Genomic DNA, 60,948 nt, shown 5'->3' on the forward strand with positions numbered 1-60,948 from the left:
TTTATGGCCTAAGGAGAATGGTGATTTTTGTTCATTTGTTTTTTAACAAGAAGCCAACCAGATTATGTTCAAGCCTTAAGTTTCAATCTGCCTTCCATGGATTGTAGTTCTAACGTCAGTTTAGTTTTTGAGTTTCTGTATGCTGTTCAGATCAATCCCACATGCATGTCCATTATGGGGCCTGGGCAGTGGTTGGCCTCACTCATCACTCTGTTCTCAAAGGCTACGGTTTGCTTCTCAGGTCAGATCTCCACATACACAGCTTAGAAGTGAGGCTCAGATTTCATGCACAATTTTATGTGCTCACCCTCTCACTCTGCCTTTTCTCATCATCTCACTAACACCTTCCAGCTCTCTGCAGCTTCCCTTCCTGGTCCTGGACAGAAAGTCAGGACTTTAGCATCCTGGCCCTGCCACACACTTGCTGTGACTACTTCTTTGTCTGCACCCAAGCACCAGGAGGATGGAAAAGGAACAAAATAGTGGGGAGTCAGCACATGCTCATGGTTGAGGGTCTCAGCTCCTCCAACCAGAGAGAAAAGCCCAAAGTCCTCTCTCGGGGTCACAGGTGCCTGATGGACTGCCTTCCATCCCCATGCTGCCATGGTCTCCTCTGCTGTATGGCCCAACGGCTGAGCATTAAGATAAGGAAGAAAGACAAAGAGTGGGGTTTCCTCCCACACAGTCTGATACTCAGATGTCCCCTTTCCCACTCCTCAGAACAGAACGTGACAGCTCCTTTTGGAGTTTCTTCTCTTTGTTATCAGTGTGCATTTACAGTCATGGGCCCCCTTTGCCTTGAGGCCAGGTGATACTAGAAGAAAAAAAAATGATAAACTCTCTAGCAGTCTGGTAGAACATTTAATTCTAGACTTTTTCACCAGTCCACATGCTACTGTCTACTTTTCAGACCCTCTGATGCTATTCTGAGCACTCAAGATGTGCAGTTGTGTGAGACGCACAGGGTGCAGCATGTTCTCTCCATCTTGCCTGGAACCACGTCCAGAGAGGTACAGGTTGAATTTCCATTTCTGTTCTCATGAGAATGGTTGAACATTATTTCTCATTATTAGTGGTTATTTGCATTTATCTTCTGTGTTCATAGCTCCAGCTCATTTATCTGAGGGTATTCAATCTTTTTCTTCATTATTTAAAAATAATTTCTGCATATTAAGGATAACTAATCATAATCTATAATAAACCATACATACGCCCAGTTTGTTATGCATCATTTTACTTTACTTATGGTATTTTTGCCCTGCAAAGGTGTTTTCATTTTATATATAGTCAAGATAATCCTCCAGGTTTCAGCCAAACTCATCATATTTTTCCAGTACTTACTGTTTGGGTTTTTTTTACATTTATCAAATTGGAATTTATCCTTATATATGGTGTGGGAAGTGGCCCCGATATTATCTTTTCATATCATTACCGAGTTACTGAGTACTGCTCATCAAATATTTCTTCTGCTGTTAGAAATGTTGTCCTTTACTGCATACTAAACTTTCACATGTAATTGTGTCTATTTCTGGATTTTCTATTTTCTGCCATTAGTCTCTCTTTTCATGCACTGACACCTTACTGTTATAATTATAGAGGACTTATGTGATTTTTAAATATCTGACAAGTTAACCTTCCACTCATTGCACCTTTATTTAAAGCTTTTCTCTGGCTATCTTTGCTTGTTTTTCTGCCGAACTTTGTAAACAGTTTGCCTGCCTCTATAAATAACAACAACAAGAACACGAAAGACAAAAGCAGATATAATTTTATGGGAACTTAAGAAAAAAATATATGTAATTGAGATTTTTTTTAATCCCAAGGTAATATATCTTTTTTTAGTTTATTTTGGGGATTTTTAAATTATTTTAAAATTATAATTCATGTTAAATTAACTGATTTAGTCTAGCTTACAGTGGTAGTGGCTGGAGAAACAAGATAGCCCAGCCCCTGGTGAGATACTTCTTGCTCTTAGCAGAGAAGTGGCAAAACACACAGACCCTGGTGTCACGCAGACCTTCTTTGAATCTCTGGTTTGCTGCCCCCCAGCTGTGCTGCGCTGGGCAAGTTTCTTAAGCTCTCTGTGCCCCGAGGCCCTCATCTAGAGAGTGGGGCTCATATGCCTCATCCTCTTCCCAGCTGGTTTTCCTCGCTGGGTGAGTCGCAGGATCTAAGCTCTCTCTAGTCGTTTTCATTGTCATGCTCCAGTTGTGAGCCTTTTAAAGTTCCATTTTCAAAGCAGATACACATTTTGGGAAGAACAGTCAAGAGGTAGAGTTCTTTTCCTTCACAGCACAAAATTTATTCTACCTCCACACCAAAAGTTAGAAAGAATAGACACAATTTTAAGTTGGAATTTGATGTTCTATTATTTAGAGGCTTATTTCTGAAGGAGAAAGTGCATGCATTTACATAATTGGATTCTTATCTGGAGGAAAAGGAACCTTCCAAAACTTTTGAGGTTTGCTTACCATTAATAAACCACTTTCCTTTCCCAGTATTTCCAGTAATGACTTCACCAAAGTATGGCCCAGAAAGATATTACAACCTATTTCTCCTGTCATTTCCATCCGTTCATTCCCAGATGGTTCCCCTACGTGCAGTTCAGGATGGAAAAGTACCGAAATAATTCTGGGCTTTATTTAGAATACTATTAAAATATTTTCATTAACGATAACTTAATGGAAAACCCTTTACATTTTCATCTGGTGAGTATTTATCAATCGCCAACATGGCATGTATTCCTGGGCTAGGTGCTGGGGAGGGGGTCCTTGTCTTAAAGTGAATGCAAAGTCTTCTTGCTGGCCTCCGGATGCTCACATTTTGGTGATTAAGACAGAGCTGTTTCATAACCACGTGGCCCGGTCACTCGTCTGCCTGTTATTTTTTTCAATCATTCACTTCCTATTCTTTCATCGTGTCATTTGTTAGCTGCACACATCTGTGGGAGGCCATCCTAGCCAGGGCACCTGTGCCCAGCATTCAGAGTCGGCTGTTTTTAAGACGGTCACCTTCGCAGGCGTTCACAGCAGATCTGTGAGCAGAGATGATAACGCCATGCTGAGGGCTCCGTGGGGCTCGCCTGGGGGAGCGGGCGAGGTGAAGCGAGGCTGTGAGCGTGAGGAGGGCCGCATTAAACAGCTGACATGCGGGCCTCAGGGCCAGCTCTGCTGGGCTGCACTTGATCTGTCTTCCGCATCTACTAACTCATCGCCGACAAACATCTACAGGGGGTACCTTGTCCCAGTCCTCATGCAGACCTGAGGAAGGGCAGGACACCAGTACCCCATGCACTTGATGACAAGGGACAAGGGTCACGCCGTCAGGTGTTGATCTGCAGGAGCTCGGTGGAGGCAGGACGCTCTGGCAGATGGGTGGACAGGGTGGCAGACAGGGGAACCTTGGCCCCTCCGGCTTTGCCCCTCCTGGCCTTTGATGTCTGGCAGAGCATCCAGCTGAGATGAACTCCCACTTCATCAACATTTCAGCCAGAATATGGAGAGATACATTTGGACTTGCATCAGGCAGGTGCGCCTTGGGCACGTGGGCACAGACACCTGCCACTGCAGCAGCTCTTCTGCTCTCATATCCATCACGGAGGGCGTTGTGGCCTCGGGGAAGGCAGTGGCTCTGCCACCCAGTGGGCCTGGGGTTGGGTGCCAGCTCCACTCCTTCCCTGCAAATGACCAGACCTCACAGCCCATGTCCTAGTTAAGAAAAAGGCCAAAGGTCAATCATAGCCCAGGTCCTTGAGTTGTGAAAATTCAGTGAACAGATATGAGAAGAGCAGAACACTTGCAGAGGAGACGTCCTTAAAGACACCACCGCCGGCTCTGTTGAAAGCTGTCAATCAACCAGCCTCCAGCTCTGTTTGACACCATCAGGGAACTCTGACGCTTGAGACTGAAGAAGGCTGTGAGGTGTGTGTGAATGGGCAGTGTGCATGTATGTTCGTTCCTGCATGTGTGCATGTGTGTTTGTACCTGCATGTGTGCATGTATGTTCATGTGTGTGTGTGTGTGTGTGTGCTCGTGTGAATGGGCAGTATGCATGTGTGTTCATGCCTGCATGTGTGTTCGTACCTGCATGTGTGCATGTATGTTCATGCGCGCGTGTGTGTGTGTGTGCTTGCATGCAAGGGCAGTGTGCATGTGTTCATGCCTGCATGTGTGTGTGCTCATGCATGTGTGTTGCAAGTGTGTGTCTGTGTGTGCCTGTACACATGTGCTCGCTTGTGCATGTGTGTGTAGTTACGGTGCTGGGTGGGTGGGGGCAGGCAGAATATTCTTTTGATGTCTTTAAGCTCAGAGGTGATGGGATTTGAGACCTGGCTCTCCCTCAGCCCCAGGAGCCCACTCAGCCTACATGCATCCATCAGGCCCCCTGGGCATCTGCTGTGGTTCTGACATGGCCTCGTCAGGCACTTTACCTGATGTCAAAACTCAGAAATGTCACTTCTCATTGTTGGAAAATGAAGATCAGCTCAGAAGAAGCTCTCCAGCCTATGGAATACTCTGGGGAGGATGGGCCAACAGCATCTTTAACTGGCATAATGGAATCTGGAGCTCTTTGGAAAGAAATGGGAAGAAGTGAGGGTCATTTGCTGAGTGTAACTGCATCTCCAGGTCCCAGGATATCCTGGCTGCAGCTAATAGCAGAACATGTCTGCAACTAGAAATACCAGATCAGAAGTGCAGGTGAGAGGAGAGCAGCAGACGCCTGTCCTGGAACAACTTCCAGCAGACGTGGTGCAGTTTCCTAGCTGGAGGCAAGTGTGTGTGTGTGTGTGTGTGTGTGTGTGTGTGTTTGCATGAATGTGTGCATGTGTGCATGTGATTATGTGCATGTGTGTGCGTGGGTGTGTGTGATTGTGTGTGCATGTGTGCATGTGTGAGTGTATGCATGTGATTGTGTGTGAGTGTATGTGTGCATACATGATTTTGTGTGAGTGAGTGTGTGTGCGGGGGGGGGGGGCTTGCTATGTTTTCCTTTTGTCTCATTGAGGTGCAGATCCTGGCCTATGAATCCTCTGCAGACCCACCAGTTGGATTTGAAGTTCCACAGGCAGGTGTCCTCTGCGCTGCCTGAGCTGGGGGCTGTGCTCACCCACTTGAGTTATAACAGAGAAGGGCCCATGACCCCTGTGCCCATGTCAACCCTGCTCCAGGGCTTGGGGCCGGCGCTGGCTGCATGGTGCCTGCCCCTCTGGGAGGCTATTCTCTTGCTGGGAGAAGATCTGAGTGCAAACACAACCAGCCCCAGCCGCCATGCCCTCCAGACACTCGCTGGCCTCTGTTCTAGTTCCCAATTGTGCTGGAGGGACAGAGAGCTGCCTTTCTGTGAAAATGGCCCATGGCCACCTGCAGGGTCCTGGCTCTTTCTGTGGTGGTTGGAAGGGACATGGCCACGGCTCATCCTGCAGGAAGTCGTTCAGCACCATCCATCCCTGCAGTGGAGAAGCCAGGCCAGGCAGGCGGGGTTCCAGGAGTCCAGCAGCCCAGGAGGCCACACTGGGGTCAAGTGCAGCTTGGCCACTGGGCAGCGTGGGGAGCCAGGCAGGCCCTTCCTGTCCACCTCTGTCATCTGCAAAGCAGACAGCCGTGGGGCAGGGATGACCCCTGTACATCAGCCATGAGGGGACTGTGAGTGCAGCGTGAATGTCCTCAAATCCTAGAACCCTAGATAGAGCAGATGGGGTGTGGGCAGCTCTCATCCTTCTCTTAGGAGTTTCCCAGCAAAACCTCGGAGGACCTCTGGCCAACACATCCCCTCTGACTCCTCCCTCTCAGTAAGGAGGACTGGGAGGGGAGCAAGCAGCCCCCGCAGGGGAGAGAGGCCTTGCAGCCCAGAGGACAGCTGCTCCTTCCTCGGGGCCTCTGTGGCCCGGCCAGCCTCAGCCTCAGCCTCAGGACGCAGTGTCCTCTCTGCTGCTCTGGGTGGTCTCAGCAACTATATTCAGGGTCAGGATTTCCGCAGAGCTCCCACATTCCTGGATGTGAGAGGCCGGCAGATGTGCTAGGGAAGCAGGAGCCCAGGAGAGCCAGAGCGGCACCATTTTAAAATCAGCTGCACCTTAAAACTAGCAGGGCACATTCCTTGCCAGTCACTACGCATGGTCCTAAGATGTTTACAGCGAAGGAAGCAGCTTGCTGACGGTGGTAAGGACAAACTACTCCAACAACAGAAAGTCCAGATGTCTAATACCCATAACAATATATGCTTTCAAGATATAGTTATGCTTTGATGTACTCACACACTAGAATGTCAAGGAAAGTTTTCTTTAAATCAATAGAATAATACATCTTGTCATGCTGTCTCCCGTTGTGCACATACACACAGCTTAGTTTAGTCTTTACATTGACAAGACCCCTAGGTAAAAAAAAAAATAAAAAATAAAAAATAAGCCTTAGAACAGAGATGGGGCATTCTTCCACTGGCTGTCTCAGCACGCCCTCCTCCGAAGTGGAGCAGCTTTCAGTAAACCCTCTCCTCTCACTGCACTCTGCAACTTGCCTTGAATTTCTTCAGATCCAAGACCCTCTCTTGGGGCCTGGATCAAGATCCCTTTTCTGCCAGCAGGTGCCACTTGACCTGTGCGTAGCATAAACCCCGCAAATGGCAGCTGCAAGTTTAAATAAATGCCTCCTGCTGTCTGGAAATGCCTCCTCCTTCTGGGACTGTGGTCCTCTCTGGTGCTTTTACGGCAGAGTCCCCAACCATTTTGGCTCTAGGGATTGGTTTCCTGGAAGACGATATTTCCACGGACGGAAGTAGGGGGGATGATGGTTCTGGGATGAAGCTGTTCCACCTCAGACTCAGAACGTCAGATACGCAAAAGGAGTGCACAACTTAGATCCTTTTTACTTTATTCATTCTTTTTGAGATGGAGTTTTGCTTTTGTGGTCCAGGCTGGAGTGCAAAGGTGCGGTCTCAGCCCGCTGCAAACTCTGCCTCCCAGGTTCAAGCGATTCTTTTGCCTCAGTCCCCTGAGTAGCTGGGATTACAGGCATGCACCACCATGCCTGGCTAACTTTTGTATTTTTAGTAGAGACGAGGTTTCACCATGTCAGCCAGGCTGGTCTCAAACCAGGCTGATCCACCCACTTCAGCCTCCCAAAGTGCTGGGATTACAGGCGTGAGCCACCGCACCCGGCCGGATCCTTTGCATGTGCAGGTCACAATAGGGTTTGCGCTCCTATAAGAATCTAGTGCCACGGCTGATCTGATAGGAGGCGGAGCTCGGGCAGTAATATTTCCTGCCACTCACCTCCCGCAGTACGGCTGGTACCGACCGTGGCCCAGGGATTGGGAACCCCCGGTTTGTAGGATGCAGGAGAAGGGAGGCTCCCAGGAGAAGGAAGCTTCAGCCATGGGCGGATGACCTGGAACCTGGGTTGGGGGACAGGCTGCCAGGCCCAGTGTCTGCAGCGGTCAGCCCCTTCTGCTCTGTAGGATGCACCTGGCAGAGAAGATGGATGACCTTGGACAGGACCCAGGTTATGCTGTGCCCATGAGTTTCCCGGGGATGCCACGACCAAGTACAACAAACTGGGGTGGGCACAGGCAGGAGTGAAATCCATTCTCTCCCTGTCCTGGGGCCTGAAGCCTGAGACCAAGGTGGGCTGCACTCCCTGCAGGGGCTCTAGGGAGGACCTTTCCTGCCCCCTCGCTCTTCTGGCGGTGGCCGTGACCCTTGGTGCCAACCTCTCTACCTCCATCTTCACTGTCCCTCGCTGCCTTCTTCTCTGTGTCCACAGGTCTTCTAAAGACACCAGTCATTGGACTTAGGGCACATCTGATTAATCCAGGATGACCTCATCTCAAGATCCGTAACTTGATTACATTTGCAAAGACCCTTGTTCCAAGAAAGGCACAGTCCCAGGTTCACAGTGAGCCTGTTGTGGGGGCCCCCATTCAGCCCATTACACAGCTTGTGGGCTGTGCTAAGAGTGAATCAGGCCTGCCTTCCCAGTCTCCCCTGCTTCCTTCTCTGGAAATTGGCATGAACCGTGTGCCAGGCCGGCTTGTAGGCTTGCAGGGAGGGTGGGTGGATTCGCGCCTGGTTGCCAGCAGCCCCCGGCAAGGGACTGGTGAATTCTTGAACTGTGGGTCATTCCCAGAGGCTTTTGTACTCCATCCTGTGTACCCCATCCTGCTTGGAATGTCCCTTGTCCCCAGCAAGATTTGGGGTTCGGTTAGGAGGGACATTTGTGCTAGGAGTGGTGCTGGCTCCTCAGGATCCTGGGCATAAAAAGGGGAGCTCTGCCAGCTGGGATGCCTTGCTCCCCATCACAGAGAGTCAGCTGGGCCTGGCACCTGGAAGGGGGACTTTGAACAAGTGTGTGTGCCCCGAGACATGCCTAAGTTGAGATACCGAATTGGCTTCTCCCTCCCAGGACTCAGAGTGAGGCCCTTTCAGGCCATTCCTGAAAGAATAGTCACCCCCGTGACCCATGTCCACTGCCCGTCCACGCTATGGGTTAGATTGAAAAGAAGTGAGGAAGAAATTACTCAAACTAAGGATGCAACATTAGCATAAGATGCTTTGCATATTTTACAATCTTGTTTTCAAAGAATGATTTCAAGCGCGTCTCTCATTTACTGTCTGAAAGCGTCGCGAGCGCAGCCCGCCAGCTCTGGCCCCAGAACGTTTTATTGCTTCTTGCGCTCGCTGCTGTCCTGGGATTCCTACAATTTCATTATGTACCAAGAATGTCGTTTCTGCACCGGTAAGCTTATCGCTCTTTTCTGACCGGGGTGGTCTGGAGGTTTGAGAGCTCCCAGCCCAGGCTGAGGAGGATCTAGTGGCTCAGGGTAGAGAGGGGACCAGAGCTCAAGATCCCAGCCTGGCACAGGCCTCAGTGCACTGTGCACAGGGACCTCCTTGTTGGATTGTGGACTTAGAAAGGCTCTCCCTCCCTGAATGCTCAGACCAGCATCTCATAAACTGGGTTAGCATGAAGTCAGGGGAATGGGAGATCATTTTCAGTCTCTCCTCAAAGACACAAAGGAGACCGTACTCACCTGAGGGCACACCCTGGCATAACGGTCTTGGCGCGACCCCATCCGGAGTCGGGAGTCTGGGCCTGCCACCAGGGCAGGAGGCAGTGGGGGCTACTCACTCACCTGGGGTCCCGGGACCCTGAGGCTGGGCTGCTTTTCCCAGACTTTGGGAGTCATTTACCCTTGCGGAGGGGCTTCTAGATTCCGAAGGCTTTGGCGAATGCCATCTTCCTGTGGCTGCTTCTGCGACTGAGCTTAGAAATTGTTAGGGAGGCTTTTTAGAATCTTCCAGGGAATTCTGCAGGCTCCAAAGGGCAGCCTTCAGCACGAGGGCGTCTGCTGGCAGACGGTGGGGTGCAGGCGATGTGCAGGGAAGAGCTGAGCCCTCCCAGATTGGGGGTGCTGGAGTTGCCCAGACAGGGAGAGGCCGGTGGGGCTGCTGCTGTTTTCCACCTTGCCCCGAGGGCTGAACAAAGGAGATTTTCTACGATGGTGAGGGTGCTCCATAGGGACTCGGCACAGGGGGGACGTGTTGTGCCAATCCCGGCCGACTGTCGGCACCAGCTCAGCTGTGTCCTGCCAGGTCGCTGAGGCTTTTACTTGTGTCTTTCTCTGAGCTCCACAGAGGATGGGGAAGTACACGGGGCTCAGAGACCCAGACACAGCTGGGGACATTGGCTTTCCCAGGGTGCCCTTCCTCCAACCTGGGGTGCAATGTGTCCCCTCTGGGGCCTGCCACGGTGGAGCACAGGCAGGTGCTCCCACTGCCTCTCGCTGGACAGTCACAGAAAAGCCCTTTGCTGTGGAACCACCAGCCTATTAGCTGTACACACTGCAGACCCAGAGCATGTAGTGTGTGCACACAAACGTGCACACTTACACACTTACACATGATTCAAGAGGGAAAGGGTCCAAAGCGGGTTGTCCAGAATGCGGGCGGATGTTCACGGAAGAGCAAACACGCAGCCCCACACATGCTGGGCCCTAATTGCCTAAGAGAGGGCGGGTGCCGGCCCCGGGGAGCCTGTGGCTCAGCAGAGCATGCAGCTGGGGAGGAGGGTGAACTGGCCAGCATGCTGGCCTCTGCTGGCTTCTCCTTGACCTCACCGGGGTTAATGTGGACCTTAGGCCTGGGTGCGTCCCTTCCACACTTGACCCTGGAGTCCCCAGCAACTTAGTGAGTGATCCTGGAACAAAGAAGCCAGACCCATTGTCTTCCTGCTACTCAAGGCCTAGCACCTTCCTCCCAAGAGAAACCTACCCGTTCCCACCCAGGCAGCCTCCTCTCCCCATCCCTCCCGTCCTCCTGCAGCCCCAGGCATCTCTCCACCCAGGCAGGCCCCTCTCCCATCCCTCCCATCCTCCCGCAGCCCCAGGCATCTCCAACCAGGCAGCCTCCTCTCCCCGTGCCTCCCATCCTCCTGCAGCCCCAGGCATCTCTGGTCCTCAATGTGCCTTCTGGCCTTTGAGCTTGCTGTTCTTTCCCGGGTTCCTTCTCCGCTTGGCTCTAGGGCTCCCTCCTTCTTCCCCATGTCTTATGGAATGCTGCTATCCACAGTTCAACCTCACTCCTTCCTTACTTCCCGCCCCGCCTGGCCTGGTTTTTTGCTTCTCTCCTTGCCTTACCCACTCATCATGACGCTCATTTTGAGGTGAAGCTTGTTTATGTCCATCCAATGCAAGCCCCTGGGGGCAGGGCTTGTGTCTCTCTTTGTTCCGTGCTGCATTCCCAGGAGGCAGCCACCGTCAGGATGGTCTGGTGTCTGCCTTGGAAGGAGGGAACAAGAGGACTGGATGTCCTGGTGCTCAGACGCCAGTGCCCCAGAGGCTGGCTGCCTGTTGACAGTGTGGGTGCCCCAGAGGCTGGCTGCCTGTTGACAGCGTGGGTGCCCCAGAGGCTGGCTGCCTGTTGACAGCGTGGATGCTTGGTACCAGTGCCTCTGGGTCTGCAGCCTTGGCCTTGGCCTTCCCTGACACAAAGCCCAGCCTGGCCCACCGTGGACACACGCAGAGACCCAGGCATCTCTCTCAGCCCAGAGCCTGGGAGGGGGCAGCACAGGGAGCAGTCCCTGGACACCCAGAGTGACTTCAAGGAGCTGAATCTTATTAAAGAACAGACAGCATTGAAAAACAATTTGATGTCGATGAATGTTCACCCCCGCCCCCTCCCCGCCACGCATTTTAACAGCCACTGACACTGCACCTTCCAAATCCGTTTTATTCTGGTTTGAACAGCTCTACTCCATGGAAATGGCTTAATCGGATTCCTCTGTTCCTTCCAGGCAGGCAATCCAGGGTGCTGTGTTTACTTTCCAGACTTGCTAGACTGTATGAAAACAGACAGCTTGTACCTGTGCCAGTGTGGCGTCTGTATTTTGGGCAGGGATCGAACATAAATAGACTATTTTGAGGGTGCCTGGCCAGACTTTTCTTCCTTCCCCAAACCCCATGTGCCAAATCTTTCTGCATGCAGCTAATTCTATAGTTAGTACTTGCCTCTCTCCTATGATGCTATTATTTAAAGCTTGATTTCTTTGGAGAAAAGGATGCTTAAAAATGCTGCCCGGCTGGGTTGGGAACCTGCCCCATGTGCCAGACATCATATGACCTATTTTCTAGGTGGGATTGGTTGCTGGGAACTGTGGCCCCACGGAGGAGCGCTATCATTTCAGGAGGCCTGGAATGAATATTTGTACTCGTTGACTCGCTAATGCCAGAAACTTGAGAAGTAACTTTTTAAAAACAGATGTGAAAACTGCAATTTCAGTGAAGCAAATGGCCCACATGGAAATGGCTGTCAAAGAGAATTTCAGTCTGCCTCCTCTGTTTCCCCAGGACTCAAGTCTCACCCATTTAACTACGTTGTCTCCGAGAAGCAGATGTGGGCTCTATACTGAACATTTGGTTTGCAATTCTGTTTAAGTGATGCCTTGCTTGCTTACTTCTGAATATGAAAATAAATTATTATTATTATTATTATTTTGAGATGGAGTCTCACTCTGTCGCCCAGGCTGGAGTGCAGTGGTGCAATCTCGGCTCACTGCAACCTCCGCCTCCCAGGTTCAAGCAATTCCCCTGCCTCAGACTCCCAAGTAGCTGGGACTACAGGTGCGCACAACCACGCCCAGCTAATTTTTGTATTTTTAGTAGAGATAGGGTTTCACCATGTTGGCCGGGATGGTCTCATCTCTTGACCCAGTGATCCATCTGCCTCGGCCTCCCAAAGTGCTTGGTCAAGGTGTGAGCCACCGCCCTTGACCAATAATAAGTTATTAATTGATGCACGGAATGTCAGGTTGTCAGCCACCCTGAGGGTTCCCTTCTCCATCGCTGCTGTGAAGAGCCGTGGGTGGTTTGCAGGAGGGAACAGCCATGTGCAGGTGACAGCATCGGCTCCACTGCACAGGCTGCCCAGGGCGCTCAGAAAGGACAGGCCCGCGGTGCTAGTAGCAGACGGTGACTGTGCTTAGGAGGCCGGAGCCATGTCTGCCACAGAGAAAGCTGAGTATGAACATGGACCCTGATGGGAGGTATCACCTCCAGCAGTGGCCCTAATGCTAAATCTGAGTCTCCTTCAGACGTAAGAAATACAGTTTTGTTGGAACATACCCACGCCCATGTGTTTAATGATTGGGGCTTTGCACCCAGCACAGCAGCAGCTGACGAGTAACAGGCCACGTGTCCCTAACGGCTAAATTATTTCCAATCTTTTCCCGGTTATAGACAGATCTGACCTTCACAGAATATCTGTTACTATCCCCTACCATTTACCCCGCTGTAAAACAAGTTCACTGACTCCTGGTCTCCACGGCAACTCCAGGAATTCCACATTGGCCTGTCTTGGGTCCTCAGCTATGGAGGCCGCCCCTGGCCAGCAGTCATTGAGTGGAAGTCAAGTTGAACACATGAGTTAAGGAATGAAAGAGTAGAACACATTTTTATGTGGGAAACGGCCTGTTTCCCTTGCACTGGAAGCAATAATATACTTCCAGAAGGTTCTGTCTGGCCCCAGGCAATGCTGCTGACCCCAGCAGGCGTAGGGCAGGGTGCTCCTCCACGTTGAGCCAAGATAAGCACAGAGCCTGACTTCTGAGCCTGCCAGGAAGGCCCGTCTGGCCCCCTCTGAGGGTCGGCTGTCCTCTGGCACCTCCCCACCCCTCCATGCTCCTCCCAGAGCTCCCAGCACAGAAGGTGCAGGGGCTGCCCAGGGAGTGTGTTTGGAAGACACCCGGCCAGGCAGCCAGAAGGAGGGAGCCCTGTCTGCTTCGGCACCTCCAGAGCCAACTCCGGTGCCTGGGCCAGTGCCAGGGTCACCATATGAGGCCAGCCCCAGGGTCACCATCTGAGGCCAGCCCCAGCCGTCCTCTCCTCACGGACTGTTGGCCCAGTTTCCACCATCTGCTGCCATCACGGCATGCACTTTCCCACTCCTGAAGTAAAGAGCTGGCACTGAACGCCCATCCCAAGTCTGCGGAGTGAAGGAATGTGGGGCCTCGGTGAACACAGGTCCACCCACTGAGGAGCCTCGCCTGGGAGCAGGTGGTCACACAAAGAGCCTGGGCTGGGCGCAGTGGCTCATGCTTTTAATCCCAGCACTTTGGGAGGCCGAGGCTGGCAGATCACCTGAGGTCAGGAGTTCGAGACCAGTCTGGCCGACATATAGTGAAACCCCGTCTGTACTAAAAAATGCAAAAATTAGCTGGGTGTGGTGGTGCATGCCTGTAGTCCCAGCTACTTGGGAAGCTGAGGCAGGAGAATCGCTTGAACCTGGGAGGCAGAGGTTGCAGTGAGCCAAGATCGCGCCATTGCACTCCAGCCATGGTGACAGAGTGAGACTCCATCTCTCAAAACAAAACAAAACAAACAAATAAACAAAAACCAAAAAAGCAAATCAGAGGCCGGCAGGGAGAGGGAGACCACCTGGATAGTGCCGGCAGTGTGCTCAGCACCCGGTAGCTACCCCGGGCACTGCACAGAGGCGAGACTTCACCAAAGAGGCCCCCGAGGACCCTAGGTTCACTGCCAAGGTGCCAGCCCAGCACAGGGACCATCTGTCTCCAGGCCCTGGCCATCCCTCACCACCAACCTGGCTTTGCTGCTGATAGGTGGGCCTGGGGCTCTGCTCTGCCAGCTGGGACTCAGGTTCAAAGCGGAAAATGACCGGCACTCCCAGGTTGCCTGTGCGGGCCTCGCATGTACTCAGCAAGTCTCTCAGTGACAGGGCCGACACTTGGTCTCCATCTGCCACCAGGAGCCTCGAGCTTTGGCCTGGGGCAGCGAATTCTGCCACACCCTTATTTATTTTTAAACCCCTCTTTGAACTGGACTTTCAGGAACATTCAGGACGGGACTTAGACATCTCTGTTGTTTAATTACTTGATTTTGTTTGATTTTATTCACAAAATAATTAGCCTACTAAGGATCTAATTATTGCTAAGGCATGCATTACGGAGATCAGCCCCAGGCAGCTGCGGGAGATGAGCAAACACGTTGCCTCTGGCCTCAGTCTCCGGCTGCAATAACATTTTGAAATCAGTTATTTTCTTTTAATAAAGCAGCCTCTGGTTCGCCCATGTCTGCAGTGGGCCAGGCATTGTTTGTGCTTTGCTACATTTTCAGGGCTCTGGTTTTCTTTGAAAGACGACAATGTTTCCAATTGAAAGTTGACTCAGAAAACAATGACTCCCAACTCAAGGTCAAAGCTCTTCTCTAATCCAAAGTAAACCGAGTAATTCTTTTATCTCAGGCTGGGGGAGATGAAGGCAGCATCATTCCCTTCCCATTTATTAAAGGTGCGGGATCCGTGTGTCGTGGCAGATACAAGGTCTCACGGAAGTCTAATTAGAGAGATGAACCGATAAATGGAATGGTTTATAATTTATCTAATCATGAAGGCAACTTTGCTCCGGGCGCAGTGTTCACAGGGAGAGATTTCTATCTAGAATGTGTCCGAGGATCCAGGAAACGAAGCCGCCCTTGGCACACTTTTCTTGGCGGATTGCTTCAGGAAGTTTCTGTGGCCAAGAGGGCCGGGCGGGCCTCAGTGAGACCATTCCTGCTTCCACCAAGGCCTGGAGGTGCACTCTGGGCAAATGACCTCCCCGGGCCCCATTTTCACACAAGAGGGGTTCTCCCAAAGCCCTTCATGCCAGCCCTGCTCGGCCTCTTTCCGGACACCCCCACTGTTGCCTGCTGACATCGGGGGGAAACCCTGGGCTCGGGCCCACATCTCCAGGGCAGGAGCAGCAAGGATAGGAGCCCATATCCTGGAAAAAGCCCTTGGTTAACAGAGTGCTGCTGTGGGCTCTGGGTCAAAGCACGGTCACCCTATTGAAATGGGGAAAGTCCCCTTGTCCCCTTCGCAGGACGTGTGATGGGGGAGTGGCTCGATTCTTCATGCCCTGCTGCTCAAACTTCTAGGGGAGCAGACAGACGAGCAGGCTATGGGGCTCCTGACTCCACTGCCGTGTCTAGGGGTGGATGTTTCCAGCTCCTGAAGCCCCAGTGCGCGTGTGTTCCAGGGTGCTCTGTTAGTTTTGCCGTCTATAGGCTTGTGTTAACCCCTCCACCATGTCACAAGGACAGAGGGCTTTCTGTATCCCCGGTTCTTGCCTTGGTGTACCGGAAGAATCGGATCACACCTAGGCTTGGAGAATGGGTGAAAGGTTTGATTGAGTGGAAGGAGCTCTCAACAGATGGGGGAGCCAGAAGGGGATGGAGCAGGAAGGTTTTCCCCTGGAGTCGGGCTGCTCAGCACCCCGGGCTCTCTTCTGACAGCCCTGGCCAAACTCTGCCTCATTCCGCCAGTTGGTGGCCTCCTGGTGCCTGTCGTGTTCCTCTTGATGTCTGGCCACCTGTGTGTCCACCTGCTAGGGTCTCAAGGTTTTTATAGGCACAGGATGGGGGCGTAGCAGGCCAGGGTGGTCTTGGGAAATGCAATATTTCGGCAGGAAAACAAAAATGTGTGTACTCATCTAGGTCCCTGGGCACAGGCCCTGGGGTGGAGCCCTAGCCAGGGACCACGCCCTTCCCCCTTCCATATTATTCAAAGGGACTGCGCCCTTCCCCCTTCCATATTATTCAAAGGGACCGCGCCCTTCCCCCTTCCATATTATTCAAAGGGACCGCGCCCTTCCCCCTTCCATATTATTTGAAGGGACCGCGCCGTTCCCTTCCCAGCACTTCTGTCTCACGATGTCCCCGGCTCACCCAGTCCCTCCTCCCAGCGACATCACGTCCACAGGCTCTGGGATGCATTTGTTTTTAATGAGGACGTGCTGTCCAGAGCTACAGGATCTTCAGAGAGAAAGCGCAAGGGCCTCAGAATTGTCCCAGTGTCATCCTGGAAGGAGACCCCTTGGGTCTCTGAGTCCCTGAGCCTGGACCCTGAATGTGTGCTCAGCTGTGCCCAGCTGCAGTGCTCTGGGACAGCCCTTTAGCTCCCCATGGGAAGTGCAGGCCCTGGGCCGGCCCAAGCCCCACCAGAGGAGGGTGTCGGGGCAGGGAGAGGTCAGTGTCTGCAAGGAGACCATGCCCCACCCCCATGCCCCACCCCCATGCCCCAGGCCTCCCTCCACCCCCTGGATAGCCTTGGTTGGGGTCCTGCCCCCAGCTGCCTTGGGACAACTAACTACAACTTGAGTTCCTGGATTTGGAGGCTGGCTTTGGGGGAGAGGGAACGTTCACTCTGTCCTGGAAGAGGATAAACAACCCCGGTCCCGTGCATGGTGAGCACAGCTGTGCACCTGTTGATGGTGGGAAGGTCTTTCCCCTTGAGAAGAAAAATTACTTTGATAGACCTATTTTTATAATCTGTCAATTGCATAAAATCCTTTGCATTTTGTGGGTAAAAAAGCCAGAGCTGCTGAAAAATCTATCAGGGGAGGAGGTCTGTGGAAGGAGGAGCTGTCGAGGGTCACCTTTCTGGAGCACTAGGGTGGGGGTCGCAGGGCAGCAGAGGGACACACTGACCACCGACCGGAATCCTTGGTGTCCACAGGCTCAAGGTGTAGCTCTCATTCAAGGCCCAGAGGCCTGAGAGGCAGCAACAGGTGCAATTTAGGAGCTGATTTGTGTGCGGGGTTCTGAGGGAGGCTGTCAGTGGGGTTAGAGGTAGTGACTTTTATCAGGATGGGAAAACACCGGCCCAGGGCTGCCCTGCGGACGTGTGTGTTGGGGCATGAACGAGTCCCCCTCCCTGTGCTGATGGACTCTGAGCCGTCCTCAGTGGGGTTGGCTTTATCCCTGAGCCTCACGGTGGTGTCAGGCATAGAGTGATGTTCGGTGGTGGACGTGCACAGCCACGCCGCTCCCTTCCCTGATGACACCCAGGCTGTTATGCACAAAAGCAGCACCCAGGGTGAGAGCACAGACCCCAAAGGCCCACTGCCCTGAGCAAGCTGAAACTCCCGGTGCCTCAATTTCCCCTATGTGATAATCCTGGAATCTGCTCCATGGTTTGGCCTTGAGGATTAAATGAGCCAGTGTCTGCTGCACTGGGAGAGGCTGAGAGGTGCCACTAAATGTGCCTGTGTCGATAGTAACACGCTTTGCATGGCCATTTGGGCTGCATGTGTACAGAGATGTATTGGTATTTATGTGCATATACGTAAAGATGTGGCAATTTCAGCATCAAAGAGAATAACTACAATTAATTAAAGCACATTAGATATGTTAAGAATGGGAGTTCATAATGGCCTTCCAAAAACATAGGTCAGTTTAAGAAAAACTAAAGAATCAACTGATTCTTCAGAAAACTAGTAAGAGGAAAGGATTACACAGGTATCAGCATTTCCTGTGCAGGACGCACCAGGGCACCCAGATGGCTGGTGGAGGGAATGTCTTCTTCATAGGATATGATAGCTAAGGAATCAAGAAAAGATGGCAGAACCAGAATGTCAGCATTTCCAATCCCTAATGAAAAAGCAAATGACTCAGGCTGTGACCAACAAGACCTAAGAGGGTGCTTTAGATAGAAGAATCTGGTGAGCCGCTGACCAATGTCTTTATTTATATTCCTTACATATGCATTATGAAATGTGCATATGCATATATAATAAGATAATAATATATAGTGTTAATATATTTATATATTCTATAAACTTGAAAATAATGCTAACTATTTATCTGAGTTTAAACCATTACTGGGTTGCCCTAACTCCCACTGCTTTACAGAAAGTTTTGAAATTGAGGTCACTGATGGGTCTTATCACTAAAGCATTCTGCCTTCCTGTCATGCTGTGGTTCAGGAGGAAAGCCCGGCCTAGGAAGCATTCTTGACCATAAAGCGGGACCCTCATCCACCCACCCCCTCGGACAGCAGGTCCCTGGGGACAGACGGGAACCCCAAGCCACAGATGTGGAGCAGGGACAGGGCTGGGCCCAGTACCAGTGCCTTTCGGGCCCCATGCTGGGCCTCTCTTTGGCTCCACTAATTGTCCTCTTTTTCTTCATGGCTAAAATGCATCAGCTGTGTATTGTTACCCAATTGTGTGGCCTCCTCTTAGGTCCCCTTCCTGGAAGCAAACCCTGAGGTTAGGAACGGGGGTGCAGCACCCTCACCCTTCTTCCTCACCCACACACATGCCCCTGGGACCACCCTCCCTTCACAGAGGACACCAGGCTCTGCATGTGGTTCTGGGCCTCGAGGTGTTCATGGAACAAAACCCAACAGATGTCCCTTCTAGGCAGGATGTGCAGCTCACACCCATTAAACAAGAGCTGCCTGACACGTCCCAGACAATACTGAGATTCTTACACCCAGCAGTTAAGGGAAAGCGGCCTTTTTTCAGAGTGAGCATGCACAAGTTACTGTTTAAAATTCACTTAAAATAGTTCCTCTGTATGAAGTTAAACTACCAGAATCAGGCATATTGTGATCCCTATGTTTCCTTTTGCTTCCCATGTTTAGTGTTTGTTACAATGTTGCACAGCACAAGCACGGGTCTCATACCCTCAGCACTTTGCACTGCAATGGCTGGCTCGCTGTTCACTACAACACGCATGTACCCTAGGTGCTTTAAAAAGGTACTGTAAATTGGCCGGGTGCAATGGCTCCCGCCTGTAATCCCAGCACTTTGGGGGGCCGAGGTGGGTGGATCACTTGAGGTCAGGAGTTCAAGACCAGCCTGGTAGACATAGCAAAACCCTGTCTCCACTAAAAATAAAATAAAATAAATTAAAATTATCTGGGTGTGCACCTGTAATCCCAGCTACTTGGAGGCTGAGGCATAAGACTCACTTGAATCCGTAAAGTGAAGGTTGCAGCGAGACTCCGGCGAGATTCCATCCCAAAAATATATATATATATATATATATAAAAAACTGTAAATTGACAAATAGTAGTTATCTGCATTTGTGGGTTATAAAATGATGTTATGATTTATGAATACAATGTGGAATAATTAAATCAAGCTAATTAACATAGCCATCACTTTAAATGCTTGTCATTGTTTTGTCATTTTTATCATTGCGAGGCTCTCTCTACTCCAACCTCCCTGCTCTGCCTGGCCAGGGGCACAGAACAGGCACATGCCTTGTGCACAGCGGCAGCCGTGAGGAACCTTCTCCTTCCCACTTGCCACTGCTAGCATGGAGCACAGGGCCCCCCACAGCCCGCTGCTCTCTGCCCCCTCTGCAGGGCCACCATGGAGGCGAGGTCTCTGTGAAGCTGGTCACTGCATTGCAGGTCCCCGGCAGCCACACAACGAACATCGGCTGGAGCCTGGACGTGAGAATGGCGGGGCCTCTCCTGCTAGAAATGGAAACTCTGTCCCCGTGGCTGCCAGTTGCCCTTCTCCTGCTGGGAGGACCTCCATGGCCTCTGCTGTCTGCATGGTGTGGCCTGAAGAGCCCTCCACCCCAGGAGTTGCCACTGGCCCTTCGGGAAGTGAGACTGGGACTGGGCACAGCGCTAGGTGATGAGGCAGGTCACGCTGGTGAGAAAGGGGTTTTGCTACTCTGGACTGTGCCCTGCGGTCAGCGGCAGAGCAAACGCATCTGCAGAGACCGGCTCAAATTCCTGGGGTCTCCGGAGAACTCCATCACTCAGTTGCCTCCGCCGGTAGCCCTGGGCTTGCCCACTAATCCACTGGCTGTAATCTCCACCCAGGGAAGGGAGTCCCTCTGCTCTGTGGACCCGTTTCCAGGGCAACCAGGAGTATGACCTCCCACAGCAGGGGACAGGTGCCGCCAGGCGTGCTGGCCTGACTGCCAGAGCACCGGGGAGAAGACCTGGGGTACACGCGGCGTCTTGGTCCTACTGGCTCTGGCCACCTGGTGACAGCCCCTGCCTGGGACTCGGTGTGTCCTCCTGTTGGTGGATGCAGTGGGGGCTCCAGTTCCTTGGATCCTTAGAGAATCGTCAACCCCTTGGGGAGGTTGGCTGGGCCCCGTCAGGGCAGCTGTGAGCAAGGAAGACTCACAGGGCATCCTGCCTCCGAGGTCCTTCCTCAGTGCCGCATGGTGGAAGCTGTGGCACCAACCAAATATTTCCTGCGGCCTGTGCTTGAAGAGACCTACACCAACTCCCTCCGAGTGACTGACACCTCCCCGGAGGCGCAAAATGGAGACATCCTCTTTTTTCTGTGTGTGCAAACAGAAAGAAGGCCGGGCGTGCAGACGACTCGGGAGAACAGATGCCCCGCTTGGCACCTCGCTTGGCAGCCTGTGTTCTCCCAGGCTCTGAGCCTGTCCAGGCTGTGGGGAGCGCAGAGAGTGGAAGCCAGGAGGGGCCTCCCAAAGACCTCACCCCTAGGGATTCTCTGTCTCTGCCAGCAGTGCCGTGCACAGGGTTGGCAGAACATTCAGGCCAGAGGAAGAGGCACCTGGGGTTGGCACCATGGGGTTGGCAGAACATTCAGGCCAGAGGAAGAGGCCCCGGCTCCCGACCCCCACGGCAGTGGCAGAGGCCCTGCCCTACTCCACACTCGTGCTGCACAGCTGAGAAGGGTTCAAACACGTTGACATGACCCAGCCTGGAGTGGGAAGGCTGTGCAGGTGCTCCTGGAATCCTTGCAGGGAGCCAGGATCTGCTGCTCTCGGCCAGGCCCTGGCTTTGCCGCTCTCTGTTCCTGTGTAACAGATCCAGCAAACCCTCCTGAGTGTGGCCTCTGGATGGGGCAAGGCATAGAGGGAAACACAGGGGAGGGCCTTGGCCTGGTTCCCCCCAGCCACAGCCTTGGTGTGGAGAAAGAGGAGGGGGAGGAGAGGAGCCCCTGAGGGCCAGAGCCTGCACCGGGCAGAGTGGCCACCATGGGCTCTGTTCTGGTAAGAGATCCACTGCAGGGTGGCCAGGGAAGAGCTGAGCTAGGTCCCAGGTGAAAGGTTCCTGGGGTGGCTGCAGTTGTGGCTGCCACAAGCCCTTGTTGGACTCTCCAAGAGGAAGAGAAGAGGACAGAAGTGCTCTCCTGGGCCGTGTCCACCTTTGGGTGCTTCTCTCACGGTTCCACCTGCAGGTCAGCCTCTCCTCATCAGTAGGTGATGGGACCCTCTAATGTTACTGATGAGTGGGGAGGCGGCCCCTGAGGACTGCTGTTTCCACAGGCTCACACACAGACCCCACTGCACCCCAAGCCCGGGCAGCCCTTGTTTCCTACCCTCCCCACCCGTCAGTGTGGAACGGCAGGTGAGGAGAGCCGGCTGTGAGGGCTGAAGCAGCCTCTGAATCACTGTGGAAGTCTCCAGGTGTGTGCAGCTCTCCTGCTCCGTGGGCGGGTGCTGCGGAGAAGTGTGAGGACAGGGTAGACAGGAGGGGAGAGGTTTGGAAGGAAAGGGGCCCGGCCGCCTGCCAGCTCTCCTGGTGAGTCTCTGCTGTGTAAGGATTTTATGCCCCCAGTTGTTAGGGGAGCACCCTCCAGCTCTACCTGTGGCCACAGCCCCCTCTGCCATGGGCTGGGTTTGCCATGTGCCATGTGCCATGTGCCAGAAGCAGAGGCAGCCGACCCGAGTGGAGCCCTCTCAAGGGACAGGAGGCAGCACCCAGGAGAGGACAGCAGGTGAGCAGCCTCCCAGAGCTCAGCTCAGGTTCTCACTGAAAATCCCACCAAATCCTTTTGCAGGAGCCTGGAGGCGATGTGCTGGTGGGAAGGGCTGTGGCGCCGGGAAACACGGGGTGGAAATGGAACCGGAACGAGCAAGGAGAGTCCAGGCACCACCTGGGCGACAGCCAGGGAGAGGAATCCTGGATCCCGGGTCTGAGCCGGAAGTTGCTCCTCTGCCTGATTCCAAATGAGCTCAAGGCTGGACCCAGCACCCCAGCTGGCATGTGTGAATCTCGGCTGGTCACCACCCGCAGGGCCGGCCTTAACTGATGAGCAGTGTCTGAGTGCATTTCCGAGTGTGGACCTGGATGTCCTTTGATTGTCTCCTCAAGTCCTAGTTAAAGAATCCCACTGGTGCTGGTCAGAGCCAGCTTCCTAGACACGTGGGTCCCGGCAGGCAGCCCTGTCGTGGGGCTCAGGTAGCCGGGTGGATCTTTCTGGCCAACAGATCACCTGCGTGGGGCCTGCATCTGTGGCCGGCCACACGCTCCAGGCTTCAATGCATGCAGGTAAATTTGGGAGTCTGTTCCTGCCCGTTAGTGATATCGGAGTTCAAATTACTTGAAATAGCACAATTGAAACAGACTCCCGGCGCATTGCTCTGGTGGGGCTCAGGAAGCTCGCAGGAAGCAGAAAGCGTGGCTGCACCGTCACCACGCCACCACGAATCTTGCCTCTTTATGCATGTGAACCAGGTAACGGGTTTCGTGACGTTTTCATACGCCCTGCGGGACCTGCGTTCTGCCCTGTGCTCAGACCGTGGGTCAGAGGCGCCTGCTGGGGCTTTTGCACCGGGACAGCTGGAAGGTGCCCTGGCCACGTCCACCGTGGTGTGCAGTTGCTCTGTGGTCAGGGCAGGGGACTTTCCACTTCTCCTTCCCCGCAAGGCAAGAGCAAAGGGGAGCCCGGGCAGAAGCGGTGCCCTCGGGTGCCCTGGGGTGGGCTCCATGCCAGCATCTCCTGGCCAGACCCTTGCGACCAGTTGGATCAGCCCCTGAGGTCCCATGGCTCTTGCCTGCAGTGCAGGCTCCTTCCGGTGGCCAAGGTGCTTTTCCAGGGAGAGCACCAGGGTGCATGCCCGTGGTGCAGCGTCGGAGCTGGTGGATGAGAGAAACCTGCTGTTATGGGCGGGGCCCCAGGTTGGGGCAGAGCAGGGATGTGTGGAGCCTACTCTGTGGCTGAGGCCCAGGCACTTTAGGAAACTTTCCACGGCGCCAGAGCACGAGCCCAGACCCCAAGGGGACCCACATGGAGCAGAGGAGCTGAAGCTCCTGCGTCCTGGGCTCAGGTGACCACCACATCCAGGTGTGCCTGCGGCCTTCCCAACATCCTGGGGACGCTTTAGTCCTGGCAAGCGGGGCGGTGAGTCACCCTGTGCAGGGTTCAGGGAGGCCCCAATCCCCAAGAGACCGCTCCCTCCCTGGCTGAGCCCTGGCTCTTCCACAGGGGAAGGCATTGGGTTGCACCTCGCTGGAATTCAGCCCTACTCAGCAGGAAGGAGGAGCTCAGGGGTTCCCCAGAGGTAGTGCCGGTGGGGTGCCTCCCTGCTGTTGCTGTGATGTGGGTGACAGACAAGCTGGGAGCTCAGCAGCCCACAGCAGAACACGTGCACCGCTGGGCAACTGGGGGGCAGCCCGGGAGTGGGGAGGGTTGGGCAGCCAATGGGGGCAGTGGGGTAAGCAAGGCTGCTCTTCGCATCCTGTCTGGGCCCGTCTCCCCCAAACCCTGAGGCCAGCTGGTTTCACCTCAGTGCTGAGTGTCTCTCATCCTCCAAGAGCCCAGGCCCAGGACAGGGCAAGAGGAAAATGATGGTCAGACACACGGTTGCAGTCCCCTCACCGTCTGATGGAGACACTCTGGAGTCACACGAAACAAGGGTCCCACGTTTGGCACAGGTGAGGGGTTGGAGCCACACAGGAAAAGGGGGCCTGCCTTTCTGAGGCCGGAACTGCAGAGCAGGACAGACCTCTTGGCAAAGATAAGCAACATCGTCACAAAGACACAGGCCAGCCCTTCCCCTGGGGGATGGATGTGTGGGGAGCCTGGTGGGGCTGAGGCGGGAACGCCCCCGGCTCCCATCCTTCTGGGATAAAGCTCCACCCTGGAAAACAGTGGAGCTCATCTTGGGGGGGGGGACCCATGGGATAAGGACACCTACCTGAGTGGGGCCACTGGAGGCAGGGCCATGGTGCGGGGGAGCTGGGAGGGGATACTTGGGTGGGGACACCTCTAGGGGATACCTGCCTGGGGTGGGTGGGACACCTGGGCAGGGACACCTGAGTGGGGATACCTGGGGCGGAACACCTTCGGGGGGGTACCTGGGGCAGGTGGGAATACCTGGGGAGGACACCTGAGGGGGGTGCCTGGGACGGGACACATGCAGGGACACCTGAGTGGAGCCCCTGGATGGGGTCAGCTGGGTGGGGTCCCTGGGGGGTCACCTGGGCGGGGCCCGCGACAGGGAAGTCTCTGGCAGGGGCTATGTTCCCCCACCCTGGCATTAGCGGCAGGTGCCCGCCCTCTTCCTCCTGACTGGAAAGGGTTCCCTTAATGCTACTTTCACTGTTATTTACATATGTTGTGAAGGATGAGGACTTGATCTGTGTTGCTAAGCGAGGATGGTGTTGCTCTGGCACAGAAGGAAGTCTTCAATAAAAGTGTGACCATAAAGGAAGCGAAGGTTCTTTCTCTAATGTATTCGGAATGCCTGCGCCTGGCACGCAGGCCCGCGGCACTCCTCAGCATCTCGCTGCCTGTCTAGCATCAGTACATGTGTGATATTGATTTTTTTTCCCCAGCAAGTGTAAGAAATACACATTTTATTTACCTTTTAAATTCCCAGCACCCATTGGCTGCTGGTTTACAGGCTGCAAAGTGCTCAGCAGTAGAAGGCTCAGGCAAGTCCAGGGGAGAAGCAACCCCAGATAGCGAGACTGCAGCTTCCCCGCTGCCCCTGCTTGAGCTGCGAACTGAAGACCAGCCAGGCAGCTGCTGCCCGCTCCCATCTGACTGAGGAGCCAACTGCAGCTCGGTTGGGGGTTCTCTGAGGGCAGCAAGGACTGGGGCAGCTCTTCTCCTGGGTGGTGATTTCTGGTGGTGGTTCTTGGGAAGCACACTGGATGCCCTGTATCTGTTTTCACAGCTAAGAAGACTCTCATGTCACTGAAGTTTCCTGGGAAGCCACCCCATGGGGCACATCCTCCTGACTGCAGGTTTGCCTCTTGCAGGAGCAGCTCAGCCTGCCTGAAGGGGAGGACTCTGTGAGGTCCACAGGGCACCTCATGCACCCACCTCATCTCCAGGGCAAATGTCTGCTGAGTGCCCCAGCAGTGGCGTGCTTCCACCCCCTAGAGGTCGACCTGGCTTGCCAGTGGCTTGCGGGGCTGGAGACAAGGGCAGATGGTTCTGGGCACCAGCCCAGACGTCTCCTGCACACAGACATGAGTTGCAGACATTTGGGTCTGAGCCCCCAGGCTCTATGGGCCCTGCCTGTGAATGTCAATCAAATGTCCTGCCTCAAAGCTCTCCCCATTTTGAGAGACATCAAACAATGTGAAATGTAACACGCAAACACTTCAAAACCAAATCAGAGTAAGACAGCACTGCTCTCATTCTCTGCACTGCTCTTTAGGCGACAGACACTCTGCCATCTGCCTCCCTCTCTCCTCCTCCCTTCCCCACTTCCCCAGGGCCTGGAAAGCCACCCTGTGCTGCTTGCTTCCACTCCTCGGCAGCCCTCACAGCCTGGTCTCTGCATCCACCTTGCCAGTAAAACTCTCCAGCCACTGGCCATCCTGGGCGACAGAGAGCCAAGCTCCGGGCCCCGTCTCCCATCCCCTGCATCCCCTGACCTCACTGGCTGCTGGACACCATCTCGTCGTCTCACTGCACTCTTGCCCCCTTGCTTCCTCAGGACTGCTCCTCCCTCCTCACTGCCCCTTCACTGTCCTGCCGGGTGTCTCCTCTTCCTCTGCCCTGGCACTCCAGTGGCCAATGTCCTGGAACAGTGGCCGCACATCTGCGCCTCCCCCATCCATCCAGGGCTCCCCTCGCCTCCTCTGCACTGTGTGTTTGGTGGAAGACACAGACCACAAAGGCAAGATGGCTCCGAGGGTGACGAGAGCATGCGTATTGACCACGGTCCTGCTGCAGCCACCAGTGCACACCCTCCTCTAACATGCAGAGCAATCCCACGTAAGAGGGTTATCACCGATCCCGTGTTCTAGATGAAGAACCAGAGACGCAGAGATGTCATCCTGACAGCCACTGATAGTGACTGAGCACCTGCTGCCGCTGGCCCTGTTCACGTGGTTTCCACTTCTACTATTTAAACCTCCTGGTCACCCTATAAGACAGGTCCTCTACTGTTTTACAGAAGCAGAAATGAATCAATAACTTTCCTATTGCCCCAGCTGCTAGAACCCTTGATGGGTCATGGAGCCCAGAGTCAAACCCAGTGCTGTGCCACGGTCTCCTTCCCCTCAATTCATGGAGGTACAGAAGGAAGGAGGGAGGAAGGGGAGGGAAGGGATGGAGGCCTTTGTGCTCTGCACACCAGCTGAGCAGGAGAAGGAGCAGGAGGGGTGTGTCTACACTCGCCCTACCTCACGTGTCCTCACCCTGCTGCCCACCCTCACCCTACCTCACATATCCCCACCCTGCCGCCCACCTCTCATGTCCTCACCCTGCCTGGAGGAGTCCAGAGGGGCAGAGTTGGCAGAGCCAGAGTGGACAAGGCCGTGCTGTCAGGGAAGCAAATTTCTGGAAAGCGGCAGCAGCTCCCCCGGTCAGTGCTGGGTCTGCTCCTGGCTGGATGGACTCTGTGTCCCAGCACTGTCTGGGTTGGGACCCATCGAGGCAGGGCTTGTGGTGGTCAAAACACTTTTTATGTGCTCAGTGGGAGGCACCATCCTCTGCCCTGGAAGGTGCAGATCTGGAACTTCACAGAGGACAGAGCAGGGGTGAGAAGGGAAGCCTCAAGCCTGTGCGGTGTGGGGTCTCCTCGCAAAACCCTGTGTGACCCGGGCTGTCTGGGGGGCAGGCACCTGGCTCACTGCTTCCTCTTTATAAGACCTTCCATTTTCATGCCTGAGTCCCCCCTGCTAGAATGTAAGCTCCCTGAGGGCACAGGCTTTATGTTTTCAGACATGTTACTCAGTACACACTTGGTCCATAAAGATTGAAGCTCAGCCAGCTGGCAGCTGTGGAGGAACTTGTTTTCTTTCTTTTCTTTTTCTTTCTCTTTCTTCTTCTCCTCCTGCAGCATTAGCTGAGATCCAGGTCATCGGTTTCACGACTGCTCAGAGCTGCACTATCCTATGCAGTGGCCACACATGACATGTGGCTGTTTAAAATCATTGAAATGAAGTGAAATAAAAACTCTGCACCAGCTACACATCAGGTGTTCAGTAACCACACGTGGCTCATGGCTCCTGAGCTGGACGAGGCAGAGACTGTCCAGAGACGCCTGCAGACATCCTCACCGCGGGCTCTTGTGGAGGAAGGAGCAACTTTGAAATGCAAGAATTATGACTAAAGTGTATTTTAAATAGGGATTGCCAGATGACTTCCAAAGAAAGCTGTTGCAATTCTAAATTTCACCAAGTCAGGAGCGCCTGTCACCCTGCAGTTGCCTTCCGACAGTTCTTTGTGTTACCAGCCAAACAGATGAAAGATAGTAAGGCCATCTGTAATATAATTGTTAATAAAAGAAACATGAGTTTGAATATATATTAACATTTCCTCTTCTTTAAATTACCTATTCAAACCCTTTGTTAATTGTATATTTTGGTGTTAGGATGTTTCGTGTTCAATGGTAGAAATGCCTTGTCCATTATGAAGACTAACTTTTCGTGGTTAAAAGAGGAAAATATATATAAATTATATATAAATATATAAAATAAAAAGATACATTACAGGTGTATGTTATGTTTTAGAATTTTTAGAATGTTTATAGAATTTTTGACACCCACTCTTTTTTAAAGCTTTGTGTAGTCAAATGTATCTATATTCTCAAATATGGCTTCTTGATTTTCTGTTATAAGAAAACTCCTTGCTCAAAAGCTAGACAAATGTTATTCTAAATTTTCTTTCTTTTCTTTCTTTCTTTCTTTCTTTTTTTTTTTGAGACAGAGTCCTGTGAGTCTTGCTTTATCACCCAGGCTGGGGAGCAGTGGTGTGATCATACTCGATTTAGCCTGGAACTCCTAGGTTCAAGGGATCTTCCTGCCTCAGCCTTCTGTGTAGCTGGGAACATAGACATGCACTACTGCACCCAGCTAATTCTTTTTTGTTTCTTCGTGGAGACAGGATTTCACCAAGTTGCCAAGGCTGAGCTCCATCTACATTTTCTTCTAAGACTTTTTAATGTTTTACTTTCATAGATAGTTGATCAGCGTTGAACTCATTATAATTAGGCATGAGGAAGAAACATTTTTTTAATTCCAAGTGGTCAGTTAGGTTAATACCAATAAAATAAATTATCCTTTCTCCATAAGATTAAGAAACCACAATTAGCTGAGTTTCCATAACAAAATGGACCTAGATTTTCTCTTAGACGGGGTCTTGCTTTGTCTCTCAGGCTGGAGCAGTGTGGTGCAGTGATGGCTCACTGTAGCCTCAACCTCCCAGGCTCAAGAGATCCTCTCACCTCAGCCTCCTGAGTAGCTGGGACTACAGGTACACACCACCACACCCGGATAATTTAACTTTTTGTGGAGACAGGGTTTCTCCATGTTGCCCAGGCTGGTCTGAAACTCCTGGGCTCAAGTGATCCTCCTGCCTTGGCCTCCCAAAGTGCTAGAGGTGTGAGCCACCACACCCAGCTAGATATTTCTATGACTTGTTCTAGGCATCTAGTCATTGATCCCTGGGCCAAAGCTGCTCTGTATTGAGCTTTTTATCTAATAAGGTGAGTGCCCCCTCACTGTTAGCTCTTTAAAAAAATATTTTCAGATAAAGAGCTGGCTGTTCCTTTAGGTGAATTTTAACATTATCTGTACCATATCAAAGAAAACTCCGCTCCGATTCTATTTGGGATTGCTTTCTTTTCATAGTTAGATTAAGTAATAAAATACTGAAGAGAAATCATATTTTTATAGTGTCAAGTTTTCCTAGTAATCCCAAATTTCTTTCTATTCATTCAGGTCTTTCTCTTAGGCTATCAGCACCATTTCATATTTTTCTTCTTATGAGATCTGTGCCTTTTTCATTTAGTTCCCTGCAGTGTGTATGGCTTATGCTGCCATTTTTGAATGGGAGATTATTATCCAGTTCCATGTCTAACTGTTTGCTGCTAGTGTAGAAAAAAAAATGGTTTCTTTTTGGTCGTTTTATATCCAGTCATCCTAAGAGTCACACTTTGCTAGTGTAATATGCTTACTCTGTGCCGTTACTAAAAGCATGAGAAGATGAAAATTCAGAAGCCAGCTGAGAAGAGACCTCTCAAGTGTGTTTGTAACTGTGATCTTCACAGATGCCAACCCTTCCCGGAAATGCTGGCCCAGGCTCTCTGAAATTCACATCCTAGACATCAAGGCATTCAATGCCTTTGGTGTGTGCACATACATGTATGTGTGTGCACATGGGTGTGTATGAATGTCACACACACCCCAGGGAATACAGTCATCACAGGCGGTAGACAGGCAATCAAGGTCCGAGCACCCCACAACTTCACAGGTGTTGAAAGTGAGGCTGGTCTGGCTCTTGCTGAAGGAAGGGCCCGGGAGCAAGTTCAGAAACCCCAAAGTCAAATGTCCACCATAGGCAAGGCATGCACAGAAACAAACAGGACACGTTCTAACAGCAAAATGCAAAATTAATGAGGGGTGTAAATAGGCAATTTAAAGAAGAGGAACTGTTGATAGAAGTTCAAACTCATTTTTATGAATAATTATGTGTCTGATTGACTTGCTGTCTTTCACATATTTGATTGGCAATGCTTAAAATAATTGTCAGGGGAAATACAAGGCAACAAGAGCTCCTGACATTGATGGTGACAATTAGATTTGCAGCCTTTCTTTGGAAATAAATGGAAAATGTCTATTAATATTAAACAGACACATTCCCTTGGACTCAGAAGCCCCAGAGGGGTGGCCATCTGGGGGATGAGTGGGGTCAGGGTGCCCCTCACCCAATTCTAAAGCCATGTTTCTCCTTCCCCCTCCAGCTGTCAGCATGGATGCCCAGCCCTTCCCACCGTCATGCCCTCCACTTTTCCTTCCTCCCTGTCTTCCCTCTACCTTTCTCCCCATCAACTCTTCCCCATTCACCAAGGTGTATCCAAATACCCCCTCCTCCATGAAGCCTTCCCTGCTCCAGCCCTCGAGGCCCCAGTCACCCCCTGCCCTGGTGTCCATGCAGCCATCCGAGGGGGTAGGTCTGCCTGCTGCCTTGATGCCTGATGCCTCGGGGGCCTCTTCCCTCAATGAAGGCTTAGGGCCCTGGACAGGGACTCTGCCTCTTCTCCATGGACCCCTTGGCAGTGCCCATCAGAGGGGTGGGCACATGGGCCTCCATGCCACACATAGGCAGTGGATTCAGCTTGATCCCTAGGCAGATGCTTCCCTGGGCTTGCATATGGGAGCCGGGGTGGGTGTGGAGCAGAGCAGTAGCCTCCATGGGAGAAGATGCCTGGGGCCTGCAGGCGGGTGGGAGCAGTTCTGAAGGAGGAGGGAAAGCAGGGCCACCTTGGAGACTTCACTGGGGTCTCTGCCCTGGACCTGAGCCAGGGAGGGTGCGTAGGAGCCCCCTGGAGAGCCGGGCATGGAGGGAAGTGAGTCCAGGCCGGAGGGTGCTGGGACCACCAGCAGCGTGTTAGCAGGGGCAGGGAGGCCGGGGACGCCCCGTAGCAAGTGAGCAGGCAGATGGAGCAGGCTGCCGGGCTCCTGGTACGCACAGCTGGGCCACCCCTGCCAGCAGAGCAGGAGAATCCTGCGTCCCCCCACAGCACTGCAGAGCAGGGAGTTTAGAAAATGCCCGGAATCTCAGTAAACTCTCCCTGCCTCCTCATCCCATGATCCTCAGCCAGCAGTTTGGAGCCGTGAGTTTGCATTTTTCAGAAGGCTCAATCCCTGCTGTGGGCATGAATTATACGGATGCTCCGGATGCCGAGGACAGCCTTTGTCTTCTTGGTGCACTGCAAAGGTGAGCGTCCCTGTGACCTTTTGCTAACAAAAGACTCTTCTCCCAAGTCCTCTCCCGGACATCAGACACCCCGGGCCGGCAGAGGACACAGACTTGCCATTGCCGGGCGGACCCACTGAGCGGTGTGACCTGCCCCAGGGGCCTCAGAGGAAGACGGCTGGTGTGTCCCTGAGACAGGAGAGACGCATTGCCACAGGCTCCCCAGAAACAAGGTCCCCAAATGCCACTGTCGGCTGCTGAGGTACAGGGAAGTGCTTGGTGGAGACCACGCTCGCCAGGCTGCCCTGCAGCCAAAAGGCAGAGGCTGAGCAGGAACGCAGCCTCCGCTGAGGGCCACGTGGTGAAATCAAGTATCTGGGCCTGGGAAAGACATTTCTGGGGAGTCTGTGTGCTGCGGTCTGGCAGCACCGAGTCCGCTGTGTGCGGGGGGCTGGTAGGACTGGCCTCCTGAAAGGAGGGGAGAGATCAGCGTGCTTGGAGGGAGACCAACTCCCAAAAGGAACAAGGTTGGAGGGGGCAAGGCAGCTTCAGAGCCTGGCTCCAGCCCTGGAGACAGAAAGACCAGTTTAAATTCCCACCCGGCCCGCACCCTCTGGGGGGCCGTGGGACTTTGGGGAGCCTCTTTGGTCCTTAGTTTTATCTTCTGTGGAACAGACGCAATAATCCGTATTTAGTTGGGGGTAATTAGTCGACGTATGTGGATAGGTGGACACGCAGTACACTTGGTGATGGTGGCCGTCTTCACCCCTCTCTCCCTGGTTTCCCTAAGAGAGGCATCTCTTTCCGCCCTTCTCCCCTGAAACTTGGGGTGTGAAGTGTAAGATGCTGGATCTCACAGACAGGAGCCCACCACCGACCCAGAGACATCGTGGCCAGTTTTGAAATCTTCAGTCTCAGAGGACACTCATGGGCTCTGCGATGCTGGGTGGGTCGTGTGCCCACCCTGAGCTCCTTCCTTTGCTCCTAAAGACAGGAGTGATGCTTCCTGCCTCCGCGTTACACAGGCATCGTGAGGCTGCACATGACAGCAGCTGCCCAGCTCCAGGTCAGTGGTGGCATGGAAGAGCTCCAGCTCCAAGCTGCACACACCCTACTTGAGACGCCGTTGTTCTGAGTCCACCGTGCCAGGTGGAGTCCTTCCGTCCCCAACCCTTGCCCTAGGGCCCTCAGTGCTGGTGGCTCCATGAGGTACTTCTTTCTGTAGTGGGTGTGAGATTCATGAGTGAGATGCCCCCAGCCCTGCTCCAGGGCAGCCTTGCCAGTTTCTGGAATGTTCTCCATTTCCAGTCTGCAGCTTCCTTCTGCCCAGGAGTGGCTTCCCTGTCTGGCTGTCATTCAGCTCAATTCTGTACTTAACTTCAAAATGTGCATAAAATCCTAAAATGGGACGTTTCTCAGTTGACGTCCTCCACCTCCAGCTCCTCTCACATGGAAGCAGGTGGGGGCCTCACGGTGTTCTAGAGTTTGCAGGGGGCAGAGAGCAGCATCCTCACCGCAGATATCCTGTTACAGGACTATGGGATTAAGAGCTTGAAGTTTCATTTAAATCACAATGAAAACAACTATGGCCTGGTGCGGTGGCTCATGCCTGTAATCCTAGCACTTTGGGAGGCAAAGGAAGGCAGATCGTGAGGTCAAGAGATCGAGACCATCCTGGCCAACATGGTGAAACCCCATCTCTACTAAAAATACAAAACTCAGCTGTGCATGTGACATGCACCTGTAGTCCCAGCTACTCAGGAGGCTGAGGCAGGAGAACCACTTGAACCTGGGAGGCAGAGGTTGTAGTGAGCCAAGATTGGGCCACTGCACTCCAGCCTGGGCAATAGAGCGAGTCTCAAAAAAAAAAAAAAAAAAAAAAAAAAAAAAAAAAAAAAACAATTACAAGCCCCAATTCAGCGTGCTCCCAGGAGACTGTCTGACTTGGGGCTCTGGAGTTTCTGAGGCCCACAGGGTGAGCAGGGAACCCGGCCAATCTCTCCCTCCTGGGTCCCTCTCAGGCAGGCCATGGTGACCTGGCCCCAGGCAGACGCTGGCAGCTCAGAGGCGTGTGGGACCTGCAGACCTCAGGGGTTGCTGGACAGTCCTGAGATAGGCCTTGCTTTTGGCCAAGGCACCTGAAGAGTGAAAACACTCTGTGCATAGAGGAACAGGATGGGGAGAGCATGGCAGGCCCTTCTCCAGTTCAGGGCCATCCCCTCCAGATCCAGAGCAAGCTCGGGAGGGGAGGAGTCGATGTCCCAGGATTTGTGACTCGGACATCGGGGTTGGGGGATGTGGGTGATGTTCACCTGCCGTGGAAGAACCCGGAGGATTAGGGTGGCAGGCGGCAGGGCCCTGAGTCAGGCTTGAAGACGTCGGGTTTAGAGGCAGCGGGCAACTTGGATGGAAATGGTACAGACAGACGCTGGGGTGCCGAGATCAGCACCCCACTCGGCCCCCCACACCTCCATGACTAATCAAAAGGTTCACTTCTCCCAATCTTCCAGAAGAAGTCCCGGCCCCTGGGAGGCTCCTGGTATGGACCCAGCTATGGGACTCACCTTCTGGCGGGCACAAGGGCTGTGTCCCAGCAGGCAGGACCCTAGTTCAACTCCTTCCTAGTCACAGGGGGCCTGGGGTGGCCAGATCAGGGTCTTCTCCTCCCCACGCCTGCCCTCCTCAGCAGCCCGCTGCCCCATGGCCTTTCCCTGCTCCTGAGTGGATGCCACGCCCTCTCCTAGGTGGTTCTACCTGGACAGTGACTTCTAACGTCAGATATTGCGAAGGCCGCCTGCAGGGAGGATGGAGCCAACAGTCCTGGCGGTCTGTCCGCCCAGCTCCCTCGAAGGCCTCCTCCTGGCTTCCTGGGTGAGGCTTGCTGGGGAGCAACGTGACATAGAGGCCACTCTTTGGGGACTGCTGCTTGGGGGCCTGGCTCCTGGGTACGGGTGGGAGGCAGTGACCTCACAGAGAGGACGCTTTCTTGCGGGATCCTGGGAGAGTCTCACTGTGGGCACAGGGCCACTGTCATCGCTCGGTCTGCAGCTCAGAGACCTTTAGGGGTAGCCCTTGTCTCCAGGCTAAAATGCCACCTCCGTGTGTGACATTCCTGCCTGTCCTTCCTGGATTTTAGTCTATGCAAATTCTGTCCCCTCCCCTCGGCTGCCCCACATAAGTGTGACCTTCACACGCATCCCCACGGGCCAGCATGGAGCCCCCTCAGGCCGCCAGCCTTCCTGGGCTAAGGGTCTCTGCACTCTGGGGGGCTCCGTCCCAGTCCTCACACAGGGCCAGGCTCAGGCTCGGACCCATCTCCTCCTTGAAGCCTTCCTGAAGCTGCAGCCAGGCCCGGCGTGTGCAGGCTGAGTGGCAAAGGCCAGACCTTTGATGTACGGGGTGTCCCATCAAGGTTGCCACGTCACAAACAAGGGAACTGAGACCCGTGGAGTTTCCTGATGGCCTGAATTCCAGCCCTCCCCTGCAGTCCTGCCTGCCTCACAGGCCTGCTGGCCATGGTACCCCTGCTGGACAGTAACCAGGCGGAGGCGCCTGCTGCCGGCGAGGCCCCAGGGTTGGAGAGCTTTGTCTGGCAGGCTCCGGGACCAGGGCACAGACCCCATCGATATGGTCCGGAGTCTCTCTGATTTCCCCGCCCGCCCAGGGCCTCTCTCCTATGGCTCCCACTATCAGGGAGGCCAAGGGGACGCGTTTCCTGTGCTCTCCTGCCAGACAGAGAATTGCCTGGATTACGAATATCAGTTCGGGGGTGACAGGTGACAGACGTCACCAACCTTCAGCTCCAGACTGAAATAACATGGTATTGACCTTGCTCAGAAAGGCTACCAAAATAGAATGTTCAATACTCTCTATTTTAACTGACAGTTAAAAATTCAATACACCTTCCTCCTGCCAGACACCTGTATGCAATCAAGCTAAATAAATGCCCTCGGGTTCTTGCAAGAGGCGTAGCTGTTTGTGTATAAAGCTATCGGCCCTGGCTGGAAGGGACTGATTTTCCACAGTCTAGAGAATGGCCCTTTTGAAAAGTAAACAATGCCTCCACAATCCCAGGCTATTTTGACAAAAGCAAGAAGCGAAGCAGAAGTGGGAGATAAAGGCACGCTCCGTCTCTCCTCGGACCCAACACGGACTCCACAGACATTGTTCCGTCACGGAAATCAATACCAAAAAATAAAGGTCAGATACGTGTGTGTGTGTGTGTGTGTGTGTATGAGCTATAGACACAGAACGTGAGTATCCAGAGGAGATCAGCTGTGGGAGGTACAACCGTTATACCAAGAAAAGACCCAAAGAAAACTGGAATAGTATAAAAAATAAATATGTAACAGGAAAATAAGAAATAATATTAAAGACAAGAAATAAAAAGTATCAACACAACAAAAACTTGAGTCATCACAAAAGAAATGATGCAAAAAAAGGTTTGCAAGACTGGAGCAAGGAAGGATGGGGTGGGAGAGAGGATGCTGGGAGTGGGAGGGGCCAGAGGGTGGGAGAGAGGATGCTGGGAGTGAGGATGCTGGGAGTGGGAGGGGCCAGAGGGTGGGAGAGAGGATGCTGGGAGTGGGAGGGGCCAGAGGGTGGGAGAGAGGATGCTGGGAGTGAGGATGCTGGGAGTGGGAGGGGCCAGAGGGTGGGAGAGAGGATGCTGGGAGTGGGAGGGGCCAGAGGGTGGGAGAGAGGATGCTGGGAGTGAGGATGCTGGGAGTGGGAGGGGTCAGAGGGTGGGAGAGAGGATGCTGGGAGTGGGAGGGGCCAGAGGGTGGGAGAGAGGATGCTGGGAGCGGGAGGGGCCAGGGGGTGGGACGGGGCGGGGAGAGGGAGAAGAGGGGTTCTGGGTGGGAAGGATTGGGGAGCGGGAGGAGGGGAATCCTGCAGCGGGAGAGGCCGCAGCTGTGCGCAAGGTGAGCACTTCCCAGGCAGCTCTCTGAAGGCCAAAGGGCAAGCCCCGAAGTACCCTGGATGTCTCCGGAATGGCCAGGAGAGCCCAGAGCCAACACGTGTGGTGTGACAGGACCTCCTCCAACCACAATCACATCTGAACTTTCCTCTATCAGGACTGAAGAAGGCAAACACTTTGCAGAGACTCCTGGCCCCAGGTCTCCTCCCGCCTCCACTTCCAGCTGCAGGGAAGCTGCCAGGATGCTGGTAGTTCTCTGAGACTCATTCAGGAAGAATCTGTTCTCTGGGCTTCTCGAAGTGAACCGGCCACCTCTGAGCCACCCAAGGGTGGGTCAGAGCTCAGCAGGCCCAGGAGCTGAGGATGCCGCTAATGCCTCGGGTCCTCGCCTGCCGCCAGGCAGCTCCCAAATGCTGACCCTGAAGGCCGCTGTCCCGTTTCCTCTGTCTTTCTACAGGAAAACGGGGGTGGACATGAAATGTTAGGGCCGGTGGGCACTGGCCTTTCAGCATCTCCCAAAGATGAGAAGGGCCCTCTGTCTCTGCCCCACCAGGCCCCACAGTGATGAGGCTGATTATGACCGCTTCTGTGACATGTAAGGCACCAAAATTAGCATGTGAGGTCGGACACGAGAGAAAGCAAGGGCACTGGACTGTCTGGAGGATGTTTTAAGGTGTTTTCTTATAATGTACCGGAGTTGCTTTTTTTTTTCTTATTTAATTTCCCTTTCTTTCTTCTTTTTATTTTTTATTATTATACTTTAAGTTCTGAGGTACACGTGCAGAACGTGCAGGTTTGTTACATAGGTATACATGTGCCACGTTGGTTTGCTGCACCCATCAACCCGTCATTTACATTAGATATTTGTCCTAATGCTCTCCCCCAGCCCCCCGCCTCCGGACAGGCCCCGGTGTGTGACGTTCCGCTCCCTGTGTCCATGTGTTCTCATTGCTCCACTCCCACTTAGGAGTGAGACCATGCCGTTTGGTTTTCTCTCCTTGCGTCACTTTGCGGAGAATCTTTATTTGGGAATTGCATTTCTTTAATCTGATCATGTTTTGCTTTACGTGTGTGTCACTGCAATTTCTCCACATGTTGCTCTTGCTTTCCCTGGACACTGGCTGGAAGGCGGAGCCGGAGGGACTGGCTAGAGCCCTGGTTTTAGTTCTGGCCCCGCACCTGAGCCACTCGATGACTTTGGAAAAGTGACTCAGCGCTCGCCTCTCAGGTTTCTGACTGAAAAATAAAATGGGCCGTTGCTGGACTCACAGGCGATCGGCAGGATGAAAACGCGCCGTGATCGCCGCATGGTGGCTGCGATGTTAACAAGAATTTGACACCTGGTGAGGATGTGGAGGACCCCAAACCTGAGACTGTTTGGAAGGAGATGAGAGAGCTGAGGTGTGTGGTCCCACCCCTGAGCCCTGCAGCCACCTGGACTCCTCAGCCCAGCGCCATGTCGCAGAGGCCCCTCTGTAGTCATCAGGCCAGCAATGGAGGTGTCACCTGCACGCTTTGCCCCTGGGGGAGCTCAGCCTCACTCTGTGATCTCGCTGATCCAGCCAGCAGACCTGGGGCTTTGATTGGAGGCCCCTGTGGAATTTAAGACCTATTCATCCCACCTACAGAGGTGCTGGTTGCTCTCTGTATTTCTCTACTGATGGTGGCCATGGGGGCTCCCCGCTGCTCTCCAGACCCTGGTCCCATTTGGGACTCTCCATTGTCCCTCCCACGGGTCTCCACTTTCTCACACCCAGCTCCTCCTCCTCTCCTGCTTCCTTTATCATCTTCACTTGCGGTCCTGGCATCCTCAGGATACCAACCCTCAGCTCTACAGACCAGACAAAAGGGCAGTTGTGGCCTAGGAGAGCTTCTTAATCTGAATTCCATAAAGATTCATTTTTATTCAGTGGTGCATGTGCACACACACACACACGCACACACACAATGAATCTTTGAAAAGTCTCCAGGCTAGAAGATAGCTGCTCTTGGTGTGTTGAGGGCAAGAGCTGTACAGGGCGGTACAAGGTTTCTCTCCCAAACCCACCATTGTCACAGCCACTCCAGTGCAAAACCATGTAGACTATTCCGGCAGGCACTGCATTCCAGGAGCCAGTCTTCCCCTTAGTGAGAGGCCGAAGTCCATAGCTGGAAGCAACCTCTGCTCCTGGTGCTGGCACAGTTAGAGTGGCGTGGGCCACATTTGCTTTGGGGAGGGAAACAGCTTCTGGAGCCTGCGTCTCTGGTACCCAGGTGACAGCAGACCCGGCCATGTCGCTGCAGCCAGGCCATGCTTGGCAGCTTTAGGGAAGCAAATTAGCAGAAGACTGCAGGGTCCAGGGACTTAGCAAGCTGCCTCCAGGGCAGAGGAATCAAAAGACAGATTTGTTTGTTTATTTATTACTTTTCTGGCCCTGGCTTCAATTCCCATACACAGAACTTGGCTGTGGGATTCTTTACAAAATCATTCTATTCTTGGATTTTAAGCCATTATTGAAATTCTATTGTAATTTTTTTCATCTGTTTATCATTGACTCATCAATCCGTTCAACAGGAATCCTGGCCAAGTGCTGGTCACGGTGAGGGACTTGGAGTTTAAAGTCACCCGGTGCAGAGGGAGAGAGAGACAGTGTGCTGGGAGTGGGTACAGAGCCAGCATCCCCAGCGCCACCGGAAAGCCTCACACACGCCTTGGCAGGTGGAGACAGCGGAGCCCTGGGCAGTGGAATATTCTACAGAGGCACGGGGAGCTGAAGGGGAGCTGTGGACCCAGGAGAGCTGGGGAGCAAGGCCCAGGGAAAGACAGTAGAGATAGACCAGCAAGTTGGAGGAAGTACTTTTTATACATTCATTCATTTGTTCACACGTTCATTCATTTCTCCACTTATTCACAAATATTCTTTGGGAAACAACTGAGAGCCATGTGACCTTCCAAGCTCAGGGACAGACCAAATGCCTGCCTGAGTGGCTCCTGTTCTGGTAGTGGACTGAGGTATTGAACAAATGGAGCCAATAAACGCAAGTCGGGGTGACCGATGGTCATTAAAAAAATAGAGCCAAGTCCAGAAAGAGGATGCATGAGGTGCTGTGGGAGAAAGGGTCCTGGGGGAGGTCCTTTGAGTGGGGCATTGGATTGAGGTCCAATCAACAGTGAAAGTTGTGGGTGTCAGGGGAGGGCTGGGGGCAGATGGAGAAGCCCTCGCAGGTGCTCTGCTGCCTAAGGCTGCTCACTGGGCACCTGAAGGAGCGGAGGCTGAAGGCCGGTGGAAGTCGTCCTGCCCTCTGTGCTCCTAGGTCCCTTCCCCAGGGTGCTCCCTGGATCAAGTCCGACTAGGAGATCCTCCACCATTCCTATGCCATGGCAGACGTGAAACACGGTCATGCTTGTGTTGCATGCTGGGAGGAATGGTGGACAGGTGGAAACTTCCAGTACCCAGAGCCGAGCCCTGGCCCAGTTCTGCTGCCCAGAGGGCTGCAAGGAGGCACTTGGTGTCCTGAGCAGGACTCTGAGAGACAACATGACACTGGAGGAACACTCAGGGGAGGACACACGCAGAAGACAGAAAGAGCCGCCATCTGAGCACTGCCCCCGACTCCAGGCAGATCAGCCCTGGCGAGGATGGGCGGGAGGAGCGGCCAGCCCACCTGTGCAGGGAAACACGCAGGCAAGGCGTGGAAAGGAGCTGATGCTCAGCGTCTTCAAAACCAGACGCAAATCTCACCCCAGAGCCAGTGGGCTCCTCGGAAGTTTTGGTCAGGGAGAAGGAATACGCTCTGAGCTAGGAATCAGGAGACATCTCTGGAGCCAGCAGTGGGGTTTCTGTCCACAGTCAGTGGAAGCAGGGCGACTCCCTAGGGCTTTTCAGCAGAGAGAAGCCCAGAACGCCCAGCCTGACTTGATTTTCTCCCCATGCCTAGGTCACAGGCTTAGGATGTTAAAGACTCAAGATGACATTATTCCTACCTCAAAATAACAACAGCTTCTACCTTGCACACCCACTGGCTACCAACCTTCCATTAACATGCAAGTAAGAGCAATTCCCGAGAGAGAAGCACAGCGTCAGGTTGTTTTTCTCACCTACTAAGATGGTCAAGGGCGAAGCAGTCCAGGGTGGCCCATTGGCTCTAGGGTGCCATCAGGGACATGGCCTCCTCAAATCTTTCTGCTCAGTCATTCCTAGGCTGCCTCAAAGACACAAGACAACAGCTGCACCTCCAGCATTGCATCTGCATTCTCCACAGAGGACAGAAAAGGGCAAAGGTAAGGGCTGGCCAAACGTGTTCCCACGAAAGGGCCTTTCTCAGGGTTCACAGAGGCACTTTCATTGGCACCCCCTGGCAAGGACTGGGTCATGTGACCACGCAGCGATAAGAGAACTGGGACGAGGCACCGTTTTTCACCCCATTTCTTTTATTTTGCTTGTTTTTGTGGTGAAATCTGGGCATATAGTTTCCACAGCAACCTCTATGAAGTAAATACTGTATCTTCCCTGTGAAGACACTGAGGCTCAGGGAGGCTACAGACCTTCCCCAAATTACCTGACACTCTGGCAGCTTCGAATCCAAGCAGGTGATTCCTCAGGTGTCCTCCTGAGTCCTTTGCCATTCAGCCTTTCCGAGGTGCTTCCAGCTCCCCAGCCATCCCGGCAGGGCCACAGATCCCATGTGGTTGTGGTTAGGACTGATGGTGTCTGAATTAGAACTTATCTATGTGCTCAAAGCAAACGCGTAATTTTGCATTAACCTGACACGTGGTGCTTGATTATGTTAGTGTTTGTGGTAATTGTTTTTGAATTTTTTTTAAGATAAAGGGGGCAGAGAGTGCATGGCAGCAGAACGCCATTGACAGGAAGTGCTTATTATGTAATTATGGACTTTTTAATATGCATATTTTTCTCTGTGGTTGGTAGCAACTAGATACATAATTACTGAATTTTAAAGAAGAATATTAACTACAAAGCCTTCTGGCTGCTGAAAAGTAGGAAAGATTCTTGCCTGGTTTGTGGCTAAATTCTCTTAACGATTCAAGGCCTGCAGAGGTGAGGGTGGCCTCTGAGAGAGTGATGAGAACCGGTGCCATGGGTGTGAAGTTGGTGCCACTGAGGGTGCTTTTAAGGAGCAAACGCACCTTCTGATTCTCCAGCTAGCATGGGAATGGTTTCAGTCTGCCTGGGCTGCTGTAACAAAATACCCTGGAAATTCATATCACATAAACCATGGAAATTCATTTCTCACGGTCCTGGAGGCCAGGAAGTCAAGGTGCCAGCAAAGTCAGCGTTGGCTGAGGCCAGTGCCCCATAGAAGCGGGTGCTGTGCGTGTCCTCCTGCAGAGAAAGGGGCAAGGGAGCTCTCTGGGCCTCTTCCTTAAGGGCACTAATCCTTTTCATGAGGGCTCTGTCCCCTGGCCTCATCACCCCCCAGAGGCCCCACCTCCTAATACCATCACCTTGGGGGCGAGGATTCGACAGACACGTTTTGAGGGGACAGAAACCTTCAGACCACAGCAGGAATGATGGAAAGCGGAATGATGTCCAGAGAGGGGCTGGGCTTGGAGGTGTCCTGGTGGTAACTTCCAGGAGGGAAAGAACAGTCATTGGGTGGAGATAAAAGCGAGGGTAAGAAAGATGTCAGGCGGAAGGGCGGCTGCCGGAGGGCTGGATTCCAGAGGCCAGCGTGGCTGAGGCAACAGGGAGACCAAAGCAGAGCAAGGCGGAATCTGGCAGAATCACACAGACTCACACAAGAGCACAGGGCCCAGAAGCAAAGCTAGTGGCATCCCAGAAGAGGCTCCCTCTGCTCCCCTCTGTGGGAGATGCCAGGGGCCTCACGCCAGGCCTGGGAGCTGCTTCCCACTCCAGGTCCCCGCACACGTGGCTTCCACACTCAAAGCCTGACGTCCGTTCCTGTGCTTTCAGGTGAGCAGGGGCCTGACCAGGCAGTGGGGTGAGGGGCCCAAACCCAAGCATCTGCCGGCGGCCACCAGATCTGCCCGGCCACCTCTCAGGAGCCCTCCCCCAGGTTCCTGTGGGCACCCAGGCGCTGGGGCTTGCCCTGCCCCTCCGTGTGAACAAGGGTTCCAGGATGCAGAGGAGCTGGGGCTGGGCAATCTGAAGGGTCGGCTGGGCGGCTGCCCCCTCCCCTTCCTGTCTTCCTTTAGGAGTGGTGGGGCAACCCTGGGCAGGTCTGATGTGGGGCAGGCAGACCCGAAAACGGGGGCTTAGCCCAGGTCTGTTACTGGTTTTGCCCAGGAAAGAATTCAAAGGTGAGCAGGTGCTGTTAGCAGCTTTTATTGCAGCGGCAGCAGAGGGGCTGCCCCAGGACAGCAGAGTGCACAGAAGAGCAGCTCAGAGGCAGCTCCGCATCATAATTACACCCACTTTTAACTACATGCTAATTAGGGGTTGGTTTATGCAGAAATTTCTAGAAAAGGAGCAGAAACCTCAGGGTCATTGGGATTTTACCGTGGGAAGTGGCAGTAACTTCTGGGTCTTGCCGTGGCAATGGTAAACTAACAAGGCTCACCGGCTGGCACGTCTCACAGGCGGCTGCTGCCACCGGCCCTGTTTCAGCTGCTCCTCCACGTGGTCTGGTGTCTGTGCCCTGCCTCGAAGTCAAGCCCACCTCCTCCCTCAGGTCCTTGGCACTGCCTGTTGGCTTTGCCCTGGCAGGTGCACTGGGGGACGCAGGGGCAGCAAGGCTGCTGCTGGCGCAGGCATCCCCGTCCCTAAGATGCATATGGAAGGCGAGTGGGCCTGGGTCTGACCTTTCTCACGTGGTTGCCCCGTGTCTGCAGCCAGCGTGTGCTCCTCAGGCAGAGCAAACCCTGTGTATCTCGAGTGGTGACCAGGCGGTGCAGCTTCACACTGCTACTCTCCGCATTCCATCTGTTCTCCTCCCCCATTCGTCACCACCCAGGTGACACTTGCTGAGGAAATGTCCAATGTGACCTGAGGCCCATGTGGGGGCTCCACCCACCTTCCACCTTTGTCCTGCTCCTGGTCACTACCCTCCATGGGATGCCCGCCATGGCTGTGTTTCTTTCTGGACCCACAGGGATCCTGCAGCTTTAAAAGGAAATCCCTCCCCTCTCAAACCTCTGAGCCCTCTGACCAGGCAGGGGAACTTGATTACAGCAGAACCTTCTCTGTACCCTCAGGTCACCCTGCTCCTCTCCTGTCCATGGTGCTAGAGTCACTGGAGACCTGGCGGCTCTTCAGGTGGCAAATTAGGCCAAGCGGCCACTGCGGTGCTGAGCGGTCCATCCTCCGGGCGGTGCTGACCAGTCCATCCTCTGGGCGGTGCCCGTCCATCTGCTGAGATCAACTCCCACTGCAGGGCTGTGCTGGTGTCTGGGCCGGGCACTGGCCCCTCACCCCAGCCCTGAGGGTTCACGAGGACTCAGCCTTCCTGGACTGGGTCGCACCTTCTCTTCCTGACCTCAGCTGCCTGCCTCCAGCTCCATGGGCTTTTGAAGACAAGGGACAAGAGATTGCTGACTTCTGGAAGACCAGCTGTTGTTGGCGAGGGAATCAGGCAGACCCTCTTCCTTTTTCTTGTCGAGGATCCAGCCTGAGGGAACCTCCTTCAGCCTCTCTGGCAGGTTGTCCTGCCTCCTGGGTCCCACTGTCAAGAAGAGACGGGTTTGCTTTTGACTCTGACTTCACGCAGCTCATATGGTGCCTTCCACAGCAAGGATTCCTCAGCTCCTCTGGGTCCTTCTCCCCGTCCCCGTGGTCACGGCCACCCTGCCGTCCAGGCAGTTTCCTTAGCAGCTTCCTGGGCCCCCGGCTGTATGAATTCCCTCCAGTGGGCTCTGAAGCCCTTGATCTTTCTTTTCTCAGCATTTATCATGGAGGGTGGAAGTGAACCATCTGCCAACAGTCCTCTGCTCAGGCACAGCACGGGGCCAGGCTGGGCGTGTGATGGTCACGGGCCTGTGTAGTGTCCCTGAATAGGTAGCAAATAAAAGAGTGTTCATTCAAGGTGTGCTGAATGAACGAATACATGAAAAAACGCTTGGGGGTGGGGAGTGAATGGATTTCAAATTCTCAGGCTGCACTTTCCAAATCCGACACAGTCACATTCAGCCGCTTGTCAAGACTGTTTGACAGCCACCCCTTTCCCGCATTCCCGGCCCCCTGAGCAGCCACGGCTGCTGTCACATCTGCCTCTTGATGTTGCTGGGCCTGGAGAGTTACCCATGCACACTGAACATCAAGGTCAGTATTTTTAGACGCAATTCTTTAATTTTTGAAAATGCTCCAAAGAGATTTTAGTGATGGGAACATATTTGACAAATATAAATAAATGTAAGAGCTATAGAAATAAACTTCCCTAAAACCTCTCCGTTCTATTAACCATCTCCTGGAGGCCTGTGCACGTGTTCTGTGGAGAGGATGGGGTACCCCACAGCCCCTGAGGCTTGGGGAGGGAAGCCCTGGGGAGACCAGTGACAGAGTCGATGCAGGAAGTGCCATGTCCCTCCTGGGGCCTAGAGCCTGTACTACGTCATCAGGCTAAGACCTGAGACCGTGCCCTGCCCTGGACTCAGGGTTCCGAGGAGCTGGCAGAGCCCCCAGGGGTGGGGCAGAGCCAGGAGAGCAAGAATCTCCCTGACAGGTGGGAAGCATGTGCCTGTTCACCCCTATGTCCGGCACAATGCTTGGCCCTGCAGGTCAACAGGAAGGTGAGTGCAAGGGCGCTGCCCTCTGTGAGCTCACAAGCCAGAGGTCAAGACCCTCAGACAGTGACATTTTGAGGGGTAACGCTGGGAGGCATTTGCAGAGCCCAGAATTGGGGTTCCCCGTTGGGACCCTGACCCTGGAAGGGGCCTTTGACCTGAGGGCAGAGCTATGAGCAGGTGTGTGGGGCTAGGACAGGAGCCTGCTCCCACAGGGAGACAGCACGCACACATGGCCTGGGCCGGGAGCCTGTGAACCGTCTGGGAGCTGGAAGCGTGGATTCAGAACGCCCAGCCATGGAGATTAGGTGGGGAACAGGGGAGCTACTTAGTGGAGCACGGACCAGGGACACCCAGGAGCCTCAAGTGCTCTGTGCTCCGGGCTTCCTCCAGAGGGCGGTGGGGAGCCACTGATGCATACCCCCTGTAACAGAGCTTGCAGAGGGAGGCTCCTCCTCCTCCCTCCCACCCTGTGGCCTCAGCACCCTCAGAGCATCACCATCTGCCTAGTGGCCGAGGTAAGAAGCCAGGACTGTTCCCAGTGCCTTCCTCTGGGACCCTCCTCTGACACTGTGCCTGCTGGACCTTCCTTTCTTGGCCGACGGCACCCTGGCTGGCATCCCTGCGTCTGTCCTCTCTACGTGGCACTGGCTCACACTCTCGCTCCCTTCACCAAAGCCCCCACCTGCGGCCCTGTCTCTGGCCTTTCCCAAGGCCACAGAGGGATCTGAATCAGTGGGGTCAGACCCAGCCTGGCTTCTCAGCTCCTGGATGGCTTCCCATGCTCTCAGGCTGAGCTCTCAGCTTGGGGGGCTCACTCTCGCCCCAGCCTGACTTTCTCTGTGTGGGCCTTTCTTGTGCTGACTGGCACCCAAATCTCTCTCCAGCTCCTTTATGTTCCCATCGCTGTAGTCCAACACCACCTCCTCCAGGGAGCCCTCCCAGATCCCTCAACCCAAGGTGGACTTTCCCAATAGCCCCTCAGGCCACTCTGCACCCTTCCTGCACAGCTACCATGAGGAACCTAAAACAACAACTTATTCAACGGGCAACAAGTGCTCAGTAAATATTTAAGGAGACAGTGAATGAATGAATATATTTCTACCCCCTCAGCTCTCTGAGTCACACAGTGGACAGTCCATAGGACATGAATAATGTATACATTTTTAATGGAATTAAAGTACACTCCAAGCATTTTTATCCTGAACACTCATGCATACACTTAAATTAAATATTGAAATAACCACATGCACAAAATCTTCTGTGGTCATGGTTCTCATCCTGCATGAATCACTTCTGTCCAGAAGCGGGCATCCCTGTGTAACAGCCTTTGGAGGGCGTGGGAACGGACAGAGTTCATGCTCTACAAACATCTGAAAGTGGCGTTGACTTCCCTGCCTGCCTGAATGAGTGTGCAATGTAGATAAATCCTCTTTTGACTAACAGGTCTATGCTGGCCCATTAGGATCCACAGGAATGAACAGGAATCCCTTCGGGAATTTTTCAAGGCTTACAGGGTATATTTCCCATTGCTTCCGTAAAAATGTAAAGCTGTTCTTTCTGCAGTCTTTTGCCCGAAGCTATCGGTCTTTTGGGGTTTAGCAACCACCCTGAAAACCTGGACACTCATTTGAATTGTTGCATCTTCACCTTGTGAATATTCTGCGCCTCTCCCTGCAGGTTCAGGAGAAGAGGTCCAAAGGCACCACCTCTACTTGATCGCAGTGAAACTTCCCACCACAGCCCCTCCAGGGAGCCACAGCGTTCATTGCTCACTCACAAATAGTACACAGCACACACGAGAAAAGTTAATTTACTGGTTTACCTACTTCTTTTTCTTCTCCCGCTTTGCCCTGTTTGATTCCATTTAAAAATGTTTCTACTTCATCCATCAGTGAGCTCCCTGTGTCGGCTAGAAAGTCTCTTTAGAAGCGTGTTTAGCATCTTTCAATACCGATATCTATTTCAGAGACTCTTTGCTCCTCCAATATCTGCCTTATCTCCTTTACTATTTTTCATTATTTGTCCCAGCTATCTGCCTCATCACTGTCTGCATTTTTAATATCCTCTTTGTCTCCTCCACTTCTGTATATTCTTGTTTGCTCAGTAAGCCTTATTCAATATTTCATTGTATGTGTTAACTGTTAACTCAGCCCTAATTAATCTCACTTTTCAACTTGGTTCAGTTTAAGGTTCTAGACATGTCAATATGAAGGGTGTATCTGGGGGGAGCGAGAAGTTCAGCAGCAAGGGTATTTACAGTGCCACATGCAGTCTCATTTTCTCGCAGAAATCCAAATTGCTTTGCCTTTTCCTTCAGAGAGCATTTTCCTTTGTTTCCGACTTGCCCATTGGGCGCAGCACACCTGTGTGGACACACTGTCGGCACACACGCTGGCCGGTCCTCCACCGAGGGTCAGGAGCACTGAGGAGGCATCTCCCTGGCCACGGGCAGTGCCACAGGAGCTGCACTCAGGCTCCCAACCTTCACAGGTGCGTAAGGTGCACTGGGGCATGCTCAGAGCCCCCTGTCATCTGTCCACGCGGGTGAGGACATGCTGGGTGGTCTGGTGGCTCAGTATGAGGCAGACCACTTGACTGGGATGGTGTCTTCAGGAAATCCTGGAAACAAGACAGAGGTTTGAAAACCTCACTGCAAAGACACAATAAGCTACGTATACATAGTGGTATACATATGCACGCACATACATGCACGTCCACAATCCATGTTCCTATGCACCTGTTCCTGCCCATGCAGGTTCATGCACACATATTCCCTGCAAATGTTTGTCAGGCACCTGCCAGGTGCCTCATGCTGTTCCAGGTGCTGGGATTGAGCCATGAACACCTGATACAGACAATGTCCCTATTCTTACAGATCTCGTATTCTAGGTGTCCCTGTTCTTACAGATCTCATATTCTAGAGACTAGAGATGGAGAGATGGTGACAAATGAGCAAACACATGTATACTACATTAGGAGAATGTGTGAGTCCATTCTCACACTGCTAATAAAGACATACCCGAGACTGGGTAATTTATGGAGGAAAGACGTTTGATTGACTCACAGTTCAGCATGGCTGGAGGGGTCTCAGGAAACTTCCAATCATGGCAGAAGGGGAAGCAAACACATCCTTCTTCATGTGGCGGCAGCGAGGAGAAGTGCCGAGAAAAAGGGGGAAAAGCCCCTTATAAAACCATCAGATCTCACGAGAACTCACTAACACGAGAACCGCAGCATCTGGGTAACCACCCCCATGATTCAATTATCTCCCACGGGGTACCTCGAACAATACGTGGGGATTTATGGGAACTACAATTCAAGATGAGATTTGGGTGGGGACGCCAGCAAACCATATCAGAGGGCTAAGTGCTGAGAAGGAGGGAGGGAGGAGAGCAGATGTGGGCATACAGATGTGAGAGGCATACCTTAACCAAGTGTCAAGAGAAGGCCTGCCGCATCAGAGCTTTCAGTCAGAGCCCTCCAGTAGGAGAGTGAATTCTGTGCACAGCTAGGAAACATCTCAGCGGCAGAGACAGGGAGCACGGGGTCCTGTCCAGATGTCCACACTGCACGGATGCGCACACACGGTGAACAAGGGTCTGTGCATGCTCACACAGCGAACCAGCACATCTACCCAGATGCGCACATCTGTGCATGTACACTGGGCACAGGACTCTGCATCCAGATACAAGCGTGTGCACAGAGACGCACAGGAGGCAGATGCACGTGCAGAGGATGAGAACCTGAGCCCACGGACCAGGCCAGCCCAGCCTCCGTGTTGGGCAGCAGCCCCCACGTCCTCAGGCGCTGCTGGGCAGTAACAGAGGCACCAGGTAAATCTTTATCTGGTGGAAAGGCAGCATCTCATTTGACCTTTGAAAAAACGAAACATTCCAAGCCCAGGGAAAAGTGAATAATCTATAAAACAGTGACTCCCTACCACTCAGATTTAGTCATTTTTGAAATATTTGCTTTAAATATTTTCCTAAGAAATAAAACCTTGCAAATGTAGTTGAAGGACTCACCTCATATCCCTGAAGGCTGCCATGGTCTCCACCTGGTGCCCCAGACCCTCTGAGATTTTCCAAAAGTTCACGTGTAGCCGGCCTCCCTCCCTTTCCTTTTCCCAAATTCTAACACATGTGTGTGTTCGTAAGCCAGGCGGAGTTAGATTTTCTGTGTTTTACTAAACAGACAAATCATGTTGCAGGTTTCATTGTACACCTTGCTTTAACAAATGTGTCTTTGATATTGATCCAAATTGTTACACAGAGATGCAGCCCATTCATTTTAACTTCTTTGTAACTTTCCATCGGAGGGATAAGCTACATCCATTCTGGGTTTCTGTTTTCTTTATGACAACCAATTCTTCTTTCGGCACTTGGCTTGATACACGTGAGTGAGATGTTGTCAACTCTTCTCCAAAATGTCCTTGCACATTTACAATCTCATCTCCTGCAGGCTCCTGCGGTTTCCCTGCTCCGTCAACAACGGGTATTGTGGAACTTTGTACTTTTAGAAATCCCATGGATACAATGCGGCATCTCATTACAGTTTTAATTTTCTTGATTAACAGTGTGGGGGAACATATTTTCTGTGCTTGTTAACTAGCTCTTCAAGCTCCCTGGTTTATAATGATCTGTCCTTGTCCTTCACTCAGGCTCCTGTAGAGGAGACGAAATCATTTTTCTTAATGATTCATAGCAATGCTGTGTATGTTTTGAATATGAGTTTTTGTTTTTCATATGTGTCACAAATATCTTCTGGATCTGTGGCTTTCATTTTCCTCAGAACATGCTCTGTGATACAGGAGATTTATTTTTCATGTGGTCGTTTTAAAATTGATTTTTGGCCCAGCACGGTGGCTCACGCCTGTAATCCCAGCACTTTGGGAGACCGAGGCAGGCGGATCACCTGAGGTCAGGGGTTCAAGACCAGCCTGGTCAACACGGTGAAACTGCGTCTCTACTAAAAATATAAAAATTAGCCAGTCGTGGTGGCGGGCGCCTATAATCCCAGCTACTCGGGAGACTGAGGCAGGAGAATCGCTTGAACCCGGGAGGCGGAGGTTGCAATGAGCCGAGATCAAGCCATTGCACTCTAACCTGGACGACAGAGTGGGATTCCATCTCAATCAATCAATCAATCAATTTTTACTTTTCGGATTGTGTATAAGAAACTCTTTCTGTTCTTAGGTCGTAAAGACCGTCTCCATCGCTTCTTCCGTTCGTGCGGTGGCCTCTCCTCTCACCATGGTGGCCTGGAGGCACCCAGATTTCTCTGGCCACGCGGCGCTCCAAGTCAGGAGTCAGCGCACAAGCCACGCGCGGACACCAGAACAGCCTGGAGGAAAAGCAGCCTCGTTCTGTTACCTTCTGCTGGTTACCCAGAGCCCGGTCCCTGCAGCCTGTGGGGAGAGACACAGACCCCCACTCTGCATCCGGGCGGAGTCACCCAGCGTTTACCCGCGTGTATTTCAAACTGCCGCAAGGACTACGTTTACTTTTCTCGCCCTGCTTCCGTGTTCTGCCATTTTTGAGGTCTCCACCACGGTCCCCTGGCCCCGGCCTAGACCCGGGCCTTTCCCCAGGGGTCCTGCTCCTCCGTGGCCCTGGACCGCTTGGCCCCTGTGCTCCTCTTTCCCTGGCTCCAGGATGCAGCCAGCTTCTCTTCAAGAAACTCAACCCCGGCTTGTGTTACCCCGAGGGTGTTTCCAGGCGTGCGAGGGGTGTGAGGGGTGGGACTGCACAGCGCGTCCCAGCCTCGGTCCCGGGCCCGGCCCCGGCAGACTCTGGAGAAGCCCAGGAGCGCGTGTCCCCGCCGGCCCCGCTCAGCCTGACCTGCTTTTCCCCACAGAGGTGCCGGGGTTCGGTGCAGTCTGGCCGTGTCCTCCTCTTCTCGCGGTTTCAGATTCTTCTTGCGTGACATTTTATCACACAAGACCGTGTTCGGGGATGGGGTGTTCTGAGCACGCCCTTACCGAGCCAGGCTCACCCAGTTCCCCATCTAGAGCTCCCTGCTGGCATCTCTCACCTGGGACCCCAGCCTGCAAGACTCCGACACCCACGCCCTTAGGGTGATGTGGCCGCGCCCAGCCTGCGCTCAGCACCACGGGAGGGAGGGCGGCAGGCGGAAGCCCCGGCCATCTTGGGAAGGGCCTTTTGGGACCGTGTGTTCCGCTGAGAACCACAGACCCATGCTTCAGACGCTACAGATTTCTCTCTCAAATGCCTGGATTCAAAATATAAAAGTGTGTTTGAGCAAACAGCAAAATATTTGGGAAATTCTCCCAGCGAGGCTTCTAATGACCCCGTAGGAAAAGCCAGGCTGCTCCCTGCTGCGCCTCCAGCGAACTTCCCACCGGGCAGGACTCTGGGAAGAAGAGCAAAGGGTTCTATTTTGCGTAGAATTTAAATAAAATTGCTTCACAGACGGGAAACGTCAAGCAAGCAGCACTCTGAGCCCATGCGTGCTTTTAATGCCTGAATGACATCGCAATTCAGTCTGAGTTCCCGCCTGGGCTCAGGGCCTTCTGAACTGCCGGGGGCTGTGAAATGGTTTATAATCAGAAGAGAAGCAGTGAGAGTTTAGATCCAAGATCCAAGGAAGTGTTTTCAGACTCAGTGTTAGCACATTTGTGTCTATACCAGTCCAGGCAGGAGGCTGAGGCAGAAGAATCGCTTGAACCCAGAAGGCAGAGGTTGCAGTGAGCCGAGATCGTGCCACTGCACTCCAGCCTGGGCAACAGAGCGAGACTCCATCTCAAAAAAAAAAAAAAAAAAAAAAAAACCACCATCAGATCTCGTGAGAAAGTACTGTCAGAATAGCCTGGGGGAAAACCACCCCCATGATTTAGTTACCTCCCACTGGCTCCCTCCCATGACACATGGGGATTATGGGAGCTACAATTCAAGATGAGATTTGGGTGAGGACACGGCCAAACCATATCAGGCTTCCACCCTCATAAACAGATTAATGTCATTATCGAGAGAGTGGGTTTGTTACCTCAAGAGTGGGGTTTCTAAAGTGAGCCTGGCCTCTCCTGCTCGGACTCAGGCCCTGGCTCCTGCCCTCCATCCTTCTCCCATGGGATGACCTTTGCCAGATGCCAGCACCATTGTCCTGGACTTTGTAGTCTCCAGAACTGCGAATGAAATAAATCTCATTTCTTTATAAATTACCCAGCCGGTGGCATTTCATTACAGCAGCAGAAAACAGAATAAGACAGTGGTCCTCTCTGTTATTTCTTGGTGTCTGTTTTTATGAATTTAAGGACATAATTATAGATTTTCTATTCATTAGCTTCTTTAGGTTTATTCTGTTATTCTCTGATGTTTTAAGTCAAGCTTTATTTTAAAGTTTTTCTTACTTCCTACATATGTTAAAGGTGACACATTTTCATGTAAATGAGGGATTTCTGCTAACCGTAGCTTACGGGAACAGAGCCACACCTCTTCATTTTCATACTGCCTGTGTTCGCTTTCTGACCAATCCAGCAGAGAAGAGGAGATGCAACAGAGACTATCCCACAAAGCCAAATATATTTTTATTTTTGTTTGTAAAAAATATTAGTAATAATATTTTTAAATGGGAAATGATCATCATCTGCACTTGTGAAATGCCATGTGGTATTTGGATGTATGTGCAAAACATGGAGTGATTAATTAAAGCCAATTAATATATCCATTGATTCTCTTAGTTATTTTGAAATATACAACACATTATTGTTAACCAGAGTCACCTGCTTTGCAGTAGGTCTCAAGCATGCTACTACCTGCCCCTCCACAAGACAGTTTTGCTAGTCACCTGCTTTGCAATAGGCCTCAAGCACACTACTACCTGCCCCTCCACAGAGACAGTTTGCTGACCCTTCCTAGGTGAAGCATTCTCTGCATTCACTCCAGAAGTCTCAATATGCAGCATTTATGTGGTCATTGTGTTTCAAATATTTTCAAATTTTGATTGTAATCTTCCTTGATTTACGATTCCTTCAGAAATAGGTTTTTATGGTTCCATATTTATGGGGCTGTTTTTCTCATTATTTCTAATTTCGATATGTGGAGTTCAGAGAATGTAGTCCATAAATACTTATTTTTTTAGTAATTGTTGGAATTTTTCTAAATGTCTCATGAATGCTTGATTCTTAGGTTCACAGATTTGAAGCAGCTATTATAGAAAACTTATTAATTATCTTGACAAGAATCCTTCGCTACTAATTTTGGGTCTGTGTAGCCACTTTAGGATTGATAGTTGTGTCGAACACTCTCATCATGATTTTGTATTCGTGTTTTTCTCCTTGAGTTTTTATCCATTGCATCCATTTGAAATTATGTTAATATACTAAGTTTCACAATTATGCTATGACCCTGATAAATAATTTCGTTTCTCGTGATGCAGTGGCTCTCTTTATTCTTGATAATGTGGTTTGATTTAATATCTATTTGTCTGGTATAATCGGGCGATTCCAGCCTTGCTTGGGTTAGTGTTTTTCTCATACTTTCTGTATCTTGCTTTCATTCTTTCCATGTTATGTTCTTTTTGATATGTCTCTTGTCAACAATGCATGTTTTACATATGTGTAGACACCTGGGGAGGTAGATTTCCTATATTTTCTCTAATAAATTTCTTTACTTGCATTTCTTTTAGTTAACAATGTATTAAATTCAGTTATGCAACCTTACTTAGGGCTTTGTACTACCCGTACTTCTAAGACGTCGCTCTCTTGAGCTTTTTACTGGTTTAGGTAGTATACATCATTTCTATTCTTTAAGCAATTACACCTAAATTTCATAATATCTACACTAAACCTATCAACATCTAAATGTACCTAGTAACTTTAACTCCCTCTACAACTATACAAAACCTACACAACATGTTAACTCCAACAATCTCCTTCCCATTTTACAAGGTTTCTCTGTTGAGGTTTCATAGAGGGCCAATGAAAAACTCCATTCTGACCCGTGCTCAAGCTGAGCCAATTTAAAAATAAGACAAAATTAATGCTTATTAAAAGAAAGCTTGAAGGTAATTCCTGGAGAACTTGTGACACGTTTGGAAAAGGTTGAAGGACTGGAGCTGGGTGGGCTGGTGGCTTTCAGAAAAGATGTGGGACACGTAAAGTGAGACAGGGCCAGGGACAGGAGAGGAGTCTCCTGCTTCTCTGAAAGTCCTTCTCCGTTTCATCCATGTTGAGTAAGTGCCATCATGTCTGGGCACTCAGGACACAATGGTGAATGAGAGTGCCCCGGCCCTGTCTCCTGGAAGCTGGGGTTGATGGGGACCTCCCAACTGCAGGCCAGCGGTGCCCTGCCCTCTACTGAGCATAGGGACACGGGGTTCTGGTCTCCTTAGCACCCAGGCTGACCCCTCTACAGGAGCCTCTGTGATGAGGACCAGGGACGGCACCTGCATCACTCTCAAAGGGAAATTCATCTCACTCCCTCCATCCCTCCCTTCTCTCTCCTTCCCACCCTCCCTCTCTTCCTTCCTCTCTCTCTCTCTTCCTCCCTCTCTCTCTCTCTTCCTCCCTCTTCCTTCCTCCCTTCCTCTGCCCCCTCCACCCTACCCTCCCTCCCTCCCTTTCTTTCTCTCCATCTATTATGGACTGAATGATTGTGAATCCCCAGATCCCTCTGTTGAAGCCCTAATCGCAGTGTAACGCTATTTGTGGATGGGGCCTTTGGAAGGTGATGAGGTCATGAACCCTCACGAATAGGATTAGTGACCTTGGAATAAGAGACACAAGATAAATGATTCCCTTCTGCCACTGAGGACACAACGAGAAGGCGCCATCTCCAAGCCAGGAAGGGGGCCCTCAGCAGACACCGAGTCAGCACCGTGATGATCCTGGGCTTCCCAGACACCACACCTGAGAGAAATAAATGCCTAGTGTTTCAGCCCCCAGTCTATGGTAATTAGTGATTGCAGCTCAAACTAAGACACCCTTCGCCTTGACATAACCATAGCGACACTTTGGATAAAACTTCCTTCATTTTGGATGTGACTCTGGACACTTCCTGGTCTTCGTACACTGCAGACATGAAGTGTCATCCAGCGGCATGTGCTGGACTGGGGCACCCTTGGTGTTGCCTTCATACACTGCAGACATGAAGTGTCATCCAGCTGCATGTGCTGGGCTGGGGCACCCTTGGTGTTGTCTTCATACACTGCAGACATGAAGTGTCATCCAGCTGCATGTGCTGGGCTGGGGCACCCTTGGTGTTGTCTGCTGTCACACTGGGAGCCTGGACCCTGCGGGCAGGGCTCACAGAGGTTGCAGGGCCATCCTCTCGTGGAAAATGTCTCTAGACTGCTTTACTTTTTTGATCCTTAATAAAATAAAATACACTTTCTTAGCTCCCTATTCTTGCATACTTTTTCCTGGGGAACCCAAGGACCCAGCAGGTTAGAAACACAGGGTGGTCAGCTTGATGCTCCAGGAGGCAGCCTCCAGGGGGGCTGCTGTGGGCAGTTCCTCCACAGCTCACACTCTGCAGAAGCCGGGTGAGTGTCCCTCCTAAATACTCCGGAGCAGGGTGCTCCTGGCCCTGACCATGGCATCATGGCCCTAGGATTGGGTGAGTGCTCCTCGTCAACGCTCCAGAATAGGGCGCTCCTGCCCCTGACTATGGCATCATGGCCCTAGGATCAGCCTTTCACTCAATCTTGGACAACGAGTTTTTCTTCCAATGTGGTTTAGCCTTGGTGGTGAATGTTGTTGCTCCAGCAGCCAAAACTGAAGGTGCAAATGCAGGAACAGTCAGCCCCACCCTGCTGTGTGTGAGGATGATGCTGCCCTGTGCAGTGAAGAAAGCAGGGTGCTGCTGGAAGCCAAGGCTGAAGGTGGCTTTGTGTCTGGATCCAGCTGTTCCTGAAGCTGCCTGTATTCCTCTCTTCCCAAGAGCCTTGCTCTTCTTACTCTGCCCTGGCACATGCAGTCTTTACGCAGAGACCTTCAACATTTCTTTAGATCACATAGAAGCTCTTTGGAAGTTTTAAAACAGCAACCTATAGGCCGGGTGCTGTGGCTCACACCTGTAATCCCAGCACTTTGGGAGGCCGAGGCGGGTGGATCATGAGGTCAGGAGTTCAAGACCAGCCTGGCCAACATGGTGAAACCCCATCTCTACTAAAAATACAAAAATTAGCCAGGTATGGTGGTGTGTGCCTATAATCCCAGCTACTTGGGAGGCTGAGGTAGGAGAATCACTTGAACTCTGGAGGCGGAGGTTGCAGTGAGCGGATATCGCACCATTGCGCTGCAGCCTGGGCAACAGAGCAAGACTCTGTCTCAAACAAACAAACAAACAAAACAACAACAACCTATAAATACGAGAGATCCAACACAGGTCTCACGAGCAGATGCTGCTCTTCTGAAGCCTCCACCAGCAGGAGGCCACTTGATGCCTTTCAGGGGACCAGGGGAAAGGCTTCCTCTCTGCACTAGGGATGGTGATTGCAGCTGCCAGGGGAAATTCACTTCCTCATTGTTGAGTTGAATTGGATTGAATGTTAAATGATTTCTGAATCCTTACCTCCTGTTTTAAAGGAGAATTTTCTCATTACCAAAGAGCATTTGTTGAGCATATAAAACACTTGGAATGGACTGAAGCTGGGGTGTAAATGTGGAGCTCTGAGCCTGCTTCCCCTTCCTGTATCTCAAAGAAATAAGCCCCGGATGGCTCGCAGCTCCTGTGTTTGGGACCAATGTGTCTTCTTCAAGTCAAATCTTTCATCAACATCATCCTCTATGGATGTCTCCCCCTGGTCTTCACCCCGCCTGGCCCACGGCCGGTGCTTCTCGCCTGGGCTTGCTCTCATTCAGGCCACTGGAAATGCCTGTGGCTCAAGCACCAGGTATTTTTGAAAGATTTTGAAGACGGGGTTATCTAACTTGGCATAAGAAACATGAGAAATGAATATGAAAAAACCTTAACATTAACAAAAAATGCATGCTTACAGGGTGGTGGGCTCCCTTGCAGAGGAAGCAGGGTGGCCGTCCTGGGAGCCGGCCACCGTCCTGTGAGTCATCTGAGGACAGCCGTTTCTTTCCACTCCATATTTCTCAGGACCTGGCCAAGGGCAGTGAGTGGAAAACAGGGAAATGCCACATTGGTCGAATGAGTGATATGGGAATAAGTCCTTCTTTGGGTAAAGTCGCCAACGTCACAATCCTGCACATAGGGGAAGTTACCGAGGACTCCTGCTTATGTACATCTGTGCAAGGGTTCAAGATGGTTTCTGTTAGAGCCTGGGCTTGAACATTCCTCTGTCTCCCTTGAGTGCCGATGTGGGCCCCTCTGACCCTATGCACCCCATCCATGAGCTGCTGCAGGACTGGAAGAACCAGTCCTTGGGGTCAGGAAGGCAGGAGTTCGAGCCTGGCTTTGGTCAGCTACTGAGACACCATGCTGCAAAGCTCGTCAAGACTCAGTCTCCACATCTGTAAAGTCGGCATAAGTTTCCAGTGCTGGAGCCTCTGATGGGATTCCATAACTGACATCCCTCTTCCCTGGCCAAGATCAGAACACCTTGGAAAATGAGACAAAGCTCTAAAGAATGGTACAAACCCAGCCTCTGAGGTCCTGAGGGACCCACTCGCATCCCCAGGGGCTGCCCAGGAATCCCACCACCCAGACCTGGGGCCTCCCAGGGAAGTCTGCAGAGAATGAGGACTCAGAAAGGGTTTTAATCAACATATATATAACTAATAATAGAATTTATTCTTGGACCTTTTTCTTTTGGTATTGAGAGCTTAACTTGAAAAGGTTTTAGTTTCTCCCCAAGACTTTGATAATGGGGCTGGGCACTGTAACTCACACCTATAATCCCAGCACTTTGGGAGACCAAGGTGGGTGGATTACTTCAGGTCAGAGGTTCGAGACCAGCCTGGCCAACATGGTGAAACCCTGTCTCTACTAAAAATACAAAAATTAGCCAGGTGTGGTGGTGCACACCTGTAATCCCAGCTACTCAGAAGATTGAGGCAGGAGAATCGCTTGAACCCGGGCAGCAGAGGTTGCACTGAGCTGAGATCGTACCACTGCACTCCAGCTTGAGAGACAGAGCAAGACTCCGTCAAAAAAACCAAAACAAACAAAAAAATCCACAAGACTTTCATAATGGGAGTGGGCTTATGAAGGTGGACCCTGGTACAGAGTTAGCATTTTCTTATTTGATGGCTTTATGCATTCACACTGATGCTGTCATTTCATCCCAGTGCAAATCCTCTGCTGGGTTGCAGGGACTCCAGAGATTGATACGGTAAGGAAGGAAAGAGAGAAGGGAACACGTTTTCAGCTTTGGCTACAGAGTGTCCACTTGAGTGGACAGCTCTCTGCTTCCCAATGCTTTGCAGAGTTCACGAGGACAGAGACCACTTACAGAGTCATTTTACACCTCGCGTAGCAGGTAAAATCCCTCTGTGAGGCACTGTGGACTCAGCCAACATCCTCCTTGCTGGGGCTCATGTCTCAGTTCACTTCCTCCATTTTTTTGGGTTGTCCCCCATCATATGTTTAGCAAAAGGTGCTGATAAGAGAATTTCCAAGAGATGTCACTGGAGGAAAAGAATATGCATCAAGTCTGTCCTCTCGTTCCACGTGGGCATAAAGGATCCTGGCTTCATGGGGCGTGGCGGAGAAGGGAGGAGATTTCCTTTGCAGGGGACTTGGCTGGTGGTATGATGCTGTCACCTGCCAAGCGTCTAATGCTTCATAGTGATTTTAATTCCAGCAGCATGGGATGGGAACAGAGCACAGGGCAGTGAGTTTATCTCCCTCAGAGACAGATGACACCCAACCCTTCTTCATTTCTGAGGACAGCGTGGTTGGCAGAGGAGCACCCAGAAGGGCACAGCTGGTATTTTCAGAGGGTTTCCTCTGGACTTGGTCTGTCTTCTGCAGTGGGGAACCATGAAGGCGCCTACCTGTAAGTGGCCTCCGTTTCTCTCCTCTCACTCCATAGTCGGGCTTTTCTCCTTCCACCCTCCAGCCCTCCTGCCCCAGAGGAGAGCGGCACAGTTCGCCCTCTGTCCAGGTGAGCCCTCTTCCCTGCTCTGAAGTAAGCCAAGACTGTCATAGTTCACGTGGATAAAATTTCAGATGTTTGGTTTGTGTGTGTTTGCGTGGGTAGACACATAGATAGTTTCACATAAAAATGTCGATTACATTTTGGGCACAATCTCATAGATCATTTTCCTTTTTACTTGCTGTATGAGACACATGTTCCGATATCAATGAATGGGTGCTCCGCCATTGCCAAGAGCCACATGGCACTGGATTATGTGGGTGCACCATCATCTGTGTGACCGCTGCACTGTTGCTGGACACATGCTTGCTTGCTAACTTTTTTGTGTGTGGGGGGGTGCGGGGACGGGGTTTTGCTCTTGTCGCCCAGGCTGGAGTGCAGTGGCGCGATCTTGGCTCACTGCAAACTCCACCTCCCGGGTTCAAGCCATTCTCCTGCCTCAGCCTCCTGAGTAGCTGGGATTATAGGCGCCCACCAACATGCCGGGCTAATTTTTGTTTTTTCAGTAGAGACGGGGTTTCCCCATGTTGGCCAGGCTGATCTCGAACTCCCGATCTCAGGTGATCCACCTGCCTCGGCCTCCCAAAGTGCTGGGATGACAGGAGTGAGCGTGGCCCTTGCTTGCTAACTTTTCAATGAGAAAGCACTGCAGACACACCCCTTCATACTTTTCTGACCACTTCCTTGGGGCAAGTCCATGGGAGTGGCCTCTCACTTTTAAGCACTGTGTCTGCAATGCCAGTGGTACCTGCAATCTGCCTGCCCAGTTTGCAAACCAGCCAGCACCTGTGGGAACTAGGGAGGCTGGATTCCTGCACACACGGGTTGGGTGGGAGCCATGGATGCTTTGTAATCTTTGACAACCTCACATACGTGGCCAGAAGTCTTTCGTATGCTGCCCTGACACAAGGACGTAATTGATGTGCTTGTTTTCACTTTTATTTCTTATTTGGTAAATGCCGATTTATTTTATTTAAGGATATTCTTGGTAGCCCTTTTTGAGAGCAAAGGCAGTTTGTCCTTAACACTTGCATCTGGCAACAATAGACATAATAATAATAATAATGTGTATCTGGCACATAGTAGAGTCTCACTGAAGGTTTACTAAGTCTATCCATTAGCACAGCTAGGAGTTTCACTACAGGCTTAGTTTTGGGCTAAGACGTTAACTGTGTGGTTTAACAATGATTTCTATGAATTAAGCTATAAATTTTCTGAACCTAAGCTCTGGGGCAATTTGGAAATGCCTCCTATCCTCAGATAAAGCCAGCGTGCATTGACCTTGAATTTCAGTAAAGCTGAAGGGACAGGAGGACTGATTTCCCTCCAAATGACAATCGCTAAGAGGCAGAATCAGGCTCGATAACCATTAGGAGGTAACGACTGTGAACTTGGTGATTTTAATGATTTCAAATAAATTACTCCAGGAAAAAGAAAATCTTTACTACATTTTACTTTGGGAGTACTCCCCCCACCCTGAAATGGATCACAGACATCCAAATAGCAGCAAAATTAAAAGGAGGTGGATGTGGTGTGTTGCCTTCTTTAACTTGTATTTAAAGTCGTTATAATGATGGACTCTAAGACCTTATATGCTCTTTATGCTTTAAAGACTCTAAGACTTTATATGCTCAGTGTGTGCACTGAAGAAAAGTTGACTTACAAACAGTATTTTTAAAAAACAATGAGGAATTTTATCATTAATTCCTTTAAATTTGTGAACAGAAAACCCCTGCGCTCCTGAGTCTCAATGCCTACATGGGTCTGGACACCAGGGATGGGAGCAGACGTGTGTGTGCTCCGCAGCCAGCCCAGCTGGCAACTGGGGAAGAAATGGAACCGTCATGAGGTCATTTTGAGCCATGAGGCAGCCCCTCAGGGGACCAGATGGGTGGAGAAGCCCACCTTCCCCTCCTCCCCTGGCTCTGCCGAGGTGGCCTCCCTCTTCCATGAGGCCCATTGCCTGGAGCCCACATCTCAGGGAGGGTGGCACAGGCAGAGAGACCGGGGCCCAAGGCCCCCTTGCAGAGTTCCTACATAGAAATGCAGGTTCTGTGGAGCTGACGGTGCCGTAAACAGCGGCAGGTGCAGAGTGACCACAGAATTCCGCAACACAGATGGTGACGGGGTGAGGGCCATGGAGAACCAGC

The 60,948-nt window shown here is 52.2% G+C and overlaps 1 long non-coding RNA gene across 10 annotated transcripts, besides 7 other annotated features; it reads right to left on the minus strand.

Moving 5' to 3' along the window:
- Window positions 13,686-14,577: an enhancer, noted in NCBI's record as "H3K4me1 hESC enhancer chr22:49411058-49411949 (GRCh37/hg19 assembly coordinates)". NCBI's record gives its function as "activates a minimal SCP1, AML or CMV promoter by ChIP-STARR-seq in primed H9 embryonic stem cells {active_cell/tissue: H9 hESC(primed)}" and the evidence as "EXISTENCE:reporter gene assay evidence [ECO:0000049][PMID:30033119]".
- Window positions 17,231-17,730: an enhancer, noted in NCBI's record as "H3K4me1 hESC enhancer chr22:49414603-49415102 (GRCh37/hg19 assembly coordinates)". NCBI's record gives its function as "activates a minimal SCP1, AML or CMV promoter by ChIP-STARR-seq in primed H9 embryonic stem cells {active_cell/tissue: H9 hESC(primed)}" and the evidence as "EXISTENCE:reporter gene assay evidence [ECO:0000049][PMID:30033119]".
- Window positions 19,248-19,748: an enhancer, noted in NCBI's record as "H3K4me1 hESC enhancer chr22:49416620-49417120 (GRCh37/hg19 assembly coordinates)". NCBI's record gives its function as "activates a minimal SCP1, AML or CMV promoter by ChIP-STARR-seq in primed H9 embryonic stem cells {active_cell/tissue: H9 hESC(primed)}" and the evidence as "EXISTENCE:reporter gene assay evidence [ECO:0000049][PMID:30033119]".
- Window positions 19,749-20,249: an enhancer, noted in NCBI's record as "H3K4me1 hESC enhancer chr22:49417121-49417621 (GRCh37/hg19 assembly coordinates)". NCBI's record gives its function as "activates a minimal SCP1, AML or CMV promoter by ChIP-STARR-seq in naive and primed H9 embryonic stem cells {active_cell/tissue: H9 hESC(naive and primed)}" and the evidence as "EXISTENCE:reporter gene assay evidence [ECO:0000049][PMID:30033119]".
- Window positions 32,967-33,890: an enhancer, noted in NCBI's record as "NANOG-H3K4me1 hESC enhancer chr22:49430339-49431262 (GRCh37/hg19 assembly coordinates)". NCBI's record gives its function as "activates a minimal SCP1, AML or CMV promoter by ChIP-STARR-seq in primed H9 embryonic stem cells {active_cell/tissue: H9 hESC(primed)}" and the evidence as "EXISTENCE:reporter gene assay evidence [ECO:0000049][PMID:30033119]".
- NHIP (neuronal hypoxia inducible, placenta associated) lies at window positions 42,359-50,825 on the minus strand. 10 transcript variants are annotated; one of them, NR_183582.1, is made up of 5 exons: window positions 48,796-50,825; window positions 48,196-48,643; window positions 47,835-47,903; window positions 47,028-47,389; window positions 42,359-44,034 (listed from the first exon to the last, which is right to left on the minus strand). It is a non-coding gene; the product is annotated as a neuronal hypoxia inducible, placenta associated (long non-coding RNA). The 10 variants fall into 10 exon arrangements; NR_183583.1 differs by lacking the exon at window positions 48,196-48,643; NR_183584.1 differs by lacking the exon at window positions 47,028-47,389.
- Window positions 47,047-47,203: a silencer, noted in NCBI's record as "fragment chr22:49444419-49444575 (GRCh37/hg19 assembly coordinates)". NCBI's record gives its function as "represses an EF-1alpha promoter that drives an FKBP-Casp9 reporter gene in an ReSE screen in phorbol 12-myristate 13-acetate-treated (for megakaryocytic differentiation) K562 erythroleukemia cells {active_cell/tissue: K562(+PMA)}" and the evidence as "EXISTENCE:reporter gene assay evidence [ECO:0000049][PMID:32094911]".
- Window positions 50,792-50,871: an enhancer, noted in NCBI's record as "active region_19277". NCBI's record gives its function as "activates an Ori minimal core promoter by ATAC-STARR-seq in GM12878 lymphoblastoid cells {active_cell/tissue: GM12878}" and the evidence as "EXISTENCE:reporter gene assay evidence [ECO:0000049][PMID:35858748]".

This window comes from Homo sapiens, chromosome 22 (assembly GCF_000001405.40).
Source record: "Homo sapiens chromosome 22, GRCh38.p14 Primary Assembly".
In the NCBI taxonomy this organism is placed as follows: domain Eukaryota; kingdom Metazoa; phylum Chordata; class Mammalia; order Primates; family Hominidae; genus Homo; species Homo sapiens.